The 70,017-nt window shown below is 48.9% G+C and overlaps 4 protein-coding genes across 4 annotated transcripts; 3 read left to right on the top strand and 1 right to left on the bottom strand.

The window, feature by feature from the left end:
- The first annotated feature begins 184 nt into the window (after window positions 1-184).
- On the top strand, window positions 185-6,725 carry LOC131088523 (putative P2Y purinoceptor 10). The gene is made up of 2 exons (XM_058032651.1): window positions 185-228; window positions 5,598-6,725. Exon 2 carries the CDS (start codon window positions 5,600-5,602, stop codon window positions 6,620-6,622), a length of 1,023 nt encoding a protein of 340 aa, XP_057888634.1. The 5' UTR covers window positions 185-228; window positions 5,598-5,599; the 3' UTR covers window positions 6,623-6,725.
- Window positions 6,726-12,493: 5,768 nt separating this feature from the next.
- Window positions 12,494-16,886, top strand: LOC131088521 (putative P2Y purinoceptor 10). The gene is made up of 2 exons (XM_058032648.1): window positions 12,494-12,572; window positions 15,721-16,886. The coding sequence occupies exon 2, from the start codon at window positions 15,771-15,773 to the stop codon at window positions 16,884-16,886; it is 1,116 nt and encodes a 371-aa protein (XP_057888631.1). The 5' UTR covers window positions 12,494-12,572; window positions 15,721-15,770.
- An 11,010-nt stretch (window positions 16,887-27,896) lies between these two features.
- GPR174 (G protein-coupled receptor 174) lies at window positions 27,897-29,046 on the top strand. Its single transcript, XM_058032653.1, has one exon. It carries the CDS (start codon window positions 27,900-27,902, stop codon window positions 28,875-28,877), a length of 978 nt encoding a protein of 325 aa, XP_057888636.1. The 5' UTR covers window positions 27,897-27,899; the 3' UTR covers window positions 28,878-29,046.
- Window positions 29,047-37,693: 8,647 nt separating this feature from the next.
- Window positions 37,694-47,362, bottom strand: ITM2A (integral membrane protein 2A). The gene is made up of 6 exons (XM_058032704.1): window positions 47,207-47,362; window positions 43,554-43,685; window positions 43,140-43,328; window positions 42,018-42,128; window positions 40,799-40,949; window positions 37,694-38,770 (listed from the first exon to the last, which is right to left on the bottom strand). The coding sequence occupies exons 1-6, from the start codon at window positions 47,288-47,290 to the stop codon at window positions 38,682-38,684; spliced, it is 756 nt and encodes a 251-aa protein (XP_057888687.1). The 5' UTR covers window positions 47,291-47,362; the 3' UTR covers window positions 37,694-38,681.
- Window positions 47,363-70,017: the final 22,655 nt, after the last annotated feature.

Genomic DNA, 70,017 nt, shown 5'->3' with positions numbered 1-70,017 from the left:
AAGGCACCTAACCCCATTCTGGGGTCACTGTGGGGACATCTGACCAGGACTGAGCTGGCAGGGCTGGGAGCAGGGCTGGAGCCACAGCTGAGCACCAGCACAAGCAGCACCTTTTGTGGCTCGTCGTGATGTCACACAGGTCCCCTTGCTGGTGTAAACAGTGGTGCAGGGGACATTTCACTTCCTCCTGAGCACTCGGCTGCGCTGAGCACAGCTCTGCTTGCCAAGGTAAGGCTGCTTTGAACCCTCTCCTTGGGATCTAGAACCAAGATCTGCCTCCTGCAGAAACGTCCCTTTCTTTCCTCGGGCTTTTCCTTAGGGGGTGGCTCTTGCCAGGAGGAGATTTGTGGCACTTGGAGCCCTGCAGCAGCAGCAGCAGCAGCCGCTGCTCTCCTTGTGTGCCAATGCTCTGGGTGAACACATGGAGGAGTTCAAACAGCGGCTGCTGCGCCTGCAAAAACAAATGTCAGGCGTGGGCAATTAGCGGCGCTCCAACTGTTCTCCAGTGTCATTAGCAGGGATAATTTCTGTCTCTTGCCTGATTCCTCTGGGAATATATTTTATTTTAAAGTCATACTTGACAGTAAGGGTAAAACGCAAATCTGTTTTTTCCAACGGGGATTTATATTGCCATAAAATAAACTCCATGTGCTGCCCATCTTTGTGCCATCTGAGGCTCTTTGAGTGAGCAGCAACAGGAGGAAATTGATAATAGTGTGGGGACATGAGATGACAAAAATAGCAGGATTGCTTGGACTTGCTTTTGCTAATGAGAATCCTGAGGTGGTTCTCATTCCTAATTCAGGCGGTAGTCTGGATTAAAACTTGACTTCATGGGCTGAAGGTTTTAAACTTAACTTCATGGGCTGAAGGCTTTAAACTTGACTTCATGGTCTGCAGGTTTGCAGCTGTACTTTGCAAAAGGTGCATTTCTGCTGACTTTGCTTTCACTTGCACCAGCAGCTCAGCTCTGCTGGGAGCCCAGCAAACAGCCCACGGGGTGGTCACAGACAGGATGTAGAGTGGGTGGCCCCCGAATCCAGGATTTCTGCACGTAGAGCAAGAGGGAATCTCACAGAAGGTGAGTCAGGATGTCAGGATCTGCAGGAGGGGATTCTGAGCAGGATGGAGCAGCAGCTGTGCAGGGACAGAGTCGTTCTTTTCAAGGGCATATTTTTGGTGTCAAGTAAAAGTGCAGGGACTTTGGCCCCAGTGCCAGCATCATCAGCCATGGGAATTCCATCCATGAGGGAAGTGCATCTGTGGGATAGCCCTTGCCCAGCCTGGAGCCAGCACCCTGAGGGGGCGGTTGCTGCCTCTGCTGGAGCAGCAGGAAGGAGCTCCACCAGTGCTGCAAAGCGAAAATACATCAGTCAGCCCAGACATGGTCTTTTTCTGTGAAAGAGAAGCCAAAAAAGCACCTTTAACTGTAAAATGTTTCACTTCGAGCACGGAGGTTTCACTTTGGTGTCATGGCTGTGCACTGAGGGCAGAGTGTGGAGCTGTTTGTGCCCCAATCAAATCAACCTGGCTCTGATGGGCACCTCAGACAGATCCAGGGCTCTGGAATGACATCCCTGTGCTTCTCAGCCTATCCAGATGAACATCTTTTGCCTAGGAATGCTCTGCTTATTTTCCAAAGCTCCAGTAATAACATGCTCACTTCTTATATCCTTATTGCAACAGCATCAGGGATGCAGAATTTCACAAAAATATAAAAAATAGTGGTTGGATCTCAGTGTGTTTATTTGATACTTTTTTTTTTTTAAATAATCATTTTCTGATAGCAATATTGCAGTGGGAACCACCTCTCTGCAGGATGTCAGTGAGCACTGATAAAATCCACTGGAGATTTCAGTTTTCTGCAGCCCCTGCTGCACACCCACCATACAGCAAAGGACTTTGGAAATGTAATTTTAGGCCCCTCAGTGGTATCTCAAGTGTCTGCTTTTGTGCACAAGTGGGAAGAGAAGGGGTTGGTGTGGGATTAAGCCTCAGTCTGAGCCCCAGTGAGAGGAAAGGCAGAAATGCAGTAATTTTGTGGTGCACTGTGTATGTGTGGGTGCATTTTGATTAAAAAGATGGTTTAGTCTTGTTATGTTTTTATGGTTTTGTAATGAAATTCTTAATCCTCAGAAAGGCCCTGCTGATGAGGCAGCAGACACCACCCCATGCATATTAATTGTGGTAATGTATTAATTGTGTGCACTGCCAGCCTGCATCAAGTAACCCTGCTCAGACCCTGAGTTTCATGAATGCAGAGAGGCATTTTCTGACTCCAGGGTACCCACCTCTGTTCCCAGTCTCTAAGTTAGATCTGCTGGGGTGGTGGACATCACCTGCAGGATGGGTGTTATAACCTCCTGGCTCCAGGGTTCACCACAGCTCAATGATCTCCACCAAAGTGCAGCTTTTCAGGATTCTTCTACCTGCAAATTGAATCATAGAATCATTGGGTTGGAAAAGACTTTTAAAGATCATCAGAAAAGATACCAGCAACCAGGTCCACTCCTGGGAACTTTTTTTTCCCTAATATCAGTTATTCAGCAACACTGGATATTTTCAGTTTGGGTTCTTCCTAAATGATGGCAAGGTGGACTTATGAGAGCTCCCACTGCTGCCACTCAGACAACACTTGGGAGTGAGAAAAATAGCTTAAAGAGAGCCAAGAAATGAGATTTGAATGAACTCTGACACCTTGTGGACAATTAGCAGATGAAGGTGATGGATGAGGGGGAAGCTCTCCATGCTCTGGGCAGGGTTTGTCCCACCAGAGAGCCAAGCTGAGCTCTGGGATGGAGTGTGTGCCCTCAGCATCACCCTCATGCTCCAGGGACACATGCTGGACACAGCAGTTTGCCCTAAAACCTCTGGTCAGAGCCCAGTTTGAGTCAGCAAACCATCACCCCATCACCCCAATTGTCCTTAGTGTCACATGAGACCTAAGTCACAGAATCACAGAATATTCTGGGTTGGAAGGGACTCAATAAAACCTAGCTGTATTTAAGAACCTTGATAAGCAAATTGGCTGCTGTTACTCATTGGACTGAAGAACAAGCACACACTGGCCAGCATTTAATTAGATAATCAATTATAAAAATGTCTTTAAAATATTTTTGCAGTTGTACCTAATCCTGTGTGGTTTTAATGGTCACCCATCAGCTGTGTCTGGAGGAGCAGCAGACCAGACCTTCCAGGCTTGATATCCAAGGAAAACCAGGCATATTAGGACTTGGAAAATGGTTTCTTGGCCAAGGGAGAGGTGACCTGAAGGAACAGAAGGTGCAGTGGGTGTGCTTTTACCAGAGACAAGGCCATGGCCAGCTGGACAGCAGCTGGAAAGGGATGAAACCTCTGGAACAGCAAAAATTCACAGCTCTCCCAGGAAATGGGATGTAACCCACTGTGAGGGGAGGAACAGCCCCATGCTCAGCTCCAGTCCCTGTTCACTCCCTGTCCTGGCAACTCCCAGATGGAGAGCAGGAGGCCTCCATTGCTGCTTCTCGGGGCAGATAAATCCATGAGCCAGATGAATCTTTGTTTTGTGTTTCTGTCACACTTCAAGCCTCTTCCCTCCTCATGGGCCTGTTTTGGCCTTGTTGCAGGAGCAAGGCTATGGTGTCCTGGGATGGGGAACATGGAGAAGAGCATCCTATCCCAGAGATGTGTGTGGGGAGGGGGATTGTGTGTGGAGCTGGGGGAACAAAAGCAGCTCTGAGGGCCTGGAATCAAGCAGCCCTGAGGGCCTCGGATCCAGCAGCTCTGAGGGCTTGGGATCCAGCAGCAATGAGGGCTCGGGATCCAGCAGCAATGAGGGCTTTGGGATCCAGTAGCTCTGAGGGCTGGGATCCAGCAGCTCTGAGGGCTCGGGATCCAGCAGCTCTGAGGGCTGGGATCCAGCAGCTCTGAGTGGTGGGATCCAGCAGTGATGGGGGCTGGGATCCAGCAGCTCTGAGTGCCTGGGATCCAGCAGCAATGAGCACCTGAGATCCAGCAGCTCTGAGGGCTTGGGATCCAGCATCTTGGTGAAGGAAGGGGATGAGCCAGAGAGCTTCCCAAAAGCAGCACTTTCCTGATGCTTGGAGCAGCTGGAGCTGCTGAAGCTGAGGCTGCTGCAGGGGATAAACACACAGACCTTGCTTTTTGAAGGCAGTGGGAATGTGAGAGGGAAGCTGAGAAAGCAAGGCAAGAATCTGTTTGGGGTTACAAGGCCCTGCTCACTGCCCGTGCCGCATGTGGGACCTTGTCATGTCTGGGCGTTTTGGGGGCTGAATCCCAACCCTTCCATGGCATTCTGGACAGAGTCTGGATGAGCTGCCAAATGTAAGCACCACAATGATTAAGAGGCTGAAAACCCAGCAATTTGTGCTCTGTGTCAGTGAGAGCTCTAAACTCAACTCTTTTGGTAACATGAAGGAAAAAGCTTCAGTAATAGAGTAGGAGTTGCTAATTTCTACCTACAGAGACAGTTTTTCTGGCGAATGCCCCTTGCAGGAAATGAGTCAGAGGAGTGAATCAGTGTCTGCAGTGCCATATGAAGCTGATTTTCAACTTTAACCGTTATAGTCAACATGGGAGGGAATCACTGTAGAATTATAACCCTGGGAGGAAACCCCCAATAAACCCCAGCTCCTGCCTGTGTTGCCTTGCTGAGGATGAGTTACCAAACTTACTTGTCCTGGTTACAAAAGCTGGCAAGAGAAAAGTGGCCCAACAGTTCAACACGTGGCATCTTGCTGATGGCTGGAGACAGAAATTGGCAGTATCTAAAAAGTAAAATTATCTGACGGAAAAAAGAGTCAGACTGAGGCTGCCATGGTGATGAGAAATAGAAGCTGGTGGCGTGACCAGGTCTCTGTGTGTTCCATCAGCTTAAATACATTAACAGAACACTTCAGGAGCACTGGCTGTGTTCACAACAGTCACATTTTCCAAGTCCACTCCCTGCTACCCTTTTCCATGTGGTTTGTGCCCGTAATGCCAGAGAAAGTGGGTCCATGAGGTCCTCTGAAGGGCTTGGAGGCCTGTCCCCCACATAATGCCCAACACTGCCCAACATATCCCTGGAAGTGCTCAAGGCCAAGCTGGATGGGGCTTGGAGCAGTCTGGTATAGTGGAAGGCATCCCTGCCCATGGCAGAGGGTGGGACTGGATGGGCTTTAAGGTCCTTTCCAAGCCAAACCATTCCATGATTCAGTGCTTGCCACCCACACTCTGAGCGCTGGGCCATGACCATGATGGAGGCTGGGATATGCCACTTTCATCCATGTATTCCTGCCTTGCTCCCAGAGACCAAACCGCAGGAGACCTTGAAGACATGGCCAAAGGATGGATGAGCAGCTTTTCTGCTGCCCCATTATTAGTGTGGCACAGCTTCACTTGTGCTCCTGGGACTGACACACCAGGAATGGTCTCCCACTCCTGAGGGAACAGTGGGATCTCTGACAGGGCAGATCTGAACATGATTCCAGGGTGTTTCATGCAGATAACATTCCCAAACCTCTGCTTTTGCTGAACAGCCAAATGGGAAATGCAGACATGAGCACTGACAACTCTTGCAGAGCCTTTGCCTTCACATCCCGTTTTTGTCTCCACAGGCATGATCCACCCACCCCACACCATCACAGCCTCTTCCAGCAACCCAGTCATGACCCAGAGCAACCAGAGCTGCTCCCATCAGGACCTCCCCTTCAAGAGCGTCCTCTATGCCACCACCTACACCCTCATCTTCATCCCGGGGCTCCTGGCCAACAGCGCTGCCCTGTGGGTCCTGTGCCGGTTCCTCAGCAGGAAGAGCAAAGCCGTCATCTTCATGATCAACCTGGCCGTGGCCGACCTGGCCCACGTCCTCTCACTTCCTCTGCGCATCTACTACTACATCAACCACATCTGGCCGTTTGGGGATGTCCTGTGCTTGCTCTGCTTCTACCTGAAGTACCTCAACATGTACGCCAGCATCTGCTTCCTCACCTGCATCAGCATCCAGCGCTACTTCTTCCTGTACCACCCCTTCCAAGCCAAGAGCTGGAAGCGCCGCTACGACGCGGCCATCAGCGCCCTGGTCTGGCTCGTGGTGGGTGCTCTCTGTGTGCCCTTCCCCATCATGAGGAGCCACGGGCTGGGTGCCAACACCACCAGCTGCTTTGCTGACCTGCAGGTGAAGCCGATCGACAGCAAGGTGGGAACGGTGCTGATGACCGGCGCTGCTGAGCTCCTGGGCTTTGTGGGCCCACTCGTCATCATCTTATTCTGCACATGGAAAACAAGAGACTCCATCCGGGGCTTCCATGTCCCAGAGGAAAACAGCGGGGAAAGGAGGAAGGCCCTCAGGATGGTTTCCATGTGTGCCGTTGTGTTCTGTGTGTGTTTTGCTCCCTACCACATCAACTTCTTTTTCTACATGTTGGTGAAGGAGAATGTCATCACTGACTGCCTCCTGAGCACCATCACACTCTACACTCAGCCCTTCTGCCTGAGCCTCGCCAGCTTCGACTGCTGCTTGGATCCCATCATCTATTTCTTCATGACTTCTGAGTTCCAGGAACAGATTTCCAGGCACAGCAGCATGGCCATCCGGAGCCGGCTCATGAGCAAAGAGAGCGCCTCGTCAATGAGGGAGTGACAAGAAAGCCACTTGGAAGAAGCTGAGGTATTTCATGTGAAATCTGAGACTGGTCTGGGATACTCCATTACCAGCTCTTTTGTGAAAGGTCCTGCAGGTTTGTACAAGGGAGTTTTGTGGTAGTGTAATTTTTCCAGTATATAGAAGATAAATCCTTGTCTAAGACTGGTGTGTTGGAATCTGGTGAGTGACCCAATTGATGTGACTGTCCCCCTCCCTATGCCACCCACACCTGGCCTCACTGGACTACAGAATACACAGGAGGAAGTGAAAAAACTTTTACTGGGAAATGGTGGAAAAGTCCCAGGCTTTTCTTCTATTTTCCCAGGCTCTGTGATCAAGCCAGAGACAATCACACATTCATACACTGACATCTGCTGAAGGATCTTCTCTGGGAAAACCACACCAGAACCTAAAACTGGCCAGTAGCAACCAAAGGACATTGTGGTTTGTGCAGTGGGGGCTGTGGACAGGTGAAGGTGGTTTCCATGTGTTCCTGGGTTTGGTGCATCCCACTGGTCACCAGTGACCTCTGCTCCCCCTTTCCACACTCACCCTGCTGCTCTGCTCCTCCTTTCCCTCCTCACCCAGCTCTGTTTGCTCCCTAATCGCTGACACATCCCACAGCTCGCACCTGCAGCTGGTGTAACACCCTCTGCAAGGCAAATTCTCCTCAAACACCCAGAGAGTGGCACCTTCCCTTGCTCCAGGTGACTTTCTTCCTCTCCAAGCTGGCAAGGTGGACATGGGCAGGTGGCTTTTGCCTTTAGACTCCTTGGGGCAGGACCATGGTGGTTCTGGGATCAGTGCAGGTGGGTTTGATGGTGCTGGTGGTACCACTCAGGTTCTCACTCTCTTCTATTTGTGGTCCAGAGGTACCTGAGATGAATCTGCCCCAAAAAAGCTCAGCTCAATCTGTTCAGTTGATGCATCTTGTAAAAAAGAGAAGAGTCCTTGCCAAGATGATTTCACTGATAGACCAGAAGTTAAGTTCATAAACTATTGTGATTTTTTTTCCATCAGGTCCTGTCATGATCATAATGTTTACATTTTTAGGTAGCTATGCAAAGCAGTGACAAGGAATGATTCATTTACCCCTTATTTTTAAATTAGTTACAGGTCTTCAGCCGAGTCCCCTCACTCTGTAACTTCAAGGGTATCTCGTGATACCTGGGGATGGGTTTGGCGGAATAGTGGCCAATTTATTGCCTTTGGAAATCAGTATATTTTCAAAAGAATGTGAACAATTTGTACAGTCTTGCAACAGTTGCTACAAAACCAGAAGAAATACCAGAAACACTTGCTATGCATATTTTAACTCCAACTATTCAATTCCAGTGAGTAAATGTAGCTCAGCTAAATATTTTCTGTATGTTGTGTTTTCCTATTTCTCTGTTTTGCAAAATAAATGAAAAAAAAGTGGGTGGGCAGGAAAGCCAAGAATCGGGGTTTAAACAACCATTTCCCTCTAAAAGGCAGTGGCACTGATTAAACACAATAAGCTGTCATAGTTCTCCTCCCAGGTGTGAGAAGTTGACTTTGGGCTGAGTAGGATGCACTGGGGTCGATGGAAATGTTCTCTCTGATGCCACTGACACAATAAATGTTTGCACACTGCAAGGATCCCCTTCCAAAGGGATGGATGCTCACGGGCAGAGTTGACCTCACACAACTCAATTGTTGTCAGTTCAGCAGTCTCTCATAAGCTACACTCTGTATAAAGCTGTCAGAGAAGGAGAGTTCAGTTTCAGTGCTTGTTTTGAGGATTTTTATAGACCTTGCTCAGCCTCAGCATGACTGGGAGCTGTTTCCTGTCCCTTCACTTTCGCACCCTCTCCCTTGATCAGCTTGTGAAAACAAGCTGAGGGCACTTACGGGAACTCTGTAGCTCCTTCTGTGGGTTTTACTTCCCAAGAACTGATGCTCAAAAAAAAAAAAAAAAACCAAAATAAAAGCTGTTTTGCAAACATCAGCTGAGTTTTGTAGTTATCACTGGTACCTGGAAAACTGCATGGGATCAGCTCCTCCTGGGATCAGGGTTCAAATGAAGGAGCACAACTTTTATTGTTCTTAAACTGATTTGTTGCTTGTTTTCACTCTAAAGAGTGGTTATTTATTTAATTTTTGAATCTACCACATTTCTATTAGATCTAGAAGTATTTTGAGGATGGGAAGGTATCCTAGGTAGTGGGAGATGGACAAGGCATGGGAATACCTGCTCCAGCTGCTGTGTGTCCAGGAGTGACAGTGGCTCTCCTGCCCATAACCTTAGCAAGGATTTGGTGTCTCCATCAGAGATAACTTTCTCCATCTCCATGATGGCATCCCCGAGCACCTCAGCTCCCCACATTTTCCTGCCTCACTCACCCTCTGAACTCCCTTAGGTTCCCCAAAACTCGACTTTTACATATTGCAGCCCCAACCTGTGAGGAAAAGTCACATTCACCACTTTTAATCCTGTGGTGTGCAGGAGATCAGATAACTCTGACTGAAAGTCTCTTCTGGTGTGGGGGAAAGTGCCCTGGTTTTGGCTGGGGTAGAACTAAACCACCTCTGTGGGGTTCAGCTGCCAGATGGGTTTAAACCACCAGGGAAAGTCAGTCAGGATGGGCCAGCCCAGAGAGCAACAGCTCAGAGCAGAGATCAGAGAAAACCTGCAGTTTTTGGAAGTCCAAGATGATCCATTTGGCCTCCAAAAACCCACATGTGATAGCCAAATCCTTCAGTTCAGGCCTCCAAAACCTCAGTGTGCATGTCAAGAGAAGAAAACAGGCATTCCAGTGAGGAGGAGACTATCCCAGCTGCCTTCCCAGCTGGCTGGTGCTGGATCTGACCCAGGACCTGGGCTGCAGGGGCTGCTTTGCCTCACACAATCAGAGGTACAACAAGCCTGGCTCAGGTTCCTGTAATTCACCCCATTTCCTGTGACCAAAAAACATGTTTATTATTTTGACAAGAGGAAATATAATTTCATGATGTTGCTCCTGGATTATCTCTTGTGCTGGTCCTGCTGCCCAGACTCACGAGTAGAAAAAGACTTTTCTTCTTTCTTGGGCAGACACAATAAAGCTGGTTTAACAGACATGACACAGAAAGGCAGAATTGAACCAAATCAAGAGGTTTGGTACAGCTCCCCACAGGGGTGTGAAAGATGGATCAGAAGGGCTTCTGGGGTTGGAGCATCTTCTGAAGGGAACTGTTCATGATGGAGATGTGGTGATGTCTCCAAGCCACCTGCACTGGCCTGTCCCCAAGGCACAGCCCTGGGCAAACACACTTCTTTTCCTCTAGAACATGAGCCATTCACCTTTTAGCAAAAAGCAAATGTGTTTCTCTGCAGTGCCACCCCATCCTAACCAGAAGCAGATCTCTGGTACCTCCCATCCTGCTTGAAAGGGCCCTCCTGTGCATGAGGACAAACCTATTTGGGAAAAACTCCTCAGGGATTTAAAGCCTTTCTGCAGCTTCAGGTGCTGAGCTGCAGGATCTTGCAGTACCTCTTGCTTCCCTTAAATGAAATTATCAGCTCTCTGCCCAGAGGAAAAACAAAATATGCTGGAAATGCAGGATAACAACCCCACAGCTCAAAAACATGAAACCACTTCATTGCACTTAAAAGATTTTGGGGATGAATGGTACATTTTAACCAAAAATGCTGGGTTTGTGGATTAGACAAAGGCTTAGCCCAAAAAGTAAGGGAGCCATTGATAATTATTTGCTGTAAAATGAATCAGAGCTTTCCAAAATGCTCTCCCTGCACAGAACTCTGTGTGACAGCGAGAGGGACAATGAGCTGGGGGCTCACCCAGCCCTGCTCAGCTCCCTGCACAAGGGTGAAGCTGCTTTGTGTGAACAAACCTCCTCCTCCCCCTGCTTTTCATACATCCTTCAGGTGCATCCTGTCAGATATTCTCAATGCTGAGCGCTTGAGAGATGCTGATCATCTGCATTTGGCCCCCTGCCCACAGGATACCAGGCTGCAGGAGAAGAGACCTTTATCTGGAGGCCTTAGATAAAGTCTCACAGTTATTAAAAAAGTTATTTTAAAAGTTCCTTTGTGTCTTCTGCCTTTGAAAGCAGAACATTGCCAAGTGTGAAAGGCACGTTGGGGATGAGCCAGAGAAACAGAAATGCTAAACAAAAACATGCTCAATTTGAAAGAAGAATGGAGAGGTTGATCCATGTGTGTGGAAGGATGAGGTTTGTCAATCCCTCAGCTTTTCATGGCCAGAAATGTTGTGATCCTCTGCAAAAGTTCTCCAAAAAGTCAAAGAGCAGAAGAAGAGCTCAGCTTGGTTACAAAGCCCTCGCTTGGGTCTGACATCCACTGATCTCTCCCTCCCCAGCAGCACAGCTGGAAACAAACACCTAAAAATAGGGCTCAGGGATGGCTGGATATGCTGCTGCAGACACAGAAATAGGATGTCCCAGGCAGGATATCCTGATAAAACAGCCCCTTCACTTTGGGATTAACCTCTGCCCTCTGGAGACGGACAGGGCACAGTGCCAGCCTCCCTTCTGTGCTCTCTGAATGCTCCACAAACACACGAGGGCTGCTCCTTCTTCCCAGCATCAGCACCAGCTGCTGGAAGAGATGCACAGGAAGAAAACTGGGAATGGTAAACAGCTCTTGCATCTCCCAAATCCTCTGAGATGAGAACTATGGGGATTTAGGGTGCCCAGCGAAGCTGGGGCTGCCCCATCCCTGGAAGTGTCCAAGGCTGGACAGGCTTGGAACAACCTGGGATAGTGGGAGGTGTCCCTGCCCATGGCAGGGGTGTTGGAATCAGAGGGTCTTTAAGGTCCCCAATCCAAATCACTCTCAGATTCTGTGATTTCTGGACACAAGGAGACCTGGCAGCTGAGTGGGTGCCACAGCTCCGGTGCACTCCTGACCCCAACCCCTGAGCTGCTAACAAGTTTATGAGATCTTCCTCCTTTCGTTTCTCTTCCACAGTTCTGTTCACATTAATTTTGTGAGGTTACACAACCATTTACAAAAAATAGGGTAGGAGTATTTCTATTTTTATGTTACCTCCAGGAAAAGGAATAGTATTTTTATTTTTATGTTACTTCCAACAGCCAAATTATCTGTACAAGCCCTGGGCCATGAGCTGTGACTCTGGCTATCAAGTAAAACTGCTCAGCTCGAAAAGAGGCAGCTCGTAAGTCACACCATGAAGTTACACCACTTCTTCAGCCCTGCAGAAAGGAAGTCATGCTCAGCAGGCAGAAAAACAGCTAAAAACGTTCTGTATGTGCATATATATATAGGAAGGGAATGAAAGGAATTAAAGAATAAGGTTGGGAATTATGCGTGTTATGGGTTTTTTAAACAACAGTATTTTGGGGGAAATCTCCACCTTAAACCATCACATTATGTCAGGAATAAACCCCAAACCCTCCAGCTTTAGCCTGCAGCCTTGATAGTCTGAGGCTAACCAAGCTTCCAAGAAAATGAGGGAAAATTACTCCCTTCCAGTAACTCACACTGGCAGAGCGCTCGGTTTTCCTTCAGCGAGCGCTTATTGGGAGGCTGCTCCTGTATTTTACAGCTCTTCCCGGGCAAAGTGACCGTGGAGAGGAGCAGGAGCAGCCGGAGGGAAGGGCCCCATCCCCTCGCACAGCCCCTGTGCCCAGCGGGGACACAAATCCGAGGTGTCCATCCCAGGGCACTGTCACCAAACGACGTCATCGCCTTCCCAGCGGCTTTCACGTCATTAGCTGCACACATTTGGTGCGGAGCAGAGAAACAAAATACAGGATTTCCTGTTCTGCAGCCACCGGACCGGGCTGCAGATGCCGGCAAGATTCCAGCGCTCCGAAACCATGTGGAAGTTGAACGAGGAGGCGCTGGGATTGCTGAGAGAAGCAGTGCGAAATAAAAGCAGGACGCTGGCTGCTCCCTAGCACGGCTATGACCCCCCCCGAGCATGGGAAGCCCAGCAAGGTGAGTGGCGTTTCTGCTCTTTGCTTCACAAGGCTGAGACTGGCGCAGTTTTAGCGACTTTATAATTTCTCTGTAGTTCTTCAAGAGATGGTTATCGGGCGGGAGCTGGTGCAACATTCTCAGCCGCTTCTGCTGTGCCCACAAATTGGTCTCCGAGGGTGGGTGAAGGGAGTCGGTGCCTGGGACAGGCTGTGGTGTGGGGGAGGACATGGGGAGAGGCTGTTTTAGCCAAAAACACCTCAGTTTTGTCCTCACTGACAGAGGCTGCCATCAGCAACCAGCTCTATTTACGCATTTCCTATTAGTGCCTAGATTAAACAAACAAAATTATTGCTTACAACCCCAGAGCCAGAAAACTCCACTACTTAAACCAAGACCGCATTTTAAGCCATAAGTGGATTTATTATTTTTTTTTAATTTTTTTTTTTTTCCCCCAAGCCTGCTTTTCCCTCCAGCATCCCAGCGCTGAAGGGAGGCAGCTCTGCCCCCATTCCCCAGCTCGGGGGGCTCTCCCCAGCCATGCCTGGAGCTCAGCTTTAGCCTGGGCTGTCCGAGCAGCCCATGGAAAAGATGAGGGCGAGTTTGCCAATGGATCGGGAGCAGCAAATGCAGGAACAGCGCGGTGGTGTGGGGCTGGGTGGGGCCCGGGCTGATTCACAGGAGCCGGGCGGTTTCCAGCCACATTCGCCTCCAGGAACGCTCCAAAAATCAGCCCCGGCTGCTCTAAGAGCTGCCTTGGCCTCCTAATTAATTGCAGTTATTTGATGTTTAATGAATGGCGGGGCTGCATCCACAGTCAGTGCTCTGGCTCCTCGGGCACTGATATCGGGCTCCCTCGTGGAATTTCAGCTGATTAAAACTCAGCCTTGCCAAAAAAAACACTCCCTGCTCCTGCCTGTGTTTAAATCCATGCATGGATGAAATGGGAAAATAATCAAAGAACGGCAGAAATATTTTATAGAAGATTTATAAAGGCACTGAACCAAACCCCAGACAGAGCCCACAGGAGCATCTCTGTCCTGGCACCCCCAGCAAGGCAGGGGGAAGCTGGAGGGATGTGGGGCAAAGGGAAAACTGGAAAACAATAAAAAATGCACAACTCCACCTTCCCAGGAATTGTTGTGGTGAACAAGCCTGGCCTGACCCCCGCCCAGGGTGGAGATCTCTGCTGCTTTCCTGCCAGTGCCCTCCAAAGCTGTGTGGGGTACCAGGAGGGCCAGCCAGCTCTCCCACCAGGAACAGGCACTCCTGTGCTCCCAGGAAAAGTCAAAAACGTGGAGAAAAGCAGCAGGGAGCTCCCCATGGACGAGGTGTAGGATTTGGGCGGAGCTGTGTGGCAGGGACACCGTGGGCTCTGTGACCCCTTCCATGAGCCCACACCAGGTGCCACCTCTGTCACTGGACAGCTGTGCCAGGGGCTGGGAACAGCTGCATCCCCCACGCTCCCTGGCAGTCTGTCCTCTCTGTTTTCTGCAGGGGTGTGAAGACAAGTCCTGCCACCCCTTTGCCTGGGTTAAACAGACTGAGTGCCAAGGGCACAAGTCCCTGATGGATTTTTGGGCAGGTGAGGGGCACAGGGACCCTGCAGGGACCAAGGGGCTGTTTCCCAGTATTCCCTCAGCACATATGCCCACTCTCCCCTGCCTTTCCCAGCTCAGTGGAGCAATCACAAAGCTCTGGCACAGTTGGCAACTGAGAGGTGCCCTCACTCAGCAGCCCCAGTTCCACTGGAAAAACAAGGAAAAGCAGGAAGGCAGATTGGGAAAGGCTCAGTTTGGAAAGCAGGGTGGGAGCACTGACCCTGCTGACATCAGAGGTGAGGCTGGGGGCAGCCAGCTGAGAGGCCATGGCTGTATTTTAGATATTTATCTGCACATAAAAATATAAAATATCTAAAATTATGATTTCCTCCTGATCCTGAAAACATGGTAACCCCACCAAAGAGCTGCCCAGGTGAGGAAGAGCAGGATGGAGGAGACTTCATCCGATACCTTGAAGCATTGGGATGAATTCGCTTCTGGAAATCCATCCCTGTGACAAACACCAGGCTCTGGGAAACAACACTGTGGCTGCTTCTTAATTAATTACTGCTGATGAGGGGCTGGGTGACAGTGACAGGAGGTGCTGAGGGCTCTGCCAGCCCCAGCTCCAGGCAGGGAAGGGCAAGGCAGGCTGCTCACTTCTCACAGGTTCCATTTCCAAGGGGGAAAATCCTCCTGTTTGTTCCAGATGATGCTGCAGCCCCTGGGTTTGTATCCTGCTGCTGCCAAATCCCCTCTTCCCAAAAGAACAAATTCTTTCCCTTGGGATCTGCTCATGAACAGCAAAATCCATCACCTCTCCAGTGAGCAGCAGGAACACCTGAACTCCCCATGACCCGCTAATAATCCCCTCAGCGCTGGGTGAGCTGGGATGGGTAAATGGAGGTGAATAATTTCTACTTTAACTAGAGAGGAGTTGTATTTGTCTCCCTGCATGTCCTGAGCAGTTGCTGAAGGATAATTCCTGCTGCTGAGGGATAATTCCTGCTGCTCCAGCACGATGCCTGCACAATGTGCCGGGAGTGCTGGAATTGAGTTAGCAGGGCCAGCAGAGCAACTGGCGTGTGTTCGGCCAGTTATTAACTTATAAATCTACCCTTAACTCTGGAGCCAGAGCTGATGGATCTGTCTGCAGCTCTCCCCTGGCCTCAGCTGCCTGGGGATGTTAATTATTGCCTTTGCTGCCGATTCACATTAGATCCCTGCATGGATCTGCAAAGACAGTGCCTAAATCTATTTCAAATCTCTATTTATTTACAGTCCAGCTGAAATTGCTTGTAGATGTAGAGCACCAATTTGACAGAGTGTGATGGGAAACTTGATAAAATAAAAGTGGTTCTGGAAAACCCTGGGAGCTGCAGAAGCTCTCTGGCAATCAAGAGATGGATGTTACAGAGATCAGGGTATTCACTGTAATTGGGGCATCTCACGAGATCCTGCAGAGCACCTCTGCAGGGAGAGGGTAGAGGATGCCTGGAATCCCTCCCTGGGAGTGGGGTCACCCTTCCCCACACACACTGACTTGCACACAACTGATCCTTCTATCCTAAAGCACACTCACTCCATGGAGAGATTTTGGCTTTACAGCATCTTTTTTCTCACTCCAGGACCCCTTCCCCTGCTGTGCCTGCCCCATGAGCGAAGAGACCCAGCCAGGATGGAGAGCAACGTGTCCTCCAGGAACTGTTCTGACCCCCAGATGTCCTTCCAGTCCACCCTCTATGCCACCACCTACACCCTCATCTTCATCCCGGGGCTCCTGGCCAACAGCGCTGCCCTGTGGGTCCTGTGCCGGTTCCTCAGCAGGAAGAGCAAAGCCGTCATCTTCATGATCAACCTGGCCGTGGCCGACCTGGCCCACGTCCTCTCGCTGCCCCTGCGCACCTACTACTACATCAACCACACCTGGCCCTTCGGGAGCTTCCTGTGCCAGGTGTGCTTCTACCTGAAGTACCTCAACATGTACGCCAGCATCTGCTTCCTCAGCTGCATCAGCATCCAGCGGTACCTGTTCCTGCTGCACCCCTTCCGAGCCAAGGGCTGGAAGCGCCGCTACGACGTGGCCATCAGCGCCCTGGTCTGGCTCTTGGTGGGGGCTGCCTGCCTGCCCCTCATCATCGTCAGGAGCCCAGCCCTGTCCAACTCCATCAACAGCTGCTTCTCGGACCTGGGCGTGAAGCAGCTCAGCCCCGGGGCCGCCATCGCGCTGGTGACGGTGGCGGAGCTGTTTGGCTTCGTCATCCCCTTCGGCACCATCGCCTGGTGCACGTGGAGGATGTGGCATTCCCTGCGGGAGGGCCCCACGGCGCTGCAGGACGCTGGAGAGAAGCGGAAGGCCCTGAGGATGGTCCTCATGTGCGCCGCCGTCTTCTTCATCTGCTTCACCCCCTACCACATCAACTTCCCCTTCTTCATGATGGTGATCGAGAACGTCATCCGGGACTGCGCCCTGCACCGGAGCACGCTGCGCTTCCACCCCATCTCCCTGTGCCTGGCCAGCCTCAACTGCTGCCTGGACCCCGTCCTCTACTACTTCATGACCTCCGAGTTCCAGGCGCAGCTGCTGCGCCACGGCTGCGTGGCCCTGAGGACGCGGCTCCCGCCCCGCCGCAGCAGCGCCTCCGGCACCGACACCGCCCACGACATCCGCGTCAGGAAGAGGAATCTCCCCCGCCTCAAGTTCTGGTCTCTTCCCAAGTTCTTTGGCCAGATAAACAGCATGGACATCCCCACTGTGCCCCCCGATGAGCTGCTGCTGGAGTCCATCTCGTGAGAGCCCTGTCCATGCAGGGGCTTCTCAGAGCTGCAGGGAGGACTGCTCTGCTCTCCAAATCCGTCTGGAACTGTCCCTGTGTGACACAGGTGGCAGGACCTGATCCATGAGGACGTTGTGGTGCCAAAAGATCTGCTGGTTGTGCTGTTGCTGCTGGGGACTGTTGGCTTCCATCCCCTCAAAAGCCATTGTTGATGCCAATGGCTGGACTGCAGTGGGTTCAGGTGCCTCATTTCGGGTGTTTCAGTACTTCTGCAGATTTGCCATTTTGAGAATCCTTCTGAACCCTGAGCTGTGAGTGAGAGGCTCAGCCTTGGCACAGCTCTGGGGATTTCAGCCCTGATCCTGGGTACCTACAGCCACCATCACCTGGAGCATCCACCACACTCACACTGGGCTCTGGATCAGGACAGTTCATCATCTCCACGTAAACTGAACCTTTTCCACTATGAAAATCCATCACTTGGGTCCAAGGCAGCCTAATCTGGACTGCAAGACTGTAGCCAAGCAGAGTATTAACCTATGTCACATCAGTGTTATAAGAGAGGGCTCAGCAAACTGGGCTTAGCTCACACTGCTGGAAAAGGCACCCAGAGCTGAGCAGAAGGACCCACCTGGCTCCTGGGAGCTGCAGGTGCTTGGCTAATTATGGGAGATCAATATCTGGAAGACAAACTATGATAGATATGCCACAAGCAAAGAGGGAAATGTGACACCTCCCAGGGCACATGAACTCACAGAGCTCTGGTGTGAGCTGCAAAAACAGGGACTTGTCATTGGTGTCTCTTGTGTTGTTCTTGGGAGTCTTGTGTTGTTTGTCATGTTGCTGACGTGTGTGGTTGCACATGAAGATGTTATCCAAACTTTCAGTTTTGCTTTGACCACCAAAAACCATCCCAACCTTCAGTGGGTACTGAGAAAATGTACAAAACTGACTCCAGTATGCCCTGAAAGCTTCAAACTCTGAGGAAATAAAATGATCCCAATGTGTATTCAAGCTTCAGGAGTATTGTTTTAAGTGCTCGGAATATTCTCATTATGCTCCACATCTCCTCTCAGAGCAGTGACACAATTTGGTGGGGACACCCAAGTCTGGGGCTCAGAGAAGCCTTGAAAAGTGGCCAGTGCAGGGGTTCTGAGGTCTCCTCCTCAGAAAACCCTCAGGAAATTTTTTAAGTAAATGTAGGCAGGGAGGGATTGATAGAAAACAGCTTTTCCCGTGATTGGATGCACATTTCCACCCCATGCAGCGTTTCTGGGAAGCACAGAATGGGTGCTGATGGGGGAGACCAGATGGGAGACCCAGACAAACTGGAGGAATTTGCTTTGGTACCTAAAGTGTGCCAGAGACAGGCAGAAAACTCAAGGAGCAGGCAGAAAAGCCGCTACCCTGGGGCTCATTCTGTCCCAAATCTCCTCCTCCTCTCACAAAAAACATAAATAACAAAAGGCCATGTTTTCCTTGTTTGCTTGGGGGGGAAAAAAAAGAGCTTTCAGGGCTGGAAAATGCTGTTTCAGATGGCCCAAACCCAGCAGAGTGTGGAGGCAAAACAGGAAATCCAATAAAACCTCACCAATGCCGGGACTGGCTCAGGGCAGCTCCCGCAGACAGGACAAGCCACACCAGCAGGATCTTCACCAGCACTGTGGCTTTTCCCGGGTGTTTGGGGAATGGCACAACCCTGAGGAGCTGGGCTGGACATCCAGGTGGCCCTGAATGACCACGGACAGGTTATTTATAAGCCCCCATGAGCAACAGCAAATCCTGGATTGTGGCTCCGACTTTACTGGCAGCAGCAGCTCCAGGTTTCCCAGGAGCTCCAGTTCCCACTGGGACTTTGCCAGTTTGTTTTCAGATTGCTTTTCTGACATTTCTGCAACACAGCTTGCCCCTTCCAAACAGAGAACAGGAAAGAGCAAACCCAAAACTCTCCCTGGTGTCACATGGAGACTCAAGAGCAAACCCTCCCTCAAGCAGCAGAAAAATCCCTTGCAGGGTGGGACACCCTGGGTAGCAGGGATTTTGCTGGGTTTTCCGTGAATCAGTCCCTGAAGGAGCATCCTTTTCCAGTACAAACTGGTGCTTCTTGCTCTTCCAGTGCCTGCCAGGCTCCTGTTTATCAGCTGTAGGTTCATCATGGAATGGTTTGGGTTGGGAGGGTTCTTTAAGCTCATCCCACTCCTGTCATGGGCAGGGACACCTTCCACTATCCCAGGTTGCTCTAAATCCCATCCAGCCTGGCCTTGGACATTTGCAGGGATCCAGGGGCAGGCACAGCTGCTCTGAGCACCCTGTGCCAGGGCCTCCCCACCCTCACAGGGAAGAATTTTTTCCCAAAATCCCATCAAAACCTACACTTACATATCCCTACAATTATGCAGTACTTGGGTGTATCCAAGCTGTCCCTTGCACAGCACTTTTTAGAGCCCCACAGGGAGGGAGAGGAGCTGCTTTTCTCCTGGCTAAAAATACCTTTATCCTCCCTCCATGACCACATGCTCCCATCCAGCCCCAAAGTGACTTTGCCTCTGGAAAACCACTCAGCCTCTGTGGAGCCCTCACAATGGAGCCTCCTCTGACTTTTGGCACCACTGCTGGCAAGGGGCAGCTCCTCCACCCACCCACCTCGAGCTGGAGAGGGGAAGTGCTGTCCCTGGCAAGGGAACAAACACCAACAGCTCCAACCCTGAGCACAGCTCCAACACACTCAAGGAGAATTTTGCTGCTTCAAACCCAGGTGAGCCAGGGAGTGGTTCTCCAAGCCAGGGAGCTGTTTTACAGACAGCCATGATTTCATCAGACCCAAATGCAATTTTTGATGCGTGTGCTCAGCCAGCAACACCCTGCAAAGCCCAAGTTTGGGGTGTGGTGGGACAGCACCGTGTGACAGCCCCAGGTGTGTCCATCACCCCTCCCATGCTCCAGGGTCCTGTTCAGGGCACGGGGAGAGAATTTGGGAATTCTGCGTGGATGCCATGGCAGGGTTCAGCACTGGGAGGGCGCTCAGCATTGCAGGGAGCAGCCAAAGCCTCGTCCCGGCACAGCCAGCACATCCTTTATCCTTCCCGGCAGGCTCTGCCACGCCATCGCCCGGCCCTGCTCCTTTTGCAGGGTTTTTTTGGTTTTTTCAAGAGAATTCCCTGCAGCAGGGACGCAGGGCAGGGAAACCCAGCAGATTTAGCCCTCAGCCTGGTGTCAGCAGCACGGCTGCATCCCTGGCTCCACGCGAGCCCTGCTGATGCTGGGAGCTGCGTCCATGGAGCTGTGCCTGCTCCCCCTTTCCAGACACGCTCCTTTCCCCTGGGACAGCCCCAGCCGTGTGGAGAGCAGGCAGACAACCTCTTCCCAGGGATTATTGCTATTAAACACAGGCAGTGCAGATCAGAAAGACCTCAGCTGGTTCTCTCTGAGGAGCTCCTGCAAGGTCGTGAAGCACAAGCTGAGACAAACTGAGAACTTCCAATTCTTGTAAGATACAAATGTAAGTAAAGAAAAAAAGTATAATCAATACAAGAGAAAAATACAATTTTAAGATTTTACTTTATGCTGGAAAATAATTACTTTGTGATTTGATGCCCAGCTCCAAGACCTCCTGATTTTTGTTGGCCTAAACTGCAGCAGGATTGGAAGGTCCAGCCAGGGTTTTCCCTGGGGACAGCAGAACTCAGAGACTGGCACTTGCCTGCTGGGAAAGGCACCCTCAATTCCCACCCCACAGCCCAGGAAAGCTCCTGGAGTGATGGAAAATGGGATGGATTCCAGTGGCAATGCACACAGAGTGTGGCACCAGCAAAACAAGATTTGGGGTGCCCTGCAAGGTGGTTTTGAGACAAAACCTCCCTCAGTACCCTACATTCACTCCCTGCCCCAAGCTCAGGCTCTGCCTTCCATAACCAGGTTGACACTGGAAATGTCAGTGAAGCAGAGAATCCATCACCTGCTGCAGCGGGAAAAGCAAAGGAACCCATCCCCAAGCCCAGGTGCTGCTCAGCCACAAGGGATTGATGATTCCTGGGACCAGCCTCTATTTTATTGTCCATTAAAGTCACCTCCAAACCATCCCCTCAATCCTTGTGGGAGGCAGGAGTGCCAGGGTCACACAGGGGAATGCTGGGGGAGAGCCTGGGGACCCCAGGGTGTCACATCACACACTTTTGGGGAGAGGGAGAGGAAATGAATGAAAGCATGGCAGAGGTGGGAGGTGCTGGGAAGGTTTCACATCCCGGATCCTGCTGAAATTAGGGAAACACCCCAGGGCTGATGTGAGCTGAGGCAGCGCCCTCCTCTGAGGGCTCAGTGACACCCCAGCTCCACAGAACCTCCCTTCAGCACTAAACCCCAACCCTCACTGCTGCCAGCCCAAAAACACCAGTCCAAAACCAGCCCTGCACCACAGGCACAGCTCTGCAGAGAAGATCCCTCAGTGCTGAAAGCTCTGCCTCCCACGTTAATTAAAACACACCAAGCCATCAGCAGCTTCAGAATAAAGCTGGAAGCTTTAACCAGCAGGAGCATCAGCTGCTGGAACAGGCCCACAGCTGCATTTTTGGGAGATGTGGCCCACAGAGCCTTGGAGAGGTGTTTGTCACCACAGGGTGACAAACTGTGTGCCCTGAGAGGCTGTGAAAACCATTAATATCCTGTAAACCCCCATAAAAAGGAGTGTAGAGAGCTACAAACCCTAAGCTGGAATTGTGATATGAGTAAAACAACGATGCTTTAAATGAGCAGGTATAATATAATGTGTATATATATATATATATATATATATGCTGTTCTCCTGGGAAGATGTGTAAGAAAAATTAATAAATGCAAATTAAAAAGTCGCAGATCTCTGCAGAACTCCTCAGGAAATAATTTACAAAGTCCCTTTTTCAAATTAACCAGCCGAATCATTGCTCCTTTAGCAAGAATTCTCGCTGATGTTCCTTGGGCTGGAGTCCTCCGCCGGATCCGCGGGGAAGCGCTGCTGCTCAAACTCGCAGCGCAGCCAGCTCTGCCCTCTGCCGATGGCCGGGGACAGCGGTGGCCCGGGAATGCGGCCGTAGGTGACACCGCTTCGTGGCACGTTTGGGAAAGAAGAGCCCTGGGCTCTCGCCCTGTTAGTCCATGAGAGATGTGGGAACCCCCTGAATGAGACAGAAATGACCGCGGAGAACTCGCGGCTTTTGGGGAGCCCAAATGCGCCCAGGATCAGCTTCGGGGGGACCCTAAATCCAACCCCCCCAAATCCCTGGGAGCAGGGACTGCAGCACAGGGGCGCAAACACCCCGGTGAGAGGGCAGGAGCCTTGCCCTGGGGAAGGAAAATTATGGATGAATCCTCATTCCCTCAGCCTCAGCTCCGTGCCTGTCCCAGAGGGGCTCTGCCAGCAGGTTTCTGTCCCCAGGAGCTGAGTTAGGGCTCCTACCCCATCCCTGCCAGCAGGTTTCTGTCCCCAGGAGCTGAGTTAGGGCTCCTACCCCATCCCTGGCAGCGGGTCCCTGTCCCCAGGAGCTGAGTTAGGCCTCTGACCCCTGGCAGCAGGTCCCTGGTTATCTGTTACCTGAGTTGGGGCTCCTACCCCATCCCTGGCAGCGGGTCCCTGTCCCCCAGAGCTGGGTTGGGGCTCTGACCCCATCTCTGGAAGTGGGTCCCTGTCCCCCAGAGCTGGGTTGGGGCTCTGACCCCACCCCGGCAGCAGGAACAGCCGCTGGGGTGGCACCAACCTCGCAGCGACAGCTCCCAAAGCACCCCGAGAGCATCAGCACCCTCGCAAACCCCTGTGGAAAGCACGGGAGGAGGAGGGCAGCAGCCGAAGGACAGGAGAGGCCCGCGGGCGATGCCCGGAGCCCCCGGGGCAGGCCCAGCCCGCAGCGGGGCCCCGCCGTGCCCGCGCCGCTCCCCAGGGCGCAGCCGCTCCCCGCCAGTTGCGCTTTTGCTTCGCACGGCGAGGGAGGGACCGGCCGTGGGCACCTCTGCAGCCCCGCGGGGACACGCCGGGACAGCCTCCGGGACAGCAAAGGTACGGCTGGGATTCCTCTGTCCTGGTTTCCTTCGGGTCGCGCTGGGGGGGACCAGTTGGGCTTTTTTTTGGTTGTTGTGCCGGACATTTGGTGAGGCTCTGCCGGGATGGGACAGACAGGGGGGTCCTGCCTGCACCACAGAGCTGGTGTAAGTCCCAGAGTAAATAGGTAGAAGGGAGGAGATGCAAAGCCCAGCTATATTGATTTATTGAAGAGGTAATCTTCATTTATTGAAGAGCTCCTGTGTGTGCCCGTGGGATGCTCTGAGCATCCGAGTGAGAGCGGGGGGATGGCTGAAGCTAAAACACCCAGCCTTGCAGTTTCAAGCTGTGTTTTCAGCTATCACTGAGTGAGCAGCTGAACTTAAGGATTAACCCCAACTCCAGCATTTCTCAGCCTCTGCAAACCCAGCAACCCCTGGGATGGGACTGGTCTGTAAGGGGCCCTTGAGGCCACGCAGCCCCATCCCCCCTGCACAGGGATAACTGACCCAATTCCCATACTTTCCTTGGGTTTGTCTCTCTCTCTTTGTCCCATGAGATTTCCCAAGTGCTCTGTTCCTCAGAAGTGGTTCCACGCTGATTTTCCATGGGCCAATTTCCATTTGACTGCAAGAACCAGGGAGGAAGAGGACGGGGTTGTCACAGCACAGGGACGTGGCTGTGCATCCCTGGGGGCCGTGTGCTGATGGTTTGGGGGGATAATTCACAACTTTGGTGCCAGAAACATCTCTCAGGGATATCAGAGTGTGCCAGGAAGGCACAAGGAGGGTGGGGGATTAGGCTGACACACAGCTCTGCTGCTCCCGGTTATTTTCCCTTCTTAACCAGGATAAATATTAACAAAGGAGGACAAGAGCTTTTGCAAAGGATTAAAAGGCAAAATCAGAGTATTTCACATGGCATTAAACCAGAGCATTTATTTTTTTCTCTTCATATTCTTGGAATTTAGTTAGCACAGCAAGGGGGAATATTGCTCTGATGGAGAAAGAGATAAATCCCAAATATCTATCAGGAAACTACTTCAAGGCAGAGAAGGCCTCCTGTCATTTGTTAAAAGAACAAAAAACCCAACCCCATACAGCATTCAGTTTCTGGTTTCAGCATTTCTATTTTCAGTTCATACCTTGTAAATTCTGCTTCCTGCCAAGGCAGGCCAGAGAACCAAGCGGGCCCTGGGAGAAGCCCAGGCCACCCCTGGGCCAGCTCTGCCCTCCCCACAGAGCCCCTTTGGAGGGACTCAGCCACCCTCACCCTGCCTTCACTCTCACAGGAAACTGAATTTCCATTTGATGTTTCCCCTGTGCATGTTCTGCTTTTATTTTAGGTTGTGGAGGAGAAGAAGGAAAATCACAAGAGAGGTGCCAGGCACAGCCCAGCCCAGCTCCCCCAGGAGGGTAAGTGAGCAGGGGACACCAGGGTGCTGCTGCTGCACCCCTGTCACCCCCAACACAGGTTTTTATGTGTTCTTAAACACATCCTCAACCTGAACACGAGGGGACTGAGCACCCCCAGCTCACCTGGGCCAGCAGCAAGGGCAGGGCTTGGGGGAGGATCCATCCAGGCTGATCCATCCAGGCTGATCCATCATCACCTGGCTCTGGGCAGGAGCAGGAGGATCCATCCAGGCTGATCCATCCAGGCTGATCCATCACCTGGCTCTGGGCAGGAGCAGGAGGTGTTGGCAGATCCCAGCTCTGAGAGGGCTCCAAGCACGAGGTAGCAGCAGGGAGAGCACCCACAAACCCAGCCCAGCCAGGAGCTGCTCCCAAAGCCTCTCCCCACCCAACTAGAGTTAGGAGCTGCTGTGGGTTACACCCCCAGGATTTGCTAATGAGGATTGGACACCCCTAAGCAGCCTCAGGTGAGGAGCCTGAGCACTGCTGGGGGTTAATGGTTTCTGCTGGGGGTTAATGGTTTCTGCTGAGGGTTGATGATTTCTGCTGAGGTTGATGATTTCTGCTGAGGGTTGATGATTTCTGCTGGGGGTTGATGATTTCTGCTGAGGGTTGATGATTTCTGCTGGGGGTTGATGATTTCTGAGGAGGCTCAGCTGAGGGGCAGAGCCCAGCTGTGAGCAGGGTAAGGGGCTGCTCCCACAGCTCCTGCAGGGCTTCTCATTGAGCAGAGGGATACCCAGCTGTCCTCCAGCACATGGAAAATGCTTTACCCAGGATGTACCCAGCTCTAACAAGCTGATTTTAGGCTGCCTGCAGCTCTTACCTGCTGCTCTGACTCATTAGGCACAAATCTTCATCCAGGGCCCCAACGTGGCTGATTTAGGGGGTACCCATGGAAAAATCAGGGGAAAAGCTGTTCAGGGAGGGGGAGAAGGAGGCTGTGCCTGTGGAGAGTCTCTCACCCACCCCCTCACAGTGAGGGGGAAGCAAGCACAGAGCATGCAAACCCAAATTTCCTCTTTCTGGAGATTTTTTTAGCATCCTGCTGGTTTTTTACCCAGCGCATGGGGCTGAACTCTGTGATGTTGCTGCTTGGGATTTCCAGAGCGCCGTTTCTCACATTGCTGAGTTTTTACACCCCCTCCCCAGCCCTGAGGGTGCCTCTGGGTGCCCTGGCTGAGCCCCCTTGCTGCTCCCCACCTTCAGCTGGGCCCTGGGGACCCCTCGTGCCATAGGGAGAGGCAGAAAGTCCTGAAAATGCCTCCCTGCCCTAGGGCCAGGCTGGAGGGCCAGGGAGTGGAGTTGCAGGAAAGTTGCTGCGTGATGGGGATGGGGAAGGGCAGGAGCTGGGGGGCAGCAGGAAAAATAAGATGTGCACGTGTGGAAGGGCTGGGGGTGCACTTTGTCCTCTCCTTTGTGTGTCCCAAGGCCCAGAGATGGAGTTAAGGGGGATTTTCCCACTTGGGAATGCAGCCAGGGGAAAAGGAGTTGGATCAAATCTCCTTCAGTGGAGCCTCTGCCAACAGGAGAGGAGAAACAAGCTGGTTTAAATTGATAAGAAAAACTGTTAAAATAAAAATATTATTAATTGTCACTTCTGGAGCATAACAGGATCATTTCACCAGCCATTTTACCCCACTGCTGGAGTTAGATGCTCCCTCTTTAAAAGGAAGGAAGGAAGATATCTCAGTCTCCTTGGTGAGAGAAAATGCAAAAATAGGCATGTTTCCTTTTATGGCAGATTTTCTGCTTCCACCCAAAACTACTTCAAAGTTTCAGTATCATCACACCAGCAAGTGTTGACCATCATTAAATGGGTGTTCACATTTTTTACCTAAGCACTGGGAAAAAAAAAGCAAGTACTGCAGCAAATGCCATTTTACCTTTAAAATTAAAATTTTAAAAAATTAAATTAAAAACATTAAAACATTTTAAATTAAGTACATGTGCCTTTGGCATCTGGGTTGGTACCTGCAAACTTCTCCCACTTAGACCTGCAGGATAATTCTTCATGTGGAAGCCAAAGGCAAAGCTGAGACAGTTTGGGCAGAGATCCGAATTTCCTCTGGAATTATCAGATCTGGCTGAGGTTTTTTATGTCTCACACATTCAGATAACATCACCTGTTTGGCTTGCAATTTTAAATAAAATCCACCCCCAGCCTCCTTAGTACCAGCTCTGGCGTTACCAACAGCCCCCGATGTGCACATTGGGTAAGGACAGGCTTAGAAAAAGCAGCTGTGAGGAAGTCAGCTTGGATCAAATGCAGGTAGTTCTGCAAAGGACGGTTTATGTCCTATTTTTAAAATATGAACCTGGTTCTGACCCTATTTTTAAAAGTTGGCCGTGGTTTGGTGAAGCCACTGACCTGGCACTGCCACCCCATGACACAGCGGCGGTGGCTGCCCTGGGGGAAAGGTTTGTGAGCACGTGGGCTACACCAGGAGCAGATTTCCTTCTGCACCTGCAGCTGGGGAGGGTGGCAATGTTCTGAGGGCTTCCCTGGGAAGCCAGGGGAGTGTTCCCCTCAGGAGTTTTTGGGAGGTGAGAATATCCCCAGGGAGGGAGGCAGGTCTGGCACTGACCACGTGCTGGGGCACAGGAGGAGCAACACCCCCAGGTGTTGTAGCAGAAAATGAACACAATTCCTATTTATTCCTTGGTAGTTCTGCACCTCCACTGGGCAGGGCATGGTCCTTGCTGGGCAGCACAAGAGCTGATCACCACCAAAGCCACGCAGGTTTCTGCTGGAGAGGTGCTCCAGCTTTTTCCATAACTCTTGCTCTGTTCCTCCTGTCTCCCAACAATGCTCCAACTGTCATAGAAATTTTTTTATGAAAAATCCTTTCCTTAGGATTTTTCCTTGTGAGAAGCTGAGAGGCCTCAGGAACAAAATGTAAACAATGGTTATCTGCTGCTGTGGAATGCAACAGGTGGATCTGTGATTGGCCCATGTTGGATGTTTGTAATTAATGGCCAATCACAGTCAGCTGGCTTGGACAGAGAGGCTGAGACAGAGCCTTTGTTATCATTCTTTGCTATTGTATTCTTAGCTAGCTTTCTGATGAAATCCTTTCTTCTATTATTTTAGTATAGTTTTAATGTAATATATATCACAAAATAATAAATCAAGCCTTCTGAAACATGGAGTCAGATCCTCATCTCTTCCCTCATCCACACACCCCTGTGAACACCATCACACTCCAACTGCACCTTTCTGTCTTCCAGCCTTGGGGCCACATCAGCTGCTGAACGCCTGTGCTGAGAGGAGAGGCTGAAATGCCACCCAAGAGGTGACAGACACCCAGCTCTGGTGAGGGATTGTCCCCTGGGCACACAGCGATGCTTTTCCCGGCGTGGATCCCTCCCGCCCACCCGCAGGTGACCCCAGCGAGCTCTGACCCATGAGCAGGACACTGGAATTAACTCTGCCCGTGATGAGCCGGTGAGCGGAGATTCCAGGGCCGGACTGTTCCCCTAACATTAATAAATAAATAAAAATATATTTATTTTTATATTTCCTTTGGATCCCAAGCCCCCCTGGCTGCAGCACAGGCGGGATGGACCCCTGAGGATGCCGGGGCTGAGCACGGAGCCGGAGCACAACCATGAGCAGCAACTCCAACTGCAGCGAGACAGACCTCAAGCCCTACTACGCCGTCACCTACACGGTGATCCTGATCCCCGGGCTCATCGGCAACACCCTGGCCCTGTGGGTCTTCTATGGCTACATGAAAGAGACTAAGAGGGCCGTGATATTCATGATCAATTTAGCCATTGCTGACTTGTCACAGGTGCTGTCCTTGCCCCTGAGGATTTTTTACTACCTGACGGGCACGTGGGAGTTCGGGGGGGGTCTCTGCATGCTCTGCTTCTACCTGAAGTACGTCAATATGTACGCCAGCATCTACTTCTTGGTGTGCATCAGCGTGAGGAGGTACCTGTTCCTCATGCACCCCTTCAAATTCAGTGACTGCAGGCGTGTCTGTGATGTCTACATCAGCATCGTGGGCTGGGTCGTGGTCTGTGTGGGCTGCCTGCCTTTCCCTCTCCTCAGGATGCAGCACCAGCAGGATAAAAACGCCTGTTTTGTGGATCTTCCCATCAAGAAACTCGACCTGCCCACCTCCATCACGCTGATGACCATAGGGGAGTTGGTGGGGTTTGTCACCCCCCTGCTCATCATCCTGTACTGCTCCTGGAAGACAATCCTGTCACTAAAAGAGAGGCACTCTGCTTCCCGGGACCTGGGCGAGAAGAAGAAGGCTTTAAAGATGATCCTCACCTGCGCCCTGGTGTTCCTGATCTGCTTTGGACCTTACCACATCAGCTTCCCCCTGGATTTCTTTGTGAAAACGGGGCAGATCCAGGAGGGCTGTGTGCCCATCTCGGTGTTCCACGCCGTGGCTTTGTGCCTCGCCAGCCTCAACTCCTGCGTGGATCCCATCATCTACTACTTCACCACGGACGAGTTCAGGAGACGCCTCTCCAGGCAGGACCTGCAGGACAGCATCCATCTCCAGCACCTCAGCTACGGCAGGAGACACTCCAGGGATGTGCTTGGGGAGGACACCACGGAATACTGATCCCCAGCACTCCCAATGTTCGTGACATTTTGGCCTTTGCCGCAGTTTCTTTCCCTCAGGACACTGAGAACAACAACTGAAACTTCTGCTTTCGGTGAGAGTTGGAATAAACAAACAACTCCCACCCTCAAAAATACCCAAACCTGACCAAAAACGTGTTGATTTAATACTTCAGGTGCACATTTTCACTGAATAGAAATAGGAGCATTTCCATTCCTCAGCTGGGCAGCAGGAGGTCACGGACCCATGGGAGAGGTGACCCATGTCCCTCTGTCACCCATGGCATCACCCAGCCACATCCTGGTCACCAAGAAACAGCAAAGATTCTGGGGTCTTGCTGTGCAGAAAGAATTTGATTCTAAATAGCACTGTATGCCACAATATTCTCTGTTTCTGAAGCACAAGACAATTCAGCAGAGACTGATTCTCCATGGAGTGCCCAGAGCCTGCTCCAGCCGTGCTGAGCATGGGGTGAGGAGCAGAAGGTGGCCCCAAAGGATTTCCCATTTAAATTATTAATGAAGCCTCATTTGGGGGCGTAGCAGATGCCATCACCCCAAATCACACAGGAAGTTCCACACACTATTTTTCTGCCATCAGTTCCCACTTGTGGGTGCAAAGACAAGGGTTAGAGCCAGGCCTTGGGTTTGAACCATGGGGTTGTGCTTGGAGGGTATTTATTAAAGCCAGGTGTCCATCAAGCCTTTCAGGTCCTCTTTTCACCAAAAATGGGGCAAATTATTTCCCTTTCACTGATAACTGACCCACAGCCATCACATCCACTCCCCACTAACAGCAGCAGGATTCCAACAGAGGATCCAAAGCTTTCTAAAGTTTGCTGTAATGGGAACTCCTTGGAATCAAAGTCGAAAGTGCTGCGAGAGATTTTTAATCAGGGCTCAAAAGTGGATGTTGTTTTAATATTTGCTTTAAATTCAAACCAAAGAGACTTCAGGCTTCATTTGCACCTTCTTGTAAAACGTTATTTTTCTATGACAGTATCATTTTTTATTTATGCAAATGTTGGTTTATAATTTATATAAGGGAAAGACACATTGTAGGAAAATGATGTGAAGCCCAGAAAGTGTCAGAACACAAGAAGTTTGTTTTCTTTTCAAAAACTTTTTCATACAATAAAAGAAAACTCCACCACCTCTTCCCTACAGGAATCTGAGCCAGTGCCTGATGGCTGAGCAAGCACTGATAATCCATGGAAACCACATTCACAGTGACAAAAAAAAATATTTATTTTTATATTTCCTGTTGTATATAATAAAATAATAATTTCTAAAAATGTTTTTAAAATGTAATTCCTGGCTACTTCTCCCCCCTGCATCACCATCACACATGAACATGTGGCAGCACCTGGATTTGATGCCTCTTGAGCACCTGCAGAACATTTTAGATGCTTCTCTGAAATGATTTGACTCTTCTTGTTGCGCTGGGGAGGAAAGGCAAGGGCCAGGTTTCCCAGGATAATGGGAATTCCTCCAGCTGCAGGAATCCAGCCCATCCCTGTTCCTTCTGGCCACCATGGGAAGGGACCAGGGTGGCCCTGTCCAACCCCCCCCAGAGTCACTTTTAGCCCCTGAGGGGAAAAGGTTGTTACATAAAGTGCCGTCAGAAGTTCAGAAATCGTTCAGAGACAGAAACCTCAAGCAGCTGAAGTTTTCCACCCAGAAAATCCTGTGGGTGCAGCAGCACCTTCCCCCTGCCCTTATTCAAATGAGTGTAAGTGATCTCTTTTTACAGGAAGTGCAGTGGTCGGGGCTGGGGACACGAGATGAATTCGGGGGACACCTCCTGCCCTCCCCAGCCACCTCTGCTCCAGGTGGGGCCACACTGAGCTCCCACAGCCCCTGGGGATGCTGCCACCAACAGCTGCAGGATGAAGATGTTCCTTAGATAAGCAGCAGGTGGATTTTCATGCTGTGGGTATTTTTGCCATGCTCTGTATTTTTAGTGTCTCAGGATCCACGAGCTGGACTCAATGATCCTTAGGAGTCCCTTCCAACTCAGAATATTCTAAAATAATCTGGATAATCTGCAGCGCTGGAATGGGAATCTGAATGAGAATGTAACTGAGAACAAAAATGCCCAAACTCCAAAATATGTCCTTTATTCTGCAGGAAGGGTTTCCTCTGTTGTTATCGCTGAGCAGCAAAGCCCTGAGCTCTGCCCATGCCCTCACCAGGCTGGCTCTGGGCTGAAGGGCCAGGTGGCTTCTGGGCACAGAATCAGCTTTAATTCCTGCTGGGCCAAAGGAAAGCCATTGCGACAGAGGGCAGCCCCAGGGTGCTTTGAGGGAGCTTGATCTGTTCAGAATGAGCATGAGGGTTTTGGGAGCCTTCCTCACACCTGGCACAGGGTGGCTGAGGGTGCAGGGTAAGGGGGAGCAGAGTTCTGGGTCTGCTCCAACCCTGCCCCATTTCCATCACCTCCCCCGGGCTCCCTGCCCAGCAGAAGCTGCAAAACCTCTCATCCAAACCTCTCATCCAAACCTCTCATGAAACCCTCTCATCCAAACCTCTCATCCAAACCTCTCATCAAACCTCTCATTGCCCCGGGCACTGTGAGAGAAGACCCAGCGGCTGCCCTGGGGCTTTTTCTGTGCATGCTGAGACTCAGAGCTGCCCTTGCACAGTCTCAGCTGGCACAGCCCCCTTCCCTTCCCTTCCCTTCCCTTCCCTTCCCTTCCCTTCCCTTCCCTTCCCTTCCCTTCCCTTCCCTTCCCTTCCCTTCCCTTCCCTTCCCTTCCCTTCCCTTCCCTTCCCTTCCCTTCCCTTCCCTTCCCTTCCCTTCCCTTCCCTTCCCTTCCCTTCCCTTCCCTTCCCTTCCCTTCCCTTCCCTTCCCTTCCCTTCCCTTCCCTTCCCTTCCCTTCCCTTCCCTTCCCTCTCCTCCTCCTCCTCTGCAGGATTTGTGCCGCAGCCTCGGGGCTGGTGACATCTCACAGAGCTCAGAGCCCTCAGCCACCTCCTGCCCTGTGTCCTCCAACATTTCCAGCGCCCTCCTCTTCCTCTGCCACCACCACGAGCCATCCATGGAATCCCAGAGATCTCCTTTTGCCATGGAAATGGCTGATTTACAGCTTCTCCTACCAAAGAGGAATTTTTGTCCTCTCACACATCTTTCCTTTACCAGCGCTGTTTTATTTGCTGTTTTGTCACACGGTTGCTCAACATCCTGAGCACAGTCCCCGTTTCTCTGTAACTCGTTAGATTTTCCTGCTGGGGTTAAGGCAGCTTTGACACATTTTACTGCACTTTTTACTTCCTTTTTCACTTTGCTGTTAAAAATGAGCCTCAGCCCCAGCTCACAGGGTGTAAATGCACACACAGAGCACCCTGGCACTGCTGGACTCTGTTCCTCAGACCTCAATAATGAAAAACAACCTCCAGAGGGTGACCCAAATATGAACCCACAATATCCAACACAAAAATAAAAAGCTGAAATCTTGTCAGAGATGTTTTGGTAAACATCATGACCAAAAATAAGCTGGATCCATCACAGCAGTGCCTGGTTCATGCTGCCAGTTAAGTCAGGGCAGAGGAGCTGCAGTCTTTGGGGTGATAAACTCTGAGAATTTGATCAACACTATCTACACCATCTACCAAATATCTGATTTAGAAAAAAGGTTTGATTATGTAAAACCATGAAAACAAAATAATAGAGAAAAATGTAGTAATGTCATTGCCTCAGAGGGCAGCTCACATTTTCCTCAGACAGTCACCAATTTGGTTTTCCCTCAGTCAAGGAGAAAAACAGGGCCTGAGAAATGCCCCAGCAGGCAGCAATGCAGGGCAGGCTGTGCTCAGCCACCTCCACCACAGCAAACCCTTGGAGATGGGGGGAAAGGAGGAGCTGGGGCTTTGGAGCATCCCCGGGGATGCAGCAGTGCCTGTGAGCCCTGAGCAGCCCCCGGTGGCCTTGGAGCATCCTGCAGGGATGCAGCAGTGCCCGTGAGCCCTGAACAGCATCTGTGGCTTTGGAGCATCCTGCAGGGATGCAGCAGTGCCCTGTGAGCCCTGAACAGCACCCAGTGGCTTTGGAGCATCCTGCAGGGATGCAGCAGTGCCTGTGAGCCCTGAGCAGCATCTGTGGCCTTGGAGCATCCCCGGGGATGCAGCAGTGCCTGTGAGCCCTGAGCAGCACCCATGGCTTTGGAGCATCCCCAGGGATGCAGCAGTGCCTGTGAGCCCTGAGCAGCCCCCGGTGTCTTTGGAGCATCCCCAGGGATGCAGCAGTGCCTGTGAGCCCTGAGCAGCACTCTGTGGCTTTGGAGCATCCCCAGGGATGCAGCAGTGCCTGTGAGCCCTGAGCAGCACGGGAGCTGAGGGAGCTGAGGGAAGGAAGGCACTCACAGAAGCATCTGATAAGCACAGAGCCCTTCCTGTGCCCCCGGGCTGCTCACGGGAGGGAGCAGCAGCAGCAGTAGCAGCAGCCCTGCTCACCACGGAAGTGCCGTGTGTGAAAGTCTGATCCTCCCGCCTGTTTGGGGTTTTTTGGTCATGAGATGAGGAGGCAAAGCTGTAACTGCTTCCAGCTTCAGGCTGGGTGATGACACACACTGCTAAGGGAAGTGTGGTCTGAAGTGGGGCTTCTACATCACTCTTATTTTTAAAAAAAAATTAAAGATTAATTAGTGTAAAGGGCTGAGAACATGAGATGACAGAAGCTACGACCACCAAGGGCAGAGAATCCAAAGGAGTGAATTATTTATCACCAAGTGAGCACTGAGATCATCACCCAAAGAACCAAACAGCCTCCACAGCCCTTCCCTCCCAAGGGATTTTGGGGTATCAGGTGGAAGGTGTGGGTTTGTCCATGGAATGGCTTGGGTGGGAAGGGACCTTAAAACATCCCATTCCACCCCTGCCATGGGCAGGGACACCTTCCACTGTCCCAGGCTGCTCCAAGCCCTGTCCAGCCTGGCCTTGGGCACTTCCAGGGATCCAGGGGCAGCCACAGCTTCTCTGTGCACCCTGTGCCAGGGCCTCCGCACCTCACCACCCTCAGAGGGAAGAATTCCTTCCCAATATCCCATCTAAACCTCCTCCATCCATGGATCCATTCCTGATGAATCCCACATGCTGACACTGTCATTCCAGAATAAAAGCACTGGGTTCCACACCAACAAGGAATTAGGTTTGTGGGAAGGAAGTTCCTTGTTCCAGAATCAGGTGTCCACCCATGGATTTAACCCACAACAGCTCCAAACATCAACAAGCCCTAAAATGGAACAGCTCAGGAGACCCCAAACATTTCTGCAAGACACAAGCCACCATCCACAGTGAGAATGAATCTGCAGACAGGAAATCCACTCTCACATCTGTTAAGGTGGAATTCAGGGCTGTCACAGCACAAAAAGAGAGAAAATACATTCAAGTAAACAGAATAGTTAAACTATAAAAAATAATTTCCTTGGGAGGTGGAGTGGGAGGTGGAGAGCCTCTAATTACTCTCAAGACAGGAAATACACCCATCCTATTGCCTAGGTAATATCACAAATATATACTCATAATGAAGAAATAATGTTAATGCAATAATGTTACTGTAATTATCCATATTGTAATTATTTTGGTGGCAGCCTGGAAGCTTCAATCAGTGCTGGCATTTGGGCTCTGTGCCACAGCTGGCAGCAGAGCCATCCCCCACCCGGCCTGGAATTAGGACAGGCAAAGCAGCTTTAATCCTTCCGAGCCTGACCTCGAGCTCAGCCCTGCCAGGGGGGAGATTCAGCCACAAACTGGAGGTTTTGGGGGCTGCACCCCCTTTGTCTGGTCCTACACAGCTCTGCTGTGACCCCAGCTGCAGTGCTGTGTCCCCAACCTCAGAAGGACACGGAGCTGTTGGAGTGAGCCCAGAGGAGGCCAGGCAGGCTGTTAAGGGGCTGCAGCACCGCCCCTGTGCAGACAGGCTGGGAGAGATGGGGATGCTCTGCCTGGAGAAGGTTCTGGAAGAAGAGACCTTCCAGTGTCTGCAGGGACTGCAAGGAGGCTGGAGAGGGAATGTTCATCAGGAAGTGCAGTGACAGGACAAGGGGGATTGGGTTCACACTGAAAGATGGGAGATTTGGATATACAGAAGGAATTCTCCCCTGGCACAGGGTGCCCAGAGAAGCTGCGGCTGCTCCTGGATCCCTGGAAGTGCCCAAGGCCAGGCTGGATGGGGCTTGGAGCAGCCTGGGGTAGTGGAAGGAGTCCCTGCCCATGGGAGGGGATGGAATGGGATGAGTTTTAAGGTCCCTTCCAGCCCAGACATCCTGAGATTCTGGGACATGGGTTCTCTTCAGATCCCGGGTGCTCAGTGCTGAGATGTCAGCTCACTCCAGACTCTGCTGAGCACAGCTGGATTTTGGGGAGATTTCCAAGTCCTCAGGAGCCAGCCCAGAATTACTGGAGTCCCATCAGGCAGTATCCCCCAGCCCTGCCCAGACCTGGAGTGCTGCTGGGGTAGGAGATGACAGTTTCTCACAGCTGCTCTGCAGCAGGCCCTGCACTGAGCTCAGCTTATCATCAGAAAAGCCTGGTTTAGAGAAGCAGTTTATCAAGTCTGAGGTGCTAAAGCTCCTTTTCATACCAGCCTGAGGCCTCAGGGTGTCTTTCAAAGGTCTCCACACTACCCCTAATTTTTTTTTCTGCAGATCTTCATCTCAAGATATTTATATATGCAAAGAAGTTCAATTTTTATAGATTTTTATGTAGAGTAAGCCTGGAGGAGAATGAAGTTCTAATTTAGACCATTGCATACTCTAATGGAAGAGTGTGTCACCACAGCCACCCACACCTCAGTAGTCACAGAGAGCAGCAGGTTCTGCAAAGGGCAGCAGCATCTCCTCTGAGAACCAAAATCAACTGTGTTCTTAATAATTGTTTCTCACATCTGATTAAAAAACCCCCAAATTAACTCACATGTAATGCTGGAAGAGGGAATATCCAAGTTCTGCATTGCCAGCTTCACATTGAAAAAGGTATTTAAAATTTACATCAAATTTTGAATCTATTTAGTCAGAAAATGAATCTGCCAGCTCCCCCAAGAAAGCTGCCCAAAGTCCCTGCAGAGATCTTGCTGATTGTCCTGTGCCCACAGGATGCTTTTGCAGTAAACACAGATGTAAATGAAGCTCTTACAGTAATTGAGTTTGCATTTGCATCCTGGCAGTGTCACCCCCTCAGTCCCCACACCCATGTCTGCAGTACAGTTCTGCTCAGATATTTAACAGGGTTTTACACAGGTTAGTTCTGGTATAAAAATGTTCCTTACTATAGATAAAAATGAAGCAAAGACACTGAGCACCAGCTGGATGAAGCTTTGATCAAACCAGTTTTAGGGTTTTTTTAGTGGAATAGCTGAAAACCTGTGTGTTGGGTGAATACACTGAGTTTTTACCAGTTACACAGAGTTTACACCCAAGTGTTTGCTGCCTGTGCCATCTACTGGTGCAAAGGACTCCAACTCGTGCTCATTCCTGTTCCTATAGCCCAGCTGAACACAGGAGCTGCTCAAAGCCAATCACAGCATTAGAGGATCCCAGGAATACCTTCAAATTCCAGTATTTTGGCTTGGGCACCCAGCCCCAGCCTAAAACACTCAGGGATAGATCACAAGGCCAGCAGAGCACACGTGGGACCAAACCCAGCTCACCTCAGAGCAGGTGAGAACAATCTGTTCCTCCTGTCCCTGGCTGCCTGCCTGGAACATCCAATAACATCTTGAAGACCTGCCTTCACTTTGTTCCAAAGGTACAGAAAGTGTTCCAGCCCATGTGGAAGCAGCTCCAGCATTCCTGACTGGAAGTGCATCACTGCATGGACACACGGAGCTGGGGAAAGAGCAATTCCTGGGTTTTATTTTCCATAAAACCTCGCTGCTACAAGCAGGTGCTTCTCACTCTCTACAGCCAACACAGCTTCAAGTCCTTCCACTGAAGGCTTTAAATGATCCCATCCTGGTTATCCCCCCAGCCAACCCAGAGGAGCAGGAAATCACCCCTTGTCCAAGGACACGAAACCTGGAGGAAAAGCTCCCCAGGGCAGCTGCTTGTCCCAGTCACACCTGAGAGTGAGGGGAGCCTGGCTCACAGTGACAGCAATTTGAGCTTTCTACAGCATTTCATTTCACTACATACTTCACTGAAATACTCTCCTACACATCTTATTTTAGAGCCAAAGCTCTGGTTTTGGGACACATCCTTGGGGGAAGAGCTGTGTTAGTTTCTGTGCTAAAATTCCTGTGTTCTCCTTTTTCCTGCAAGCAATGACAAAGCAGCAACTCCTACAGACACCTCTCCCTCCCCTGTTCTCCGTGCAGAAATCCTGATTTCCTTCCAGCTGCACAATCCCAGGCACTTTCCAGGAAAGCCACAAGGGGTTCAGGAACACTTTAGCTCTGAGCCCCAGCACTTCCAGGGCAGGACTCTCCTGTCTGAGCTTCCAGCAAAGCTCAGGGTGAGAGCTGAGGGTTCATTAACCTCTGTACAGCCCCTCATTAACACCCAGGAACACTTGGGACAGGCAAACCTTCAATCACAGCCTCATCACCAGCAATATTCAAATGAATTGTAAATACACCCTGTCCTTGCAGTGAACACCCCAGAGCTGCCCCTGGGGATCCTGTTTGGAGAGCTGTCTGTTCTTCCTTCTGCTCCTCGAGCTTGGCTGGCATCACAAAGCATTTCCACAGCAGCAGAAGAGGAAATTCAGCTTCACAAGCTCAAAAAGAAATAAGAGGGGTAAGAGAAGAGCAATGCACACTGCCCCAGGCCCACAGCATCACCCCTCACCTCTGAGCCCCAAACACAACACAAACACCAGAGTTTTAGAGAAACATTTATTATAGGGTTGCAGAATTTATGCCAATATAAAGTCCCTTAATAAAACTCTCAAGTTTATCAACTGCAGGACACTAACTCTTCATTCTTTTTAGACTGCAGCTTTCCAAAAAAAGGGAACAATGCTCTGACTGCAGCAGTAATGCTACTTGCTCATAAAAAGTTGATCTAAAAAGTTTTATATAAGCCCAAGTAGTTTAAGTTTACAACTACAGTCACGTTCACAAGTGAGCTATACCAGAACAGACCCTGGATAGGAAGTTACAGGATAAACCAAGTCATAACCAAAAATACTGACAAGCTTTAAGAGCAACTCTATCAGAATCTAACAACTAAATGCCACAAATCCAAACTAAGGGAGAAGAACTCAACAAAAGCTCAGGGAAGGTTCCAAATATACATACGAATTCAATACAGTAATTGCACAAAAAGAAACAGGGTAGTGTTAAAGGTTTCTGATCACTGAGCTTGGATTTTACATGCTGCACACATGGTCGTTAAAATAAACCTTTAATGAGCCAGATCAGGAAGGTTTTTGAGCCAGGATACGGAGTGCAGAGCTATTCTACAGAACTACACAAGATGTGCAAACCACAGATTATTAATATTAATCATTCTGTGAAAGTTAAGGTGAACATAACTGGTTCCAGCCAAGGAACTGGTTAACATTTTTATATATATATATTTTTCTGCCATTCCCAGATTACACTAAATCAAACACATTCAACAGATAAACTGATATTAGCCTTCTAAAAAAACCTTACTCAAATTTAAGTTTTACATGAGACAACTAAAAAGTTATACCAAGGATCAACAAAAGCTGAAATGGTGACTTTGTCTTCTGAAATACAAGCAATACACAGAAAATGCATAAGGCTTTTGATTATCACTGCACGGTTTAACTGCAGAAGTCGATGTCTAATGCTGACTTCTCCAAGAAGGTGTGACCTGGTCACCTCCCATCTGTCACCTTTCACTGCTGACAGATCTTTGTCTCAACCACGAAGGAGTTCTCGAAGTGTCTGATTGAGTGACAGTTCTCCGCCGCCCGTTTCTGCACACCTGGGGAGAGAGAGGACAAGAGGCTCAGTGAGGGAAGGGACCCCAGCCCAGAGCAGGCACTGCCAGCCTCCCACCTGCAAGACACAACAACCATTCAGTGCACTGAGCTCCTCCAGCCAGGAATTCCACCAGAGCCTGCTCTGGGGCTGTTTTCCACCCCAAATCCCTCACCCAGTGTGCATTTGCAGAGCACTTTACCGTGGGAGGATTTACCTCACTCTGGCTCTTCCTAACACTATTAAAGTGATTTTCTCTATTTTGGGACCTGCCAGCACTGGGTCTGACCCAGGCAGTTTACCTGTATCAGCTGTGGCTCAGTAAGAGACAGGAATACATCAGTCTCACCATCAAAGAGCTGCTCTCCTCAACCCTTCTATTTGCAATAATTCAGAAGGATTTAGTTTGTTTAATAAGCACAGAATTGTTCAGATGAAGCAAGACAAGCACCAGCTCTTAACCCAACCCCAGCAGGGCACTGCTTTGGTTTACAAACACCTGAAATCCAGGCTGTCCTTCAATGCCAAGGCATCAGGATGCAGGTGAAGTTTCCAGAGCCAACCCAACAGCCTGACCTGGGTTTCTCCCACACCTCTCCAAGTTACAACTCCAGAGAATTGACACAGCACCTGAGGTCAGTTTGATCTAACAGAACACACAAACTCCACAAGAGCTGAGAGCCAAGGCAGCACTAGCTAAATGAGAATAAATGAAAAGACTTTTTCAGGGAAGTTCCAGGAGTTCATCCATTGCAGTCTCATTTCTGTGACACGGCTCGTACACTGTGTGCTAGAAATGAGATGGGGAAGGCAAGGCAAGACTTGTCCCTGAACAATTTTCTCCTCAGTTGGATCAGATTTCCCACCCTCTCCCCTCCACAGGCAAACAAGGAGAGTTACAGCACAGCAGCTGTACCAGGAAACGTTTTCCATTTACCAGAATCCTTTTGTACACGTTCTCTGCAGGAATCTTTTACTCTGCAGCAAAGATGTCAACAACATGTTAGAGCAGGATGATTTCAGGGAACATCATAAACACTCTTCACAGAGCTGTCTATAGACTCAGCAGCTGTCAGTTTAGCCTTGTTCCCAAAATCATTCTCACAACAGCAGTCACGCCTCTGCCTCCCATGAGGGCAGGGTGTTTAGTGTTCCTTCATGTGCCCTGCACAGAACCCCTCTGCTGCTCCCTCAGAGGGAGCCTTGCTGCCATCCACAACAGGATGTTGTGTGCAGCAAGCAGCAGATGCAGCTCCCGATGCTGCAACTGGGCTGAGGAAACTCTTGCCTAAGAGCTTGGCAGCCAAACCAGAGCACAGAGTCCTGACAAACCAAACATTTGCATTCTGAAAGGCTCTAACTGACAAAGGGTTAGCTCACTGTGTTTGGTGGGAGCAGCAAATATGAAATGCTTTGAGCTACAGTGAAACAAAATTCATGATGGCAGATTTCTGCCCCCCAGGCCTTGTCCCAGCAGTCAGAGCAGACACCTCAGCTCAGTCCCTGGCAGGAGCACACAGGCAATAAAGAACCAGAGCCCAGCAGTTCCTCTGGAGTGTTCTTCCTCTTTCAGAGAGGAAGCCTGGGATGTCCGGAGTTCACTGTTCAATTATTTTTTTTTTTTTCAGAGCAAGTAAAGCAGAATAAAATGTTTTTATTTGGTGCTCCTGTAACCCAGTTTTAGATAGGACAAGGACAGAATAAGCTGTGCCTACAGAGACTCAAATTATCTGATGGATTATATGAATTTTAGGGTCAAACTAACCTATAACTTCAACCAAAAATTAGAACAGAAACAGACTTAAATTTGGTTTGGGCATGTAACCTGTAATTGTGTAACTGAAACTTTCTCAGCATGTTCAAATGACAGTTCACATTCAGACAGGAAGGGAAGGGAAATACCCAGCAGGGCCAGGAGTAGCCTCAGCTTCTGCTGAACACACAGATTCCCCATATTAAAAACTCCCCAGGGTTAAGTATTTACCCCTTCCCTAGCTAAACAATACCTTTGCTTTTTCCTGAGGGAACTTACCCACGGTTTGGTCTCTGCGCTGGAGCCTGAAGGTCTCTTTGCCCACGCAGAGCTGGTAGATGAAGATGCCCAGGTCAGACACGTTGTCGATCTCCTCGGTCACCACCATCTCCTCACGCACCAGGTACGTCTGCGGCAGGTAGGAGCCGGTCTGGAAGAGACAAAGCCTGAAGGTACAGACTGCTGCTACCAAGGACAAACCACACATTTCACTCTCTGCTTTGGAAGGGATTCAAGCAGCAGAGTTTTAATACCAACATACACTGAGCTCAACCAGGGAAGTTACAAACTGACAGAGGCCATTTCCAACAGCTGCAGTCACATCCAAACAAAGCACAATTAACCTCAACTCTGCAAGACTCATGAGAAGCAGATGTAAATAGAACCTGGTCAGGTTTATCTGTACACAAAGTTTGCAGCTAAAAGAGAAGCAAAATATTGTGAAAGACTCCAGGTCTGAGGCAATGTAATTCTGATATAAAAAATGGAAGGCAACCTACAAAAGGCTTCACCAGATGCTCCCAGCACTACTGAAACAGCTTCCTACCCCCAGCTCCTAAAAACAGTGGCAGGGACATACACTTAAAACTCTTCATGGAGCTATAAAAAATAATGCAATAAGCAAAACTAGACCAGTGGCCTCTAGAACCAGGTGTAAGAGAGCAAATAATTTCTTCTTGAAGTCCATTTGATGCATGATAGCCAAGTATTGCATTTAACTGGGAAGCAGCAGCCAGCTCTATCAACTTGACCCATAAATCATCTTGGAAAAACACCAGTTTTAGTCACTGAAGAGTCAAATGCTTGTGGTGATCTCATAACTGCAGTGCCAATAACTGGGGAACAAGTTCACATTGTTCTTTTCAGCAAAACCCTCACGGGGCAAGTGAGCTTGCCCAGAGTAACTCTCAGGTTTAGGCTTTCAATCATATTTGGAGCTTTATCAAATTCCTTTCTAACAGCTAAATTTAACCTTATCTGCTGGTTGCTTTCAGCTCTCATAAAGCCAGGTATTAATAAGAGCATTAGGCATGAATCTACTCAACATAATATACACTGACAGCTGGCCTTAACTTCAGTGCAGTGACTGAGCCGGGGGATTATGGACTTTGATGGAGGGAGGACTGTTCTAGCAAGGGCCTGGAGTTCAGGAGCAGCACCCAGCACTCTCAGCAAAGGCAGGCTGTCAGCAGAAGCCAGCAGCAAAGCTCCCACATACCGCCAGCTTGGCAAAGAGATCCATCAGATTCCTTGGAGGCATGACTATGGAAGTGTTCAGCGGGATCACGTAGCAGTTCCCCAGCTGCAGGTCCAGATACGCTGTCAAAAGCTGTTTTAAAAACAAGTTTTTAATTAGTCAGGGGGCCTTTGATTAGGAGAACACAATTCTACCAGGAGCAAGGCAACCTAAAAAGGCTGGAGATCGCTCACAGCTACTACAAAAGTGATGCATTCAGGAAGTGCCCAGTGTAAGAACTGAACTGTTACTACTTTGGCAGACCAGCAATAATTTAAAAAACTTTCCTAGATAAGAGAAAGCTGAGTATAAAAGCAGCTTCTGCCATAATTGTAAAGGAGTACAGTTTGTACTAACACAGAGGAAGTATTTGGGAGTATGATCTCATAACTGAAAAGGTCTAATTAAGCACAGTGCAAACAAAAGGTATCCAGCTGCTGATAAACAATGATTCCCTTTAAATAGTTCTTCAGGAAAAGTCTAAGTCCCTACAAAAATCTCATCAGCATTGCCACTGAGCACAAGAACTGTAGCAATTAGAATTATCTGTTTATTCTATCTGCATTGCCAAGGCTGGACTTACAACCAACCTCCAAGAGCTTTTACAGCTGACTGAGGATATTGTTAACACTGTCAACACAGCTTTGATAGAAAAGCCAAATTAAAGCCACCCTCTCCTCTTTGCTTTAAAGGAACTCCATGCAACTACCACAGCACTGTCAGGTTACAGGTTTCAGCTACTTGAAGTGATTTTTCAATGCCCTTCTCCAAGACTGACACCTGTTTGCAATTCTACATTTTGCTGTGATGTTCTACTGAGTCCTTAGTCCCTTAACTCACATTTATGATGTTCTCCATTTACATGGGATTCTTTATCCAACAGCAAGTGGCGCTTTCAGATATCCCATGGGCAACAACAGAGATGCATTTGCTGGGAAACAACTCAGAGCTCCTACCCACAGTGCCTGCACCACCCGTGCAGAGTTAATCCCTCTGTTGCAGAGGTCACAGGGTCACAGCTCTGCCACGCTTAAACCCAAGGAGCAGCCTGTGCTGCCGCGAGCTCTGCAGCCCCGAGCCCATCCCCGAGTGCCCCGCACTGACCCTGTCGAAGTCGTGCACGATGGCGGCCGGGTCGCTGTCGGAGAACTTGGGCACGGGCACGTCGATGATGGCGATGTTGTCGTCCTCGCGGATGTCGGCCTCCTCGGCGATGGGCAGGAAGTACGGCTCCACCGCGCGCTCCCGCGCCTCGTTCTCAAAGTAGCACATCTCCCCACGGTACACCTTGTGCTGGGACACGAGCAAGGGCAGGGAATCACACGGCAGCTTCAGCACCGCACAGCCAACATCAACCTTTCTGCTGAGACTGAGCACAGCTCTGGCACACCCAAAGGACACACACTCGGCGTGTCCTCACATCCTCTTTCTTTCCCCCTCATCTTTCCAGTCTAGTGAAAATCCATTTATACTTTTTTTAACCAATGCTGTTTAAATCAAAAGGAACTCTCAGATTACCTTTGGCATGAAGTACTTGTAGATGCAGGCTCCACCCACAACAACCCCTGCCAAGATGAAGGCCAAGCCCAGCAGAGTCAAGAGACATCTTCCAGATGAGTTTTCACCCCTGTGTGTGGCAACTTCTGGGTCCTTGAAATAAAGAAGGGGAGAACTGAGAAAGGGCAGCTGCTCTGAATTTAAAGAAAGTTCTTATCAACTGTTTCACTTTGATCCACCCTCTCCTGTTTCTTCTAGGTGTGGGAATTACAGGTCAGCATCATAAAAAAAACACTCACATGAAACATTAAGACCAGTTTTCAAACAGCACCAAGAGTATTTTCTGAGTTAGAGGATGTTTTCTAGACAAATCTTTGTCCAGAAACTATTTGAGATGCACAAAACTTAAATAACTGTAACAAAAGATGCTGTGCTGCAGCCACACTGTAGTACAAAGAGCAGGATTTGTACACCAAGGTCATTAAAGGCACACAGTGCCTTCAGGCCTCTTCCCAAAAGCCTCTTCCCCTCCTCCTCTCGCTGTCACGTGCATTAACATCACTTTTCCTCCCAAAGCTGGATTAGCAGAAGAAGCCAAGATGCAACTTTGTCTCTTGGCTGGGGAACAGACAACTGACACGAGTCACCAGCTTTTGGAACTTTTAATATGCACAAGCCAAGTCCATTATGAAGGAAAATGACTCGTCAGCTTAAACACAGCTTCCAGTTATGCCAAATAAAAACAAGTCCCCGTGGCACATCCTACCTTGCAGCCTCAAAATAACTTTTCTCCTACCCAAATCTCAGGAAGTTTTGTTTCTAACAGCCTGGAACTTCTCTCTTTAGCTCAGCAGCTTGTTTTCCCCCACCCAATGTTCTCTCAAACAAAAGATGACTGCACCCATAGGAAACTACTCTCCCGGTGGTGGGAAGTTGTGCAATCCTCACTGCAAAGGCAGAGGTGGTGTCTGAAAGGAAAATTTAACCTTCCAGAGCTCCTGCAGCACCTTCCCAGACTTCCAGCTGCAAGCCAAGTGAAGAGAACAGCAGAAGTGCTGTCAAATAGCAAACAATCAGAAGAGACATTCCCTCCTGGAATCACACACTGGGCTTGAGTCTTTAAAAGGAAAAAACAAAACACAAAAACAACCACCAAACCCAACATGTTTAGATAACCCCTATATTTGGTCAAGAATGTCCCTTTAATGATTCCTGACTCCAGGATTTAATAGCTTGCTTTCAAAATCTGCTCTTTGTCCCAGCCAGGAAGGAAGAAAATCGGATTTCACAGTAAAAGATCTTTTCCTTTGAGGTGTTCCCAGAATCAGCGGCTGGGCTGGGCACAGCAGCTTCCATGGCCTTTCTTTATTTGGGTCCTGCAGAACACAACACATTTAGTGACCTGTGTTCCCAACAAGCACCAGCATTATCACCAGGGCTGCAATATTCCCAAGCTCAGCAAGATGCAGCAGCATAAAAGTCAAAGCCATCAGTTATGCAAGTGCTGAAACAAACCCCAAGCTGTTTTGTGAAAGTCAATACTCCCACATTCCGCTCGCGCATCCTCCAAACACAAAAATGTTGGTTCAGCAGGACACAAGCTGCTACAATTGGCATGTGAAGCATTTGTTAAAAAAGAAACCAACTACAAAAACCAAAGCCAAACCCTGGTTTCAAGTCAGAGTGATGCCACATTGCCGTGGCACTGTGTGAAAATCCCTTTTCAGGGTTAAGCAGCTGTAAGATGGAGATTAATTCTGTTCTCTCCACGTTCTCCCACCCTCACCTCCACCTTGGAGCACCTTACTCATCCAGCCTGTCCCTACTTGAACACACCAGTCTGCACCAGTTCTGGCACTGCAGCCATCCCAGAGCAGGGCTGATGTCGACATCTAATTAGCTACACTTGCACTACACCTATTTCAAACAAAGCAAAGCATATTAAGCAGCAATGTGGGCAGCTGAACCTGAGAGGGAAGAGTTGTCAGAGCTGCTAAGAGAACACAATAGCAAGATTTTGCTCGAGCAGGTTACAAAACCTCTGCACAAAAGTAACAGGTAAAAGTCGTCAAAAACCTACAAAGAAAATGCAGCTCTAAGCTGGAACAAGCAAAGCAAACGAGGGATAAGAGACAAGGAGAAAAATCACTTGTCTTAACCCTGCTGACAGCCCCGAAGAACCTGCAGGGAGAATATCCTGCAAGCTCAAGGGTTTGCTGCAGATACTCCAGGGGACTTTTATTGTGCTGCTTCAGCCAACATTAACCTTTAAGCTTGTTTGCTCTGCACAAATATTCCAGCTAAAGAAGACATTAACAACCACTCCAACAAGTTTGTCTTGGAGTAAAATTATGAACTTGATGTTTATATGCAACTCCAAGCCCTGAAGTCAGAGTGAAGAGTTGTTAAAATCCCACGTATGTGTGTGCACACACAGAGAATATTCCAAATTGAGAGGCGCAGCTCTCATGAGAACACAAAAAAGGGGTGTGCTTATTAGAACTATTCCAGTCAGAACTTTCACAGTACAGGGTTAGTAAATATATGTATAACCAGTTGCCTCAGGAATAGCTGAGGAGTTTGTGCTCAAGAAACTGGCCAGGCTAATGACATCTTCAAATTTTAAATCCTTTATCTACCTTGTTTTTCCACTTTCTCTCCTTTTGATCCTGTAATTGAATGCTACTGTATTAAATGTGCACGCATCAAACTGACAGCTCAGACGAGTGCACTGAGCAAGAAAATCCCTCTGCATCCCTTCCCCTTCCAAAGGAAGGCTATTTCAGGTGAGCCTGTGTAGGCTGGGAGGGAAGCTGCTTTCCTGATTACAGCTTAGAAGGGAAGAAAAAAAAAAAACAGAACTACAGTCCAACTCCACAAGTTTTGTTGTTTCTAAAATTTTCTTACTCTCCTATTACAAATAAACTCAGTCCATGCCATTTTCCCCGTCTAGAGCCACTGATGTATTTACCTACAGGCTGAGCTTCTCCATCTGCCTAAAACGCAGGACACCTTCAAAACAAATTTCCCACAAATTGGGAAAGTTCCACTCGAGCCAGCGACGCGCAGCTCGCTGGGAAGGAAAAGCCAACCACAGGGTGCTCGCCTGGGTTTCTATTTAAAACCCTTTATGGCAGGTTTCTTAATTTAAGCGCGACACCGACGCCTCACCGCAGCTGCCGGGAGGCTCCGAGCGCCGCCAGGAGCGGAGGACGAGCCTCAGCCCGCTTTGTTTGCCTGGGAGGCGCCGGCCCAGCGAGCGCTGCCCGCGCCGGGAGGGCTCTGCCTGCGCTTCCCCGGCCGGCCCAGGGCCGAGCTGGGAGCTTTAAAGCGCCGTCAGGAAACGCGGCGCTGGCACGGGCCCAGCTCGACATAAACACCCGGTGCCGGCGCTGGCCCGGGGGTGTCACGGGACATCGCACCGCGACAGGGCTGCGGAGCGGGACGGCACCGCGGCACCAGGGCCCCGCGGCCGCTCAAGGCTCAGGGGAGTCGGTCCCTCAGCCGCGGGCAGAGCGCGGCGGGGCGGCCGCCACACGAGCGAGAGCCCCGCGGCCGCCGCCGTCTCCCCCGGCCGCGAGAAAATGGCGGCGGCTCCGTCTGCTCGCGCCCCCCCTCACACCGCCCCGCTCCTCCCGCCGCCGCCGCTGGCCGGGACACCCCTGTGCCTGCACCTTGTCGGCCACAAGCGCCTCGGCCGCCTCCTTTTTGGGCTCATCCTTGAGAGCGAAGGGCGAGTTGAAGGCGATCTTCACCATGGCGCCAGCGCTGCTGCCGCGTCCCGGAGCGGCAGCGGGGACAGCGCGGAGGGTGGGGCGGGGTCTGCGGTGGCCACGCCCCCAGCCCCGCCCACGGGCACCGCCGGGAGCGCCCCCTGCCGGCCGCGCCCTCGCAAGGCTCCGTTCCCCCGCAGCTCCCCTCAGGCGCCGGGAGTGGGTTCCGACGTGGAGAGTCGGGATTAGGGAGGCTGGGAAAGGCTTCCGAAACCATGAAGTCCAGCCTGTGACCGATCCCCACCTTGTCCCCAGCCCAGAGCACTGAGTGCCACTTCCAGTCCTCCCTTGGGCCCCCCAGGGATAAGGAATCCACCACCTCCCTGGGCAGCCCCTTCCAAGGTACTTCCCATGGAGAAATTCCTGCTGCTCTCCAACCTGAATCTCCCTTGACCCAGCCTGAGACCATTTCCTCTCCTGTGCCTGTTCCCTGGGAGCACAGCCCGACCCCCTGGCTGTCCCCTCCTGTCAGAGAGTTGTGCAGAGCCACAAGGTTCCCCCTGAGCCTCCTTTGCTCCAGGCTGAGCTCCCTCAGCCACTCCTGGGGCTCCCTGGGCACCTGTCCCAGTGCTCTGCCCCCGCCATGGAAAGAATTTCTTCCTCACGTTGAGGTGGAACTTGTGGTTTAGTTAATGGCTGTTGCTCCTTGTCCTGTCACTGGCACCACTGAGCAGAGCCTGGCAGCATCCCCTGGCACCCCTCAGAGATATTGGTGTGGATTGATGAGATCCCTTGCAGCCTTCCCTTCTCCAGACTAACCAAGCCCAGCTCCCACAGCCTCTCCTCATCAGAGACATGCTCCAGATCCCTCGTCCTCTTTGTGGCCTCTGCTGAACCCACCCCAGCAGCTCCTTGTCTTTTTTGTCCTCAAGAAACACAGACCTGGGTACAGCCCTCCAGAAGTGCCTCAGAAGGGAGAATAAAACACTTCATGCATTAGACTGTCTGAAACAATCTGCTCCTTCATATGGATGGAAATCTGTGTCCGTCTCTCTAGAATTTGACTTTACAGCTCTACAAAGAAATCTGGTTTGAATCTGGTGCCCACACCATGGAACCCTCCCTCACAGACAGCTGTAATTAAACAGAGCTGAACACTTATGCAAATATTGCAATAAGTAATTCTTCTAAGTGTAAACAACATGCAGTGTGTATTCCAGCATTCAAAGCATGTTCCTGTTATTCCACAGATGGAATACACTGTGTTTCCTTTCAAGATCATAGGTTTGATATTGCTGCCTTTCATCTCCATAAGAGTTTTGATTTTGACTTCAGTCAGGGAAGAACAAACTGTTTTATGTCTATTTAGCCTGACTTGATCTAGTAACAGAAAACACTTTAACCTCGTTTTACCAAGAAACTAGTGAAAAATCAGTTTTCATATTTCCTAGCTTTAGTGTGTTGGGAATAAGTCAAGCTCAACCCTCAAAGTCCCTGGAACACAGATTTAGGACAAATTAAGAAGTTTCCTGTATGGCCAATGCAACACCTGTACTCTCCAAACTGGCGGTTGATAAATGCTGTGAATAATTTTTGGTATCTTAATCTAACGTAATTACTTCATGCTTAAACAAATTGACTTTGTCTTCCAATTACCCAACACCTTTATTTGAAAAAGGAGGCAGAAATAAAACTAGAATAGAACACAAATAAACCCCTGCTTTTTATCAAGGCTGGTGTCTGTGCATCCCAGCCTCACTGTCCATGTTCTGTTGCAAGGGGTGGACACACCTGGAAATATTCTGCTCAGAGAAAAAAAAAAAAAGTTAAAGAATAGAAGGGGTCTTTTACATTTATGTGCACTCAAATTTGCAAAACTGGAACTTTCTTATGATTTGTTATAGATTTTTTTTTTGTGCATTGCTGTAGTGTATGTGACAATAATTTATCTTAACATGTTCAAAACTTATTTAAAATGTGCAGTGTCTGGGAGAAAGTAATTCCAGCATCATCAAACAATTTTACACAGCTGATACTCTCAGTTCAGTCAGCAGCAACTCCTTCCACACACATCTCCTCCTACAATAATCTGTTTTGTAGAATACCAGGTTGGAAAGGCATAAGAAAACTCAGATTTTATTTTTTTTCCCTTCTAAAAATTATCAGGCTGTTTGACTGAATAAATACTAGAGAACCCCATGGCTGACTCCCCCACTTCACCCCTAAAATGCTTTTTCACCTTAGTCCTGGCCCAGTTTTATTTCAGACTTTTGCCATAGAGTGATTGCACTTAGGCCTGGAAATCCCAAGCCATCTAAAGAAGTCATCTCGCTTCTTCTTTTGAATTCTGCAATATTTCTGCTTTTCTTTACTTATTAAAATACCCTGGGGTAAATTTCTTGATATTTATTCTGAGGTTGTCTTTATCACCTTGGCAGGGAAGAGATTATCCACTGATACTTCATTATCTTTTCAATCCTTCTGGTGTCCGTAAATTTACAGCAACACTCCTTTAAAAAATAACAAATACATGGAGTAAGTTGTTTTAGAGAAATTTGGCCAGGGAAAAGGAGAACTGGAATGCTGTGGTGGCTGTGATGCTGCTACCTTTGCTCCCAGAGAAGAGACCTGAATTTCTTAGAAGTGCCACTAAACCCCAACACCTCCCTTTTAGCAGCAGTGATGACATAAGGAGCCCAGACAGTCTAAGAATATTAAAGACCAGGCTTTGGAAGGTGAGGTTGTACCTTGTATTGCACCAGGCAGTGACTCAGCAGATAATCCCACTGGAAGCTCCTTTTTGAGCAATCCTGAATTAATTTTTAACGTGTAGGAGGGTTTTTAGCTCTTCTAATACACTTTTTAAAAACTCCAGCCATAAAATGTTTTCACATTTGTTCTATCTCCTCTTTTTTTTTTATGCCAGGAGAACCCTTCCTTACTTTCTGGGAACAATGGGATCTTGTATTTATCCTAGTTTTTGAAGTATTCTCACACTTTGAAGTAGAAGGTGCTGTGTATGTGCAGAATCCTACTCGTGTATCTTGTCCTGGCTGAAACACAGCTGGGAGGAGGAGGAGGCTGCAGGCTGGCAGGACATGTGAGCACATGTTCTGCATTTCAGTGGTCACTCACACTCCCTAAACCTGAATAATGTTTTGTTAGCCCTAAATCCATGCACAGAGTTCAGCACTGAAGTGTAAATTCACTCACCTGAGCCTCACACTCTCACTGGTACTGCAGAGCTCACAGGGACAACGACTCTCAGAGCCACAACCTGGACTCAAGGTGTAAAGAAACAGCAATTAATACAAGTAATAATTAACTCTTTTAAATATACACTCTGTCCAGCAGTTGGGTTTTTTATGAACAGTGTAATTACTGACAGAAATGCCATTAAAGTAAACAAGTATGTCATGCAGGGCTGTTAAAAATTAAAGTGAAACTACAAACTCTCTCCTTTCCAAAAGGCCTTCTCCCAGTTTGACATTTTATATTTATCCAGATGTCTGAAGTTCTGCTTTTTGCCTCCAGTCCTTTCCCAACTCTCTTGCAAAGCATTCCTCCCTCAACACCTCCTCCTGTTTTCCCTCACTCCGCAGCTCTGATGTTCCATCTCCATTCCTTCCCTAATCAGTGACCTGGGACCTCTTTCACCTTTCTACCTGTTCCTAAGGCTGTTCATAATGAATCCATCCAAAACTGCAAAACTCAGAGTTGCCAGTTTAGACTTTTGTGGAGGGAAGTTTTTCCCACTGGAGAGGAAATGTTTGCTCCACTGCCTTCCCCTGCTGCCTGGCAGGCTTCTCTCTGCTGCAGCAGTGTTAGATTAGGATCTGTGGCAAGGAAAACACACATTACTCACTTCTACTGATGCCTTGTTACAAAACACTACAACAGGAATGTTTGCTACGTGGAAAGTTGCCTATTTCCATGCAGGGAGAAGTCGGGAGTCCCTTTTCTCTGCAGAGTCCAGCTGTGGGAGGAATGAGAAGAGGGAGCCTGAAAGACACAGATATTGTGTTGATGTGGTCAGGTCAGTGTTGAAGAGACCTCACTGCCCACACAGCCATTGCCTCACAGAGCAGAATTCCACAAGAAATTCCAGTCCTCTGGAGCATCTGCCAAGCCAGCAGCGTGCCCAGGGTGATCAGCAGCCCCAAAGGATGGAAGGGCCAAATGTGCCTGTGGTGTAACTGCAGTGAGGCAAGCAGAGATCTGTCAGGAACCCGGAGTCCTGGCAGGTCTGGAACAGCATTGCCACACTCTGCTGCTGGAGGAAACCCAACAATGGCTCAAAGCTCAGTGTCTCCTACTGAACCAGCCAAATAGACGTTTTTGGACAGAGATTTGTGTTTGCCTTGGCACTGAGAGGTGGCATCCGGGATTCCCCCTCTTTCCTTTCAGGCACGCTTTCCCTCAAACCCACTCCAGGAGTTCTCCCTCTGGCCAGGTGGGCTGGCAGAGGCTCAGCTCTTCCAGGGGCTGCTGTAGGGGAGGAGCCCCCAGCTGGGTTTGTTTTTGTTTGAACGGGTGCTGTTACTTTTTGGACACCCTAAATGGAAAAGTGCTGAAGAAAAGCCACCCCTTCATCCTCAGCATTCTCCCTGTGTGCTGATCCCTGCTCGAGCGGGAACTTTAGTGGCTCTGCCATCCTGCTGGAATGTTGCAGGTCAGGAGAGCCCACACCCACACATGCAGATGTTGCTGCAAGGGGCAGCCTCTTCTCAAACAAGCCAGGCTTGGTCCTGCTGTGCCCAAGTCATGTTTGAGCTGAGTTTACCATGAGTGTGGACATGGGAATGTCTCGTTTGGCTGTGGTGTCCAAAATTCGATGCTGTCTCTGCCTGGGCTGGGTGAGGATGTTCCCAGATGCACAGAGCTGTGCTGGCAGAGCCCCCAGTGCCCTGGCAGAACTCTGCAGTGGGTGGTGAACTTGTTTGACTTGTTCCCTGTGGGTTTGCTCTGTGCCTGTCGATAGGGCCATGCATACAGGGACAGATCTTTCCTGCCTTAATGGAAGCAGCACTCACAGAGCTGGTGCTCCTGGACTCAGGAAGGATTGCTGGGAGCTGGCATCATCAATTTAACATCCATTAAGTCTTCCAGTGAGTAACAGAATCATTAAGGTTGGGAAGACCTCCAAAATCATCAGGTCCAACCATTGATCTTGGTGATCATTAAGATCATCAAGACCTCAAAGATCATCAAGTCCAACCTTCCATCAGACCAAACACCATCATGTCAAATAAACACTAGCACTGAATGCCACGTGCATTCATTTCTTTGAAGACCTCCAGGGATGGAGACTCCAGCACCTCTCTGGGCAGCCCCTTCCAATGCTTCACCACCCTTTCCATGAATAAATTCCTCCTGATGTCCAACCTGGCACAGCTTTAGGCCATTTCCTCCTGTCCTATCCCTTGTTCCCTGGGAGAAGAGCACAACTTTCACCTGGCTGCTCCCTCCGGTCAGGAGTTGTGGAGAGCCAGAAGGTCCCCCCTGAGTCTCCCTTTCTCCAGGCTGAGCCCCCCCAGCTCCCCCAGCCACTCCTGGAGCTCCAGCTCCTGCCCCAGCTCTGTCACCCAAAGATGCAGCTCTGGAAACAACCAAGGAAACTCGAGCCCTGCCTTGGTCTGTTTGCATCTGTGAGTGTTCCATGCATACCACCTGCATGTGGAGCAGCTCCATCTGTTCATGTGACATTAATGAAGGATTTATGGCCACGCCACATTCCTGCTGGAGGATTTTCTTATATACAAGATGCTGTAATTAGGCACCTCTAAGAGACTGTAGAAGGTTTTGGAGCAAGGGTGAAAAGTCACAGGTGAATCTTTCAATGGCTTTAACAGAGCTCTGAGCATCATCCAGAGCTGGATCCAAACGGGAATTGGGAATATCCAGAGATTAAAAAAGGCATGACTAAATTAGAGAGACACCTTTTCTACAAACTTTATTAACACTAACAGAAATCAGCCCTGAACTGTGAGTAAGAGCACATTACCAATTTTTGTAGCCAGCTTTTACCAGAAGAAATAATACAAACTTTAAAAATAAAAATTATTGATGGAAAATGAACCTCATTTACTTCACCCTCATCTACTCCTGTGGGTGCTTTTTTTTAGCATACAGGTGTCCCTTTTCATCTGTGCAAAGCCTGTCAAAAATAGCAATCCCACAGAACACCTGTGCTAACAGAGCCAGAGTACAAATCTTGTCAGTTAAAGAGATTTATGAGGGTTTTGTGAAGTTGAGCAGGTTTTCTGTTGAGCACCAGAAGTGGCAGTGGTCTCCTGTGCCGATGTTTATCTGTGAGGCGGGGTCTGCCAGCTCTGAGAGGCAGAGCCCCAGCAGAGTGTGGTGTTTGCTGCTGGGGACGGTGCCAGCTGCGGGGTGACACTGCCAAGCCTGGCTGTGCTTCCTCTTCTCCACACAGAGAGCAGGAAGCCTCTGATGTGAGCCACGAGTTTCCTCTGTGCAGCACAGGCAGGAACAAACGTGGTCACACACACGCTCAGAAAACCATGTTTACTCCATGTATGAAAACGGCTGTTGAAACAGACCTTAAGAAACTCGTTAATTTTTTATGTCCTACTTTGGAGAAGATGCCTTTTGATTTGAAGCAAAAGCAAATCTACTGCCCACATCATTTTTACAGAGCGCAGGTTTCAGTGCAGGAGATGTTTTTTGTTTGTAGCACAGATATCACAGCATGATATGGGAAATAATGTGGTTCTTTCTTTTCCTGTTCCAAAAAATCTCTTCATAGTGAGGAGACACCTGGTGATGTTACAAGGCTTTGATGGGACCTCTGCTGTTGTATTTGAACATGTTGACTCTCCAGCAGACAGCAGAGTGAACAACATTTGTGTTTTGAAGGATTGGAATTAAGAAATCCCCCAAAAATCAGTGGCTTTCTTCCATTGCATTTTAGTATGAAAGTTCCCAGTTCAAAAGAATGTTTAAGGAAAGCAATTTGGGGCATATTGAAATCTCCCCAAGTTAACATTAAAGACATGCATTGGCCTGAACTTAAGATCACAGAAACATGGGAATGTTTGTTGGAAGAGAATTCTTTTGGTTTTTAGCCCAACCTCCCACTCAAAGCAGAACTATCACCAACATTAGATTTAGTTTTGTGCCGCTGAATCTTGGAAAACACCAAGGATGGAGAGTCCCCAACCTCCCTGGGTAACCTTCTCCAGCACTACACTCCCTTCCTACTGGTTTTATTTTCCTTGAGGTCTAACCTGTGTCTCCCAAGCCACAGTTTGAGTCCATTTTCACCCTTTGGCCACCACTTCCTCAGGGAACAGTGGTTAAACAAAATGTTCTGAGTTTCTGCTTCACATAATTAATATTTAAAAATGAAAAATCAACTGTATTATGGACTGATGGGAATATTCACACCCACAGCCCTGTGTTGGGATGCTGGGAGGATGCAGCTCTTGGGCACAGCTCTGGGGATGAGTGGGAGCAGCTTTGGGGCAGAGAGGCAGGATGGCTGCTCCAGTGCCAGCCCTGAAGAGGGGCAGTGGGGGCTCTGCTCTCTGACACCATTTCCATTCCTTGAGAACCTTCCAGTCTCCAATGCAGCGGAGGAAATCATGTTCCCACTGCCCCATTTCTAACCCCTGGCTGTTCCCCTTCCACTCAACTGAGGGTACAGGATGAAGGGCTCCCAGCAATGTGGCCTTTGGCCCAGGAAACAAATCCCTGTTTTCTGCAATTTAGAAATTTCTTTACAATTTGGCATTTCTTTCTAAGTGTCCATCGTTTCCATGCTCAGAGCTATTTCTTTGAGGTGGCTATGCAGTCATCCCAAGGGAAGAACCTTGCCAAGAGGGAGGAGGAAGTGTTTTCTTCCACTTCTCCAAGGATTGCATCCCACAGAAATACAGTTCTGGGCTGTTCTGGTGCAGTGTTTCATGTCCTGGTAACACTTGGATAAATCAAAACTGAATTATGGCCCAGCTTTGAAATCCTTGAATGGCCCATGTGACAATAATCTCAGAATCTTTGTGTTGGGAATTCCCACAGGATCATTTTCCCTAGAGATGCTTTGCAGACTCTCCTCTTGGGATTTCTGATATTTCCAAAGAAACTAGAGCTGCTTCCACTGCTGCCTGTGCTGGTGTGTAAAGTGGGATCCTCATCCTTGTCAGGTTCAGCAGGAAAACGAGTTCAGTCTCAGCACTGCCTGAGTGCCCCCTGGGGCTGCCAGGGGAACAGTGGCCTTATTTCTGGGTTATTTTCTCCTCCTTCTTCCCAAGTGGATATTCCCATTAGTGGAGGATGTGACCTCCCCTCCTGCGCCCTCCTTATTCAGTGTCACACTGGAGGCCTGGAGATGATGCCACCTTGAACCCAAATTTAACCATTCTCCTAAAATTCACCTGCTTGCATTCAGCAGAGTTGGGTGGTGTTTTCTGATAGGAAAAGATGCCACTGAAATTGATACAGCATTAGAAATTCTTCCACTCTGCTGTATTCCAACAGGGAATAATAAATACACAGTGTAGAAGATACAGCCTTGGAATTGCCTGCTTCAGTTTCTTGGATGAGCTGCTTTTTCAACTTAATTAGCACAGCTGAATCTGCTTCCTTTCAATGCTCATTGAAAATTAATCTGAGCTGAGGCAGTTACTGTTCAATTCCTGCATTAGAGGCCAAGGTGCATCCCCAGTCCTGGTTTCCATCATGGAGATGTTAGAATTGGTCTTTCCACTACGCTGATCTTTCCTAATGAAGTGGCTCCCTGGGTTTTAATTAGTCTGGGCAGCAAGATAGGAAGGGTTGGAGTGCATGAGAGGAGCTGGGGAGACCAGGAAAACAACTGGCATGGGAGGGGAAATGATGCAGGGCAGTGCTGGGAAAAGCCAGAAGGAAATATTGGCATAATTTAAAATCCAGTGTTCCTTCAAAGCATTCTACTCTTCAGAGTACTCTGGAGAGCTCAGAGCCCCTTCCAGTGCCTAAAGGGGTTCCAGGAGAGGGACTTGGGACAAGGGATGGAGGGACAGGACAAGGGGGAGTGGCTTCCCTTAGGTGGGATATTGGCAGAGAATTCTTCCCTGTGAGGGTGATGAGGCTCTGGCACAGGGTACCAGAGACGCTCTGTCTGCCCCATCCCTGCAAATGTCCAAGGCCAGGTTGGGTGGGGTTTTGAGCAACTATTCCATGATTCAGAGATCCATTCTGGGCAAGTCACTGCAGCCATGTGGGAGCCCTGGTCTGAGGGCAATTGCACAGCTCTGTTTATTCTCAGGAATTGTATCCTCAAGCTGAGCCCATCCCTGTCTCTCTGAGGAACACTGACATTTTCACTTAGAAAAAAGGAGCAAAATCCTTTGCTGTGCATGGAAAGGAAGGTTTGGGCACAGCAGAGTCACAATTTACAGCTTCTTTTTTTGTTGTTGTTTTTTTTAAAGGAGCTGGTACAAGAAAGCACATGAAAGGGTGTTGGCCTTTATCTGGGAAAGGCAAAGACCTCTCCAAGGGTGGGGTTCCCAAGAGAGGGATTGCTCAGCCCCGGAGCTGCCGAGGGCTGGAGAGGCTGCAGGAAGCCTGCCCAATCCTGCCTGTCCATGTGCTTCCCAGCCTCCACAGGCTCCTGCACTTGTGCTCTTGGCTGGGGATGGGCAGGGACTGGGGAATATTCCACACAAAATCCTGGCCAGGGAGACAGCAGCAGTCGGGCTGCTGCAAGGATGTGGCAGCTCCGGAAGGCTGGGAGCTCAGAGTGCTGACAGCCAGGTCAGGCTGACCCTGGCAGTGGATGTGCTGATCCAACCCCTCCTTCTCTCTGCTCACACTGGATTTCAAGCCTTTGCTGCTCCCCTCTGAGCCAAAAATAATCCCAGACCGGTTTGGATTCAAGGGAACCTTACAGAGCATCTCACCCACCTGGGCAGGGACACCTTCCACTGTCCCAGGGTGCTCCAAGCCCTGTCCAACCTGGCCTTGGACACTTCCAGGGATTCAGGGCCAGCCACAGCTTCTTTGGGAAACCTGTGCCAGGGCCTCCCAACCTTCACAGGGAACAATTTCCTCCTAATATTTAATTTTATCTGATGCCAAATGCGAAATTCTGCAGGGACACTCTTGATCCATGAGAGGACCATTCCTTTGGGATCCATGACCCAGAGGAGACAGAAGGCCGGAGGGATGGGGATGCCAAGAAGTCTTCTTGCAGGAATGAGCCTAAATACACACATTTGTGGGTTTTTTTTTCTTGTAAACCCCCTTTCAGAGAATTCTCTAGAGGAGAATTCTCTAGAGCTCAAATGCCCTCATCAAAAAATCCAAACCTCACTTGTTTTCCCAGTCTTTCCAGAATAATTTCAACTAGAAAATGAAAACTACCCACCAGGAAAGTACTGTGTGAAACAAAAAGGCCAAAGGGAAGTGAAATTCAAAAGAGAGATGAAATTTATGCACTCAGGCTTTATATTTTGGGGAAGTGCTTGATGACAAGGGGCAGGGAGGAGGATCTTGTTGGGAGGGGTGACTCAAATTCAGCTGCTGATATCGAATCCTGGAACTCAGCACAACATTTACATGGATCATTACCCACCTCAGAAATAACTGTGGGGTACATTATTAGGGGATTTTGCAGAAGTAAACGTGAACCAGGAGGTGAATAAGAAGAAAAAGAAGCTATGGCTTCCCAAATACCCTTCTTTTGACCCCATTCATGCCTCAGCTTCCCCACAAAGTGCCCTTTCTGCTCCCTTTCCTCCCTCCCAGTAATATCACCTGCTTTGGAGCATGAATCCTTATTACAGAAGAAAAGCTGCATTGTTCAATATCTTCCTCCTCTGAGTTATGCCAGTGGCACCTATTTTGACAGAGTCTTCATAGTTCCTCATATCTGACTAATTAGAGATGATGAAAGCCATGATTCATTAAAAAAACACAGATAATCATCTGAGCAAATCCAACCTCTGTCTTCAAATGGGGCTGGATTTTCTTAAATACCCATCAAACCTCAAACAAATGATTTAATCTCAAGGCTCCATCTTGTGGCAAAGTAAAGCAAAGTCACTGATTGAGAAATTAATATTTGTTCTTCCTTAATATTTGTTTTTTCATTAATATTTGTTATTCCTTAATTTTAATAACCTTGTGGATATTTGCTCATGTCTAGGGAAAATTTAATTTAATACCCTTGAAAACCTAAGGCAGTACCACTCAGAGCTGTGGTAATTCTGAAATATCCTGAGACCCCCAAATTTCTGATGTCCATGTCCAGTATGATCATGCTTGGGTGAATCTGTATCAAAAAATTCTTGTCAAACTGTAGGATTTGGCATTAATTTTTGGCTGGAAACTCTCATTGGAGCTTCTTTAACTCCTTCATTTTGAATTGCACCAATGGTACAAAGCAGAGAAAAAGTTTTACGGTTACAAAGAAGGATTTTTCATCAGTTAGAAATTCTGATTTTAAAAATGCTTTAAAAGGGGCAAGGGGGTTACCTGGTGCTTGATCAGGTAATTCAAAATCACAGAATCATTAAGGTCGGGAAAGAACTCAGAGATCATCAAGTCCAACCTTCAGTCAAATCAAATCCCACCACTAAACCCCACCACCAAGGGCCACACCTGCTTGATTTTTGAACACTTCCAGGGTGGAGACTCCGCCGCCTGCCAGGGCAGCCCTTCCAGAGCCTGACCACTCTTCCAGAGATGAAATTCTTCCTGATCTCCAGCCTGAACCTCCTCTGGTGCAACTTGAGGCCGTTCCCTCTGCTGTCCCTGTTCCCTGGGAGCAGAGCTGGCTGTCCCCTCCTGTCAGGAGCTGTGCAGAGCCACAAGGTCCCCCCTGAACCCCCTTTTTCTCCAGCCTGAGCCCTTTCCCAGCTCCCCCAGCCTCTGCAGGTGCTCCAGCCCCTTCCCCAGCTCCACTCCTTTCTCTGAACGTGCTCCAGCCCCTCAATCCCTCTGTCCCAAAGCCTGGCCCTGGCCCTGGAGGGGACAGACAGCATGGCCTGGCCAGATAAAGCCCGGGGGGGGCGGGCAGGAAGGGGAGCAGCTGCTCCTTATCTCCCTTCCTGCAGCTCCCCCAGTGCCGCTGCTTTTTCTTTTTTTTTTAATTTTTTTTTTTTTTGCTAATAATAAAGCTGGCTTTTAGCAAGCAGGAGCTGTCAGGCTTCCAGGAGGGTGTGCTGGGCAGCAGAGATAGCACCCACGGGTGCTCCCTGCCTGCTCTTCCACCTCCTCCAGCCATGGATCTCCAGGAGCTCTGGGCACAGGGAGCAGCTCCTGGGCTGGGCTGTTCCAGCTGGTACTTTTATCTTGGCAGTTTTCTCCTGGTAATTTTCTCCTGGTAGATTTTTCCTGCCTTTTTTAACAAGGCCAAGGAATGACAGGACAGGGGCAATGGCTTCACACTGACAAGGTTCAGGGTTGGGTGGGATATTGGGAAGGAATCCTTCCCAGTGAGGGTGGGGAAGCCCTGGCAAGGGGTGCCCAGAGAAGCTGTGGTGGCCCCTGGAAGCATCCAAGGCCAGGTTGGATGGGGCTTGGGGCAACCTGGGATAGTGGAAAGTGTGGAATGAGATGATCTTTGAGGTTCCTCCAACCCAAACTTTCCTATGATTCCACGATTCTCTGAAAATGATTATTTCTCCTTAGTGTCACAGGGGGGCAAGGCATCACCTCCCAAGTAATTTCTCAGGTCCCCATGCTGGATATCTCACTGATAGCAGCTCCCAGGCTGCTTATCAGCAGAGCACCACCATTCCTGCCTTCTGTGCCCACCTGAACTGGTGTCTGTGAGAACTTCTGCCTTTGCTAAACACATGGAGAACAATTGCCATTTGATGGGGGATAATTGGAGTGATCCAAAAGCATTTACAATTGGAATATCATTCAGCTCCGTGGCTTTTTATTTTTTCCTGCTCCAGCTACAATGTCATTCACTAATGAATGCAGCATGGGCTGGGATTAGGTTTAAAGCAGTATTTTCCTGTTGCTGTTCCCTACATGTTGGTCGCACCCTTAATGATCTTCCTAGGAAATATTTACTTTGAGGAGTTTGCTTCTAAGTCCTCCAAGTGATCAAAACCAGGCAAGCATGGCTTGTTCTCCTATGACTTCAGTTTTTCCTGGAAAGAAACAGGAACAAAGAAAAATTCCTACTTCCAAAATTAATGCAAATCAGCTTGAAAATCATCTTGTCCCAATAAATAAACACTCCGTTCTTTCTCAGGCAGGCTAATATTGGCTTTTAAGGGAAGAGAAACTCCAGGAAAAATCAGCACTCAATGGCAGGATGGGCCTTCTGTGAGAAACCCCAGCCAGGGATGCCAGGATTGCTCTGGAGCTGAGGTTTGGGAAGCAGTTTGGGCAAATGAGGAGGTTGAGCAGGAGGTTGCCACATTCACTCCTTCCTTCCACCTCCACCACGTCCCTGGGCAGCCCCTTGCCGTGCCTGGCCGCCCTTTCCATGGAGAAATTCCCGCTGATGTTCCAGAGGATGCTGCACTGAGCCTTGCAAGAGATCCCTCTGCTCTTTGCAATACATGTGCAGTTGAATTTTGTCTGATTGTCCATAAACCCACAGGGCCTAATTACACCCCAAAATTCCCCGGACTTGAAAGCCTGACCGTCCCTCCCTTGTTCTCCACCAGCTGTAACTCAATGCAAACCCCTCTGTCTCTCTCCATTTTCCAGTTCTTTCATTCATTCCTGCTGAGTAATTAAAAATGGCTTCTAAATAAACAGCGGGGATGATTTCCGAAATGTTCTGTATTTCCTTGCAGGGCTGGGACTTCTGTCATTGGCCCACTTAAGTGGTTTTGAAAGGTTGTATACAGGTTCCTTTTACAATGTATTTGAAGTTTGTAATCCTGCTTAAACACACAAAAATAGGAAGGATTAACAAACTGCCACGCTGAGGCCAAAAGAAGACAGAGCTAAAAGCAATCAAGGAGCAGCCTATCAGATCCATGAAATAAATTGGGGGAAAAGTGGAAAACTGTCAACAAAAATAATATGTTATGGATCCTCAAGCCTTTGTGTTTATGCTAGAGGAAGCCTAAAATAATCTGTGGTTTCTGATGCTTGATTTAGTTTTCCACAAGCCTAATTAACACCAGATTAAGTTTGCTGCCACTATAGGTTATTGCTTAGACTGACAAATCCTGGCTGTTTATTTGTTTCCTAAAAAAAATGACTGGAGGCAATAACAGCATGACACAGTCAATAAGGGTGAAAACAATGCTGTAATATTCATTTTTAGAAACTTCATCTTCAGGAGAAACCCCCTTGACTTTCTGCATTAAATTCTGGCCCCAGAGTCTTTACAAAGGGAAAAATCCCATTGATTGATTGTCCCTTTAAGTTAAGATGCAGCGCTGTGAATTTAAGCTAAAAATTATGGATTTGCTGCAGTAGATGGGTTTTCCCAGATGTTTCAAGCAACCCCTGGGCTCAGGGGCTTGGCCAGGTGTGGGCCAGGGGCTTATGGAATGGAGCTGAGCAGGGCAGAGATTTACAGGGAGGAAATCCCTCACGTTGGCATTGACCCCTAGTGTGGCTTATTTATAGGGAAAATACCCCGGAGTGGCATCAGCCGTTCTGTGACTCTGTCAGTGCAAATGTCACCACACCAGGACTGAACCTGATACCCAGAAACAGGGAAAGGACACAGGGAATGGCTGCCCACTGCCAGAGGGCAGGGAGAGATGGGATTCTGGGGAGGATTCCCTCCCTGGGAGGGTGGGCAGGCCCTGGCACAGGGTGCCCAGAGCAGCTGGGGCTGCCCAGCTCTGGAAGTGTCCAAGGCCAGGCTGGAGAACTTGGAGCGCCCTGGTCTGGTGGCCTTGTGGTGCTTTTGGGGGCTGCACTGGGCCCCTGGCAGGCATCAGCCCTCAAAGAAATCATCCAGTGGAGAGAATGTGGGCATAGACATGGATGAACAAATCAAATACGTATTATCCTGCAAGGCAGACCCAACACAGTCACTGAGTTTTCATCCTTGAATCTTCGTCTCCCTCTGAAGCAAAGTCCCAAATCCTTGTCTTGGCGCTAACCTGAACCCTGATTATTTCTGGGAAGGCTGAACAGAGAATGTTCAGCCTTCCTTCAGAACAGCTGGGAGACGAAGAGAAATCCCAAAGCCGGCCCAAATGTCTGATGATAAGGGATAAATATCAGCATTTAGTGCCTTCCTGCTCTTTTCTGCTCTGTCCTAAATCCCTGACAGCAGCAGCTCATGGAGTGTGACCCTGGCTGAGGAGCCCAGCCATGGGACAGCTCCCACCTTTCCTGCTGGCCAGGAGATGTGGAGGTGGCACCTTGGGTCATCCAAGGATTGTCAGGGTACCTGATGCCTGTTGAGAGTATCTCAAAGTTAGTGCTGTGTCTGAATTCACCTTTTAGAGGATTTTTTTCAGCAGATCCCCCCTATATTTCTTTGCCAAACTGATTTGTACCCAGGGCAGCCTGGTGCCAGCATCCTGCCAGAGCCACCTCAGCAGAAAAGGACAGGAATTTGACCAAATGGAAGAAAAATGATGAAAACCTCTCTTTTCTTCTAACATTTATCTAAAAACCTCCCTGAAAAAGCTCTTGCTGTGTTTAAGGTGCACTTGGGGAGCAGTTTTCCAGGGCTGCAGTTCATCATGGCCTGAGATATTGTTAATTTCTGTGTTTAGTGCGTCGGGCAGGCCGGGGCTGTGGAGCCATTTGGATTCAATCATTCACTTCCATCGCTCCTCAGCCCGGATTCCTCGACCAACTGCGGCAGGATTTATCGTTTGTGAGCTGTAAGTGAATTACTCGGGGTAACCCAACCCCGGGAGATGCCGGCAGGAATGATCCCGGGCTGGGGCTGTGTCCGCAGGTGCTCCCTTTTGTGGAGGTTTAAATCACGCTCAATGCAACTCGCGTTAAAAGAGGAGGGCGATTATTTAGGAATGCCTTTCCGAGGGAAATGCCCGATGTCCTGAGCAGATGCTGCGGAGCTTTTCCCTCAAAGATCTCTCCTTGGAAGCTGCGTTTTCCTGCTCTTTGCCCTCCCCCTTGGCTCTTAAGCCGCTCTCCAACACAGCGATTCCCTCCTCTCCAGCTGCTGCCTCCCGGCTCCTCCCGCTTCCCTGTCAGAGATGCGGGGCTGGGGCAGCCCTGGCCGGCTCGGGGGACACGGCAGCATCCAAATCCCACAGAAATGTGTGTTTTGGAAAGCCCGGCTGCTCCGGCTGCCTCTGCTTGAACATGGATATTGTCGTTCCCTGGATGCAGCCGTGCCTTGGAAATCCCATCCCATCTGCCAGAGAGGACGGGGCTGCTCGGGGCAGGGGCAGTCTCTATTTCCCCATTTTCTTTCATCTTTCCCACTTCCTTTCCTTTTTCCTCATTTCCCTTTCCCCGTTTTGCTTTCCCCACTTCCATTCTTTTTCTTTCACTTTCATCTCAATTCCTTTCTTTCCCCACTTTTCCCTTTCACAATTTCCTTTATTTTTTCCCCGCTTCCCTTTCCTCATGTCCTTTCTTCTCCCATTGCTTCCATTTCCCTGAATCCCTCATTTTTCCCCGTTTCCCTTTCCCCAATTTCTTTTTCTCCACTTTCCTCTGCCCACTTCCTTTTTTTTTCCCCTTTTCCCTGTCCCCAATCCCTTTCTTTCCCCCCCTGTTGCCCTTTCCTCACTTCCCTTCCTTTTTCCCCCCTTCCCTCTCAGGGAGGGAACAACGAGGTTGGATCAGCTGATGCCAGGGTGGTCCCTTCCCTGTGGCCGAGGTTGGGATGTGTCCCCAGGCTTGTCCCCTTGTGGGCTTTGCCACGAGGTGGCTTTAAGGTAAAGGGGATTTGGGGGATATTCAGCTAAATCCTAAATCCAGGTCAAAGTTCCTCCTTCTGCTAATCCCTCTCAGTCTTATCCCCAGATCACAGCGCCTTAGGGCAGGATTCAGGTGCTGTTGAGCATCAGTGATGCCTCAGGTAAAAAACTGCTCCGGGGTGGAGGATTTTATGGGAAAACATCCCACAGAGCCCATCCCTACAGCTCACCCAGCCCAGTGTCACTTGTTCCCTGCCACCCTTCCCACAGAACGATCCTTGTGCTCAGCCTTCCTCCGTTAATTGCCATGGAAATTCGATAATTTCATCCTAAAGCAGAGCTGAGGAAAACTCAGGAAGAGCTCAGATTACTGAAAACTGGAAAAAATTAATCTTGATTAAAGCACTTCCCTCAGGAAAATCGGGACCTCCTGAACTCTGCCGAGGGCTGATTGCTCTCCAAGCTGGGATGTGCCCAGTTTGTCCCAAACACCTTGGAAAAAAGAGGAAAATTCCCTCCAGAGGTGGAATTTAGTGGGCTCCTGGCTTCGTCCCCCTCAGGGAAAGTGCCAAAAGAGGGATATTTCCCTCCCAAAGTGTGATGGGATGGTCCTGTCAGCACCCACCGGCCCCACCAGGAGGGAAAATCAGAATGGGGCAGTGCCAACAGAAGGAGCAAAAGAGGAAATGAACACGGTTTGTTTGGCATTGCTGAGATGAGGAGGGAAAAGTCCTTTTCCAAACCCAGCATAGGGAGGATTTATTGTGTCCTGGCAGGTTGATCATGATGAGGGAAAGGAGGACTGGGATAGGAAGGGCTAAACATGGAATTAGGATTGAAGACCAAACTGCTTCTTCTATTTTCTTCTTATTTTCTCTTACTTCAATCTCTTTTAATTTAATCAAATTGTCATTTTTATTTTAATTCTGTCTATTTTAACCTTTATTTCATTTGTTGGCTAATTACTTTTTCTTTGAATTCCTTTTATTTTTTTTTTTTTGTATTCAATCCATTTTGATTTTTAATTTACTCAGTAACCTCTCTGTATCGATTTTGCTACTCAACACCACGACCTGAACAGGTTTAGAAGAGCAATAAAGCCCAACTGCTGCCTGCCCCAGGCAGTTCTATTATCCAGCTCATCCAGCACCTCTCCAGCTTGGATCCCTTGGGCTGCTTCTTCCCACAGGACCATTTTGGTGGAGCCAGGAGGGATTTAAGGCCATGCAGAGATGTCACTTGGAGACGTGGATTAGTGGTGGCCTTGGCAGTGCTGGGGGACAGCTGGTGACACCCCCGCTGCCCTGGGAGCCTGTGCCAGGACAGGACAATCCTTTGGGTGGAGAAATTTTCCCTCACATCCAGCTAAACCTCCCCTGGGGCCACTTGAGGCTGTTTCCTCCTGTCTTTAACGTTACCTGGGAGAAGAGGCCAATACCCAGCTGGAGGCTGTGGAGATCCCAGAATCCCAGAACCACTAAGGCTGGAAAAGATCTCCAGGATTGACTCCAACCCCCAACCAGCCCAGAGCCCTGAGTGCCACATCCAGAAGATAAAATCCATCCCCTCTTCATGTCCATGACGTGGCTGATGCTCCACACTTGTCCCTGGAGCTGTCCCATCCCTCTGGCACCTTCCCACCCTCATCCCACCACTCCCATCACCCCAAAGGACTCTGGGGGGGCCACGGCTGCTCCCCTGGACCTCATTATCCCATTGACAGCAGTCCATATCTCCCTGGCCAGGAATGTATTTACTCCTGGGCACATAAGAAATTCATTTCCCAAATTGAATTATCTGCCTCGGGAGATCGGGGGTTTTGATTGTGTCGCTGCACTTCGGAAAGCGACTGAAAATTGATAAAAGCCAGATGGGAAGCGGAAACAGTCATTTCATGACTCCTTAAATGTTTCACTTGGTTAACCCTTGGATTGCACCAGGCTTGGAGTCAGGCTGGAGTGTGGAAGCAATTTGTTGGGGAGTTCTCGGGATGCAGAGCAGGCTGGAAGTTCTCACCAGGGAAAGGAGTCCCTGCAAGGGGGAAAAAAAGACTTAGGACAGAGATGTTTCCCTGTGGGAGTTGTTCAGCCAGAAGAATTCCAAGAGAATGGGACAATATCCCAGCTGAAGGGTGTTTGGGTGCAGGGAATGTTCCTGAAGGTGTGGGATGAGCAGTAAATCCCTCAGGCAGCTCTGGATGTGGGGAAGGCAAAGCCCGGAGTGCAAATGCCCAGCAAAAGCCAGGAATGGGAGTTTCTTTTCTTTGGGTGTGTTTCAATCAGCAGAAAATCAGGGAAGAGGGGAAGCACATGAGGGAGGGATGGTTTTTCAGGCTGCTGGTCCTGAGGAGCACAAGTCTGGCACTGTGGATTATGCTGAGAAGACTCCCCAACACCTGTGAATGGAGCAAACCCAGAGTCTCACTTTATTCCTCTGTTCTGTCCTTTAAATTAACCTTCTATAGGATTTCTCTAGGAATATTTCCCACTGGAGTGCATTCCCTGTGTTCCCATGGACCACACATGGCACAAGTTCCCAGCTCAGCCCACAGAAACCAGCCTTAAACCCAAACCTTTCCAAAATATCTGCCAGCACCATTAAAACCCTCAAATTCCCTAATAATCAGGGAAGAACACCACACGAGCAGCCCATCTTTGGGATCCGCAGCTGGAGCAGGGAGTGGATTCTGGGGCACATCTGCATCGAATCCTGGCTCTGGCTCTGGGAGCAATAACCTCGCAGGTGCTGGGGCTGGGACGTCTCCCTGCAACCCAAATCCTCGCCAGATCCCTTCCCTCCGTGAGAAGCCTCCCAAATTAAATTGCCTTTAATTGGTTTAGGGTTCTGCTTCTGCCACAGTCGCATCTTGGAAGCTGCAAATGGCTCCAGCCCGGAATTCTTTACAATCTCGGTTTCCATCCTGTTAATATTTTCCAAATTGGTTTTCCTGTTGCCAAAAACACATTTCGGCAAAGAGGAAAATGATTTCACATTCCAAGTGCTGCAAACCTGTGTTTCAGCCCAGAAATTTGGGAAAAGCTGATACTCTTTATCAGCAGACCCTGCGGTGATCCTTGTTTTCCCAGAAGGTGGATTTTTATCCCCAATTATTGGCACAAGGAGGGAGCCCAATGCTCGTATTCCTCCCTGGATTTTGGGTCCATAACTCCAATATCTGATATTTTTTAGATCCCATAAAATCAGGGTTTATCTTCTTATCAGCTCCAAAATAATTTGTCACAGAGCAAAACAAGCAGGGAATCTGGAAAAGGGCAGGGAAAGGACTCTGGGATCAGAAAATCTCACTCTGTCTGGAGCTGCTCCTTCCAGGGCGCAGTTCAGGAGAAAAAAATCTGTGGTTCTCGGAAAGTCCATGAAAGGAAAAACCTTTTTACTGGGGCAGGAAGCCAAGGGAACTCCTCCAGCTCCACATCTCCCATCCTGACCATTTTCCATGTCTTTGAGGCGTTATCCTGCCCGTGCCTGGACCATTCCTGCTCCGCAGTCCCAGAGATGCAAATGTGGGAATGAAGAGCCTGAAGTTCCCAAAAGCTGCTCCTTCAAACTCAGAGGGATAATATGAGTTTGAATATTGGAATATCGGATTATTGGAATAGCCCAATTTTGGGATTATTTTCCCTGGGGAGATGCCGCTGGAGCATCCCCGGCCTGGTGTCAGATCCCTGGAAAATAAAAAATAAAAAATGGATTTCCAAATTCCTCCAGGTTAGACTAGGTCAGTGATTGGTAAAAATAAAATTTTATTTCAGTGGTTTTTTTGTTTTTGTTTTTTTTTTTTTTTTTTTTAATAGAGGAATAAAGGGAAATTATTTCAATTTCCTCAGGATCAGCCACAAACCATCATTGAAAGGAGAAGCTGGGAAAGAGAAAGGGGGGATTTTACAGGAGGATTTTACATGGGAATATTTTATAGAAATACTTTACTCAGCTGGGGCTGTCTGGGAGAGGGCAGAGGGAGATCGCCATTCTCCTGCCCTTCAGAGCAGGGATTTGAATCCATTAGGAAAACAAGAAGAAGAAAATCAGAGGTTTCCAAAGCTGTGTCCCTCGGATCTCCTGGCTCCATGCAGCTCCAGGAGGCTGGGAAATGTTTTTGTAGTGGATGAAGCAATTCCTGCCAGGATGGGGGGAGTATCAGCTGCAGAGTAAGGGAAATAAAATAAAATAAAATAAAATAAAATAAAATAAAATAAAATAAAATAAAATAAAATAAAATAAAATAAAATAAAATAAAATAAAATAAAATAAAATAAAATAAAATAAAACAAAACAAAATAAAATATAGTAAAATATAGTAAAATTGAAAAAAATAAAGTAATAAAAGTAATAAAGGAATAAAAGTAAAATTAAAAGTAATAAAATAAAATAGATAAATTAGAAAATAAAATACAATGAAATAAAATAAAACAGAACCAAACAAAATATCCAAAGGAAAATAAAAGGGAAAAACGCAAGAAAATAAAATAATGAAAATAGATGAGTAAAATAAAAATAAATAAAGTAGATTAGACTAGACTAAAAGAACATTAAATAAAAATGTAATCAATTATTGAATCAAGGAGCAGGAGATGGATTTTGCTGGTCAGAGAGATCCTAAAAATATAATATTAAGATTTAGGGCTGATTTGGGCCAGGTCTAACCAAAACTTAAGTTCCTTCCCCTCCTCCAGCCTATTGCAATGAGCAGCTTCAATTCCAATCAGCAAAACAATCAATAAAATGATCAGAAAAATAGTCACTAAAATAATCAGGAAAATAATAATGAAAATATAGAGGAAATGTAGAGGAATAGACAGAGAAAACCCAGGGTGATCCCAGGTTGTTTCCAGGGTAATTTTCGTCTGAATGATTGTATTTAATGGAGTTAATTCAGATTCACACTGGGAAGTCCAGAGTCAGGAAGAAAAAGAAGTGAAGAGAGGGAGAAAAGTGTAATAATTTTATTTAAAAAGACAAGAATTATACAAAAAAGCTCCTACAATGTGGATGCATTTTAGGAAAAATTCGGGAAAGAACAATGACCATTTTTATCCCAGGGTATTCCTGGTAATTATTGCTAATGGAATTGGATGAAAAAGTAATTTTATGCAAATATTGTGCTTAGCATAAAATCAATGAAAATTAATGTTTAAAAGTTTCCCAGGTGACTTAAAAAGAATTATTTTGTTGAATTTTGATTGAGGGAAGGAGGGGCAAAGGGAGAACTGAGCTCTCCCAGCCCCATCCGAGCTCCCTTGGCTGCTGTGGCTTCACTCATCCCCCGGGATCGTCATTCCCTGTGACTGCAAAACTGCTAAACCACTCATTTGGTAATTAAATCAGAATATTTCCCTTCCCTTTGATTTTCTATTACACGGCTTCAAATATGTAATTAAATAGTATTTAATTATAAGGATATATATTTAATAATAAGGATAATATTATTGATGATTTTCTAAAATGTGAATTAAATAATAACTGAAGTTAAATAAACCCTGGGAGTCACCAGCTCTTCGAGGTGAAATTTTCTCCTTCATACTCCAGGAAAATTAATTAATTTTCTACATTTTCCAGTAAAATACAGCACAGAAACTGGGAAGGAGCCCGAGGTCCGTCCCTGCTTTTTGTCGCCATGAGAGGAGTCAGCAGCTCCAGTCCCATCCCAATCCCAGTGCCAGCGATGCCATTGGCACTACTGGGAATAATTTAATTTAAGATTAGAATTTAAAGGTCTATTTTGTATAAAATATTTTCTTTGTAGGAAAAGAGAGAGAAAATCAATCCCCTTCATCCTGCTGGAGTTTCAGAGGAAATTCCATGTTCCAACTCGAGAGCATCCACAAGAGAAAACAGGGAGGAAGAAATCCTTGTTTCCAATCATAAAAATAATCCCGAGGTGGTGTTGCCTCCCCTCGGCTGAGTGGGATGGGATGGGATGGGATGGGATGGGATGGGATGGGATGGGATGGGATGGGATGGGATGGGATG

The sequence above is a fragment of the Melospiza georgiana genome, chromosome 12 (genome assembly GCF_028018845.1).
Source record: "Melospiza georgiana isolate bMelGeo1 chromosome 12, bMelGeo1.pri, whole genome shotgun sequence".
NCBI lineage: Eukaryota > Metazoa > Chordata > Aves > Passeriformes > Passerellidae > Melospiza > Melospiza georgiana.
The sequence above is the reverse complement of the archived record's forward strand: the minus strand, read 5'-3'. Positions and strand labels throughout refer to the sequence as shown.

What these genes read in the sequence shown, in the direction of transcription:
- LOC131088523 (XM_058032651.1), top strand. Translation starts at nt 5,600, where the DNA reads ATGATCCACCCACCCCACACCATCACAGCCTCTTCCAGCAACCCAGTC.
- LOC131088521 (XM_058032648.1), top strand. Translation starts at nt 15,771, where the DNA reads ATGGAGAGCAACGTGTCCTCCAGGAACTGTTCTGACCCCCAGATGTCC.
- GPR174 (XM_058032653.1), top strand. Translation starts at nt 27,900, where the DNA reads ATGAGCAGCAACTCCAACTGCAGCGAGACAGACCTCAAGCCCTACTAC.
- ITM2A (XM_058032704.1), bottom strand. Translation starts at nt 47,290, where the DNA reads ATGGTGAAGATCGCCTTCAACTCGCCCTTCGCTCTCAAGGATGAGCCC. An exon ending in ACAAGTACTTCATGCCAAAG is followed by an intron (nt 43,329 to 43,553) that starts GTAATCTGAGAG and finishes CTCGTGTCCCAG; the next exon opens with CACAAGGTGTACCGTGGGGA. An exon ending in ATCTCTTTGCCAAGCTGGCG is followed by an intron (nt 40,950 to 42,017) that starts GTATGTGGGAGC and finishes TGTCTCTTCCAG; the next exon opens with ACCGGCTCCTACCTGCCGCA.